The 71,922-nt window shown below is 46.7% G+C and overlaps 2 protein-coding genes across 2 annotated transcripts; one reads left to right on the top strand and one right to left on the bottom strand.

Annotated features, from left to right (window-relative positions):
• The first annotated feature begins 53,093 nt into the window (after window positions 1-53,093).
• Window positions 53,094-55,679, top strand: USP29 (ubiquitin specific peptidase 29). Its single transcript, XM_005911347.2, is given in 14 exon segments — window positions 53,094-53,136; window positions 53,139-53,345; window positions 53,348-53,434; window positions 53,835-53,969; window positions 53,972-54,126; window positions 54,128-54,248; window positions 54,251-54,338; window positions 54,340-54,701; window positions 54,704-54,745; window positions 54,748-54,826; window positions 54,828-55,044; window positions 55,166-55,187; window positions 55,190-55,408; window positions 55,411-55,679. Coding segments are annotated over 14 exon segments (2,046 nt in total).
• An 8,150-nt stretch (window positions 55,680-63,829) lies between these two features.
• ZIM3 (zinc finger imprinted 3) lies at window positions 63,830-71,406 on the bottom strand. The gene is given in 6 exon segments (XM_070388035.1): window positions 63,830-64,855; window positions 64,913-65,082; window positions 67,286-67,381; window positions 68,063-68,213; window positions 70,310-70,366; window positions 71,323-71,406. Coding segments are annotated over 6 exon segments (1,584 nt in total).
• Between the last annotated feature and the right edge of the window lie 516 nt (window positions 71,407-71,922).

The following is a 71,922-nucleotide window of genomic DNA, read 5'->3' as shown; positions in this document are numbered from 1 at the left end:
AGCAGACAAAATAGCAACATTTATTCCATTGCACTCATCATTTCAATACTTTTCTCTACAGCAGAAACTAACACGATCTTGTAAAGCAACTATATGCCAATAAAAATTAATGTTAAAATAAAATTATTCCTTTTATTTCTTTTATTTTTTAAAGAAAGATTTTTTTAACTTGTTGGGAATTCTCTGGTTGTCTAGTGGTTAGGACTTGGCGTGTTCACTGCTGCAGCCCAGGCTCAATCCCTGGTCAGGAAACTAAGATTCTGCAAGCCTTACAGCAAGACAAAAAAAAAAAAAGCCCAAAAAAACAAACAAAAAGATTTTTACTCATCAAAGACTAGATACGACACAGACATGCACCCACATGAATAATAATAATTCATAATAGCATTATTTTTTCATTATTTTTGGCTTAATTAATAAAATGGAATACTATACAGCTATTGAGCACAGGCCACATGCTGTGTAATTTATGTAAAGGGGCTACATTCATATGTGAGGATAACTATCATTCTAAGGTTTTTATAAGTGAAGATCTACCCCAAAAATTAGCTTTAATCAAACTAAAGATAAAAATAAAGAATAATAATTGAAGGACATGGGGGGAAAAAAAGGAACACAGAAGTGTTTTAAATTCCAATATGGCAGGATCTCCAAAATATATTTTGGTGGAAAAAAAGAAGATACAGAACAGTGGGTTTAGTACACTACATTTTCAGGAAAAATGGGAAATTTATACATGTATCTACTTGTGTGTCCATAACTCTTATGAATAAACAGAAAGTGTTGCCTGTATCACTGGTTGCTTCATAAGAAGGAAACTGGGTACCACAGGATGGGGAGAGATCCTTTTTATTTCATATTTTTAAAATTTGTATAAATTTTTAAGTTGAAGTATAGGTTAATTTACAATGTTGTGTTAGTTTCAAATGTACAGCAAAGTGATTCAGTTATCCACACATATATATTTTTCCAGATTCTTTTCCATTATAAGTCATTACAAGATATCAGTATCGTTTCCTGTGCTATTCAGTAGGACCTTGTTGTTCATCTATTTTATTAATATATATAGTAGTGTCTAGCTGTTAATCCCAAACTCACAATCTATCCTCCCCTCCCCACCATCCCTTTTGGTAATCATAAGTTTGTTTTCTATGTCTGTGGGTCTGTTTCTGTTTGCGAAAAGTTCATTTGCATATTTTTTAGACCACATATAAGCAATGTCATATGATGTTTGTCTTTGTCTGACTTCATTTAGTATGACAGTCTCTGGGTCCGTCCATGTTGCTGCAAATGGCATTGTTTCATTCTTTTTTGTGGCTGAGTAATATTCCACTGTATATATGCCGCACATTTCCTTCATCCATTCATCTGTCAGCGGGCACTCACGTTGCTTCCACGTCTTGGCTATGAACATAGCGGTGCACGGATCTTTTCGAATTATGGATTTTGTCTTTTTCACATCGTTGCCAAGAAGTGGGGTTGCTGGACCATGTGGTAACTCTATACTTAGGGTTTCAAGGAGCCTCAGGCCTGTTTCCACAGTGATTACCCCAACCCAGTTACATCCCCACCCACAGGGTAGGAGGGTTCCTTTTTCTCCACGCCTTCCAGAGGGGAGTCTTTCCACTGCTTGTCTCTTTGAATCTTTGAATGTGTTGCCTGTTCCAAAAAATGAGTAAAAGTAGATTTTAAGTGAAAATAAATAACCTTGAAGATGAACTAAAACAGGAGACCCCAGCCCTGTTCCCCTAGCAGCCCCTACCTTCTCCACCGTGCTGATGGAGCTCGCCACAGGAGCCCAGTGGCACTTACCGAACTTCCGCTTAGCCCAGCTTCCACTTAGCCCCACTCTGACCCGGTCTGAGGAGCCAGAATCGCCCTCCCTTAATGATTGTTCCCTCTTCCCCTCCCAGGTGTGTCGTCAGCTCCAAGGAAGAGGTCGTCAGCCTGAGACCAAGAGGGTCCGGGGGCGAGTTCCCCCCGATAGGAGCGAAGGTAAGAGCGCAAGAACCATCACGGGCATCACCTCCCCGTCCTCCCAGGCCCCGCAGGTTGTGGGGAGGCCGGTGGGGGCCGGTGAGGGGGGCACGTGCAGTCACAGAGCGAGAGCGGGTGGGGAACCGGCAGGAAGGCTTAGGGGGCGGGCCTTCCTCGGTGGTCCAGTGGCTAAGACTCGGCGCTGCCAAAGCAGGGGACCCAGGTTCGACCCCTGGTCAGGGAGCTAGATCCCACACGGCGCAACTAAGACCCGGCGCAGCCAAATAAATACATATAAATCAATATTTTAAAAGAAGAAGGTTCCAGAGGGGACTTGGGGTCAGACTTGCATCGAACGTCAGCACTGTGCATAACCTATTCCTCCTCCCCGGAGGGCAGGATTCTAAACAGGAGCGGCTCCTTCTCAGATCTGCCTTTTAGGAAGATTATCTGTGCTGCTAGAATGATAGTCACCAAATTCCAGTCCTCTCAAAACTGCTTCTATATCCCCCCCCCCATTAATGTTATTGTCTATGCGATTCCCTCCATAACAGTTTTAAAAAGAGTTTCATTGGACTCCCTGCTTAACTGAAATAGTCTCATTAAAGGTAATTTTAAATTTATTTTTTATTGATATGTTAAAAGAAAACTTTAATTCATAACTTACAGAGTAAACCAGCATTAGCTCAAAATTTTAATTAGCCGTCCAAGGAATCTAAAATGTAAAATTACTAGAAGGAAGCTTAGCAGAAAGTCCTTCTGATTGTGAGTTAATACAAATATCTCTTTGATATTACTCCAAAGCCACAATTCAAAAATTAATAAAGAATGATAATTTGGACTTCATAAAAATTAAGAATTTCTGCTTTTTTTTTTTTTTTAATTTTTCTTCTGGGCCACACCTCGAAGCTTGTGGGGATCTTGGTTCCTCAGTGAGGGATTGAACCTGGGCCCGCCTGCAGTGAAAGCCCTGAGTGCTAACCACCGACCACCAAGGAAGTCCCAAGAATTTCTGCCCTTTGAAAGACTCTAAAAATATGGCATGTTTCATGAATTTCCTTGCGTCTGGGCCATGTTACTCTTATCTGGACCGTTCCACTTTTGGTATATGTGCAGCTGACGTGAGCACGGTAATTTTAAAATTGAAGTTTAGTTGGTTTACAATATTGTGTGAGCTTCTGGTATATAGCAAAGTGATTCAGCTACACATATATTTGTATATATCTGTATTCTTTTTTATTTTTTCCCTTATGGTTTATGGCAAGATATTGAATGTAGTTCCCTGTGCTGTACAGTAAATCTTTGTTGTTTATTTCATACACACGGTGCGTGTATATATTAATCCCAAACTCCTCATTTATCTCTCCCCCTATAATTTTTATACAATGACATATGCCCATTATTTCTCAGGACACCTGGAAAAATAATTTAAAACAGTAATAAAAAATAAAGATAGGTTTACTATTCAGCCATTTAAGAAATGAAATAATGCCATTTGCTCCAACATGGACGGACCTAGAGATGATCATACTAAGTGAAGTAAGTCAGAAAGAGAAAAACAAATACCCTGGGATATCAGTGATATGTGGAATCTAAAATATGACAGAAATGAACTTATCTATGAAACATAAACAGACTCAGACACAGAGAACAGACTCATGATGGCCAAGGGGTGGGGGTGGGAAGGACTGGGAGTTTTGGGGTCAGCAGATGTCAGCTATTATATATAGGATGGATAAACACCAAGGCCCTACTGTGGAGCACAGGAAACTCGGTTCAATATCCTGTGATAAACCATCATGGAAAAGAATCTGAAAAAGAATGTGCGTGCGTGTGTGTGTGCGTGTGTGTGTAACTGAATCACCGCTGTACACCTGAAACTAACTTACCACGAAATCAACCACACTCCAATAAAATAGTCTTACAAATGTAATTTTCCCTTCAACCTTGGAAGTGACCGGAGAGAGACTGTTCTAACCGGATCCGCTGTGCCCTGTAGATTGTGAGGGCTTCGCAGGCGGTGCTGGTGGTAAAGAGCTCACCTGCCAATGCAGGAGACATAAGAGATGCAGGTTCGATCCCTGGGTCTGCGAGACCCCCTGGAGGAGGGCACGGCAACCCACTCCAGTTGATTGCCTGGAGAATCTCATGGACAGAGGAGCCTGGCGGGCTGCAGTCCTTGGGGTCGCACAGAGTCGGACAGGACTGAGTGACTCGGCACGCACGCACTCGACTGAGCAAAGGCCCTGGGGTAGGGCCGCGTGCGGCGGTTCTGGGAGCAGCAGGAAGGCCGTCGGTGAGAGCGCGGTGGGCGGTGGTGGGGGCGACAGCGGCCTGTGCGCTAAGCGCCGGCGGGTCTCCATGTCTACACAGGAGCCCTTAGCCCCCGCGGTGCAGAGGACGCTGTGGGCAGAAGCCGGAGGCCTCGCGGGCTTGGCCCTCCTGCGCCGCCCGCGTTCCTCTCACGCGCGACCCCCCGCGGTCGGGGAGGAAGAGGCAGGTGTGACCCGAAGCCTCAGATGAAAGGCGTCCCAGGAAGCCACGCCGCGGCCCTCCACCGGGCGACTGCGCCCCCAGGAAACGTTGGGCAATACCTGAGACACTGCGGGTTGTCCCGAGGGGGCCGGAGGCGGGGAGGGGGGGGGGGGGGTGGAGACCAGAGACAGCGCACAGCAGAGAACCATCGCCTGCAGAACAGCAGGAGCCCCCGGGCTGCGGGGCTCTGACCCACGCGTCATGGCCTTCCCCAGCCCCACGTTCCACCTGCTTTCCCTTTGTCTGAGGCCCGTGCATGCGCAGGCGTGCCTCCGTGTGTATGCAACGACGCTGCCCGCATACACATGACCTGACAAGCATGTGTGGATCTCAGCTCATCCCAGCCCCAACCAGCTGTGTGCCCTCGGGCCAGTTCCTTAACCTCTCTGAGCCCCAGTCGTCTTGAAATCGGGGATCATCAAAGTACGCCCTCACACGGTTGTTGGGGAACGTGGTTCATTTGGAAAGGGCCTGTGGATAGGGCCTGTCCAAAGAGAGGGTGTTCCACACGTGGTAGTCATCATCACCACTGCTTTTCTCAGTATTGGTCTGGTCAGAATATCGGTGCTACCAGGATATCGGGTTCTGAGGATGGCTGGGATGGCTCAGTTGGTAAAGAATCTGCCTGCAATGCCAGAGACCCAAGTTTGATCCCTGGGTAGGGAAGATCTCCTGGAGAAGGAAATGGCCACCCACTCCAGTGTCCTTGCCTGGAGAATCCCATGGACAGAGGAGCATGGCGGGCTACAGTCGGACATGATGGAGCGATTAACACGAGCTGGGTTCATAATGGCAGGGATCTTGCTGTGTCCTACCTGGTAGGCCATGCTGTGTCCTACCTGGTAGGCCACGGGGTGGCCATGCACCCTACTAGGGGAGGACCTGTGGTCACCCTCCACGAGGTGGAGGGGGTCCTGACCCCACTGGGAAGACGGATGCTCTGACATGTTGTCTGGGGAGGACACAGCACGGAATGGGATGAGACCCCGCCCGTCAGCCCCCAGCCCTGCTGTCTCCTCCATGGAGAAGGGGCCCTCTGTGGCCACAAGCCTATTCCTTTCTCAGACTCTGCCTGCTGCATGCATTTCTTTCCAGCTGGATAGGTTTTAGAGTAACTCTGTGATGTTTTTCTTCTCTTTTTTTTTTAATCTAAGAAAAAAATCATATTTGTTGTAGAAACTTGAGAAAATACAGATTAAAATAAAGAAAGAAAAACTGGTTACAGTCCCCGCCGGGCACCAAATCTGTTTTCAGGCCTTTTTTTTTTTTCTCTTTTTTTTGTCTGGTTTTGGCTTCCTAGGTGACTCAGTGGTATTAAAAAAGAAAAGAAAATCTTCCTGCCAACGCAGGAGACCTGGGTTCCATCCCTGAGTCAGGAAGAACCCCAGAAAAAGGGAATAGCAGCCCACTCAGTATTCCTGCCTGGAGAACTCCAGGGACAGAGGAACCTAGTGGACCACAGTCCATGGGGTCACAGAGTTGGACGTGACTAACACTTTCGGGCTTCCCCAGGTGGATCAGACGGTAAAGAACATGCCCTCCCTGTCACCACCACCTCTTCTCTGAATTCAGAGATAGTGGATTACAGCATTATATGGGTTTCAGGTGTAGAGCGTACGGACTCACGATTTTTAAAGGCCATACACCATTTGTAGTCCCTGTAAACTATTGACTACTTTCCCCATGCTTTATAGTTACAGTATATCCACATAGTTTATCTATTTTATGCATAGAAGTTTGTATCTTTTAATCCTCAGTGGTAAAGAACCAGCCTGCCAGTGCAGGAGACTTGGGTTCAATCCCTGAGTCAGGAAGACCCCCTGGAGAAGGAAACGGCAACCCACTCCAGGATTCTTGCCTGGAGGATCTGATGGACAGAGGAGCCTGGCGGGCTACAGGTCACAAAGGGTCGGACACGACTGAGCACTCAGCATCTCCCCTGCACTGCCTCTCCCCACCTCCCTCTCCGCACTGGTAACCACGGGTCTGTTCTCCACTTCTGTGAGCCTGTTTCTCTTTTTTCGTTGTTGTTATGTTCACGCGTTTGTTTTCTATTTCAGATCCCACATTCGAGTGATATCATGCCGTACTTTCCCTTCGTATTTCAGTAAATCCATGCTGTTCTCTGTCGCCCTCTGCTGGCAATTCTGTTCATTGTGACCAGCGTTTCTCCCGAGCCACGCGCCCCACCAGAAAGGCCGCAGGCTCGCCAGTCCCGAGCCCTTGAAATGGGGCTGGTGTGAACCGACGTGTGCTGTAAAGTGTGACACACACCGGGTTTCAGAGGCTGTGGGAGGAAAAGGAGACGAGGCAGCTCGTTGGCAGTGTTGGTTTTGTTTTGTTTGTTCTTAAGCACCTCACCTGGCTTTGGGGCTTTTACTTCCCAACCAGGGATGGAAGCCGGGGCCCTTGGCATGAGAGGGCAGGACCCTAACCACAGGAGCCCAGGGAGTTCCCAGCCGTGATACTGAGGACGTGTGAGGCAATCTTGAACACGTAGTTGACCCTTGAGCAGCACAGGCTGGGCGGCTGAGCCTCTGAAGATTTGAGTGTAACTTACAGTCAGCCCTCGTGCCCAGGCTTCCTCCCTGTCCGGGGCTCTGTATACTCAGGGCATGTCTACTCTCCCATTTCCTCGTGAAAAATAATCGGCGTACAAGTTGGCTGCATTGGGTTAAATGAGAGCTGGTCTTAAAATCAATTTCACTGGTTCTTTTTCTGTTTTTTTAATGAGGATACTAGGAAATGTTGTTAGCTATGTGGCTTGAGTTATATTTCTTTATGTGCCATTGGTCTGGACTATTATAAATGTATGTGTGTGGACCAGGCTTGGGGGCCAGGTCCCTCGTTCCTGTGGGGGCTGTCCAGTGTGCTGTGGGATACTGACGGGGGTCTTTGGATATCAGCAGCATCAGCCCTCGGTTGTAACAACAAAAATGCCTCCAGATGTTGACAAATTGTCCCCTGAGATCACCCTCAATTAAGAACCACTGATTTATATGTATGTGCGTTCAGTCTACATATTTTAATTTATAAAATATATTATGTATTTTATATATAAATCTATTTATTGATTTTATGTACATATATACAGATGTGAGAGTTGGACTATAAAGAAAGCTGAGCGCCAAAGAATTGATGCTTTTGAACTGTGGTGTTGGAGAAGACTCTTGAGAGTCCCTTGGACTGCAAGGAGATCCAACCAGTCCATTCTGAAGGAGATCAGCCCTGGGATTTCTTTGGAAGGAATGATGCTAAAGCTGAAACTCCAGTACTTTGGCCACCTCATGTGAAGAACTGACTCACTGGAAGAGACCCTGATGCTGGGAAAGATTGAGGGCAGGAGGAGAAGGGGACAACAGAGGATGAGATGGTTGGATGGCATCACTGACTCAATGGACATGGGTTTGGGTGGACTCCGGGAGTTGCTGGACAGGGAGGCCTGGCGTGCTTCGGTCCGTGGGGTTGCAGAGTCGGACACGACTGAGCGACTGAACACGCAATGGGTAAAATACAGCTGGCCCTTGAACAATACAGGTTTGAACTTCACAGATCCATTTATCTGCAAATTTTTCTCACTAGTACTTCCCTCCGTGCTACACGATGAGACCTACGGACACTAAGAAACCAAGCATACAGGGGACTGACACCAAATTATATGCAGATTTTTGACTGCACGGAGTCAGCACCTCTAACACCCCCATGCTGTTTAGGGGTCCACGCTGTTTAGGGGCCGACTGTGTATTGATTATTAATTATTTACTATATGTACTTCAAGGTATACATATATTTACGAAGTAAAAAAATATATACAAAAGACAACTACACATAACCCTTCCTGAGCCCCTGTCATGTGCAAGCTCCGTGTTCAGTGCTTAGGGGATTTTCCCTCCCAGTGCTCGCAGTGCCCCGCGGATGGGCGTCATTATCGTCCTTTCATGCAGAGGAAGAACGGGAGGCACAGGGAGGTTAAGCCACTGGCCCCGGGTGCACAGCTCGCTGACCTGGATTCAAATCCAGAGGTACCACTGAGGAGCGCCTGCCCCACAGCCACGGGCGGACCTGTAAGCCCCGGGATCTCCGTGTGTCGTAGAGCAATGTGACGATAGTTATGGCAGTGTAGTGTAAACACGACGAATCGTTGAGTATTCAGCACATACCTGAAGAGGAAGGAGAGGAGGAAGAGGAGGTGGAGGGAGGGGAGAAAGGAAGGAAGGAAGGAGAAAGGAAAGAAGGAAAAACTGGCGACTTGGAGATGATGGATATATTAACGTGATTGTGATGGTTACTTCACAGTGTATACTTGTATCAAATCGCCATTCTGTCCAACTTAAATGTATACAATTTTAACGTGTCGGTTATACGTCAATAAAGCTGAGACAATAAAGCCCAGGCCCTCCATCCGTGGGGGGGTCCGTGTGCCGCGCGCCCTTCTTGGAACAGGCGCCCTCCCAGGGGACGGGGTGTGGAGGAGGGGGGTCAGGGTCACAACATCTACCTCCCGTGGAGGCCGGAAGAATCCAGATACTCCATCCCTTCCAGTCTGCTCCTGACAGACTGCAGTAGAAGGGAAAACACTCATTTGCTCACCCATTCGTTCACCCGAGTCAGACTGTCTGTCCTCTGGACCTACTATGTGCCGGGCACGGCCCAACGCTCTCAGGGCCCCCAGGTAACTAGGGCAGCACAACTCTCAGAGACCCCTGACCCCAGCAGAAGACAGGACCCCGCTGCAGACACACGCAGCTCATTTGGAGGAAGTCAAACGGGCGGGAACCTGCCTGATGGCTCAGACGGTAAAGAATCTGCCTGCCAATGCGGGAGACCCGGGTTCCCCCCGGGTGGGGACGGTCCCAAGGAGGAGGGCATGGCCACGCACTCCAGTATTCTCGCCTGAAGAATCCCATGGACAGAGGAGCCTGGCGGGCCACATACAATCCATGGGGTACCAAAGAGTCGGACACTACTCAGCACACACTACAGGAAAATGATGGGGATGGGGTTCTGGAAGATTCTAGAATCTTTACTTTTATCTAAAAATCTCTACCTTTCTCCAGAGCAGAGAACCCCATGAAGTCTCTTCTATATTGTGGAAGGGAGGTTCAGAATGGGGGTGGGCGAGAGGCCAGAGCCCCCCTTCTCAGCATCGCCCCCCAAGAACTCTCCCCCTCCCCAGAGTCCAGGCAAGGGTTCGAACACGCACGCACACAGTCTAAGTCCTGCGCCTGGAAAATTCCAGGCTCCGGGGTCCTCCCCGACTCCCCCGCCCCTCGCCCGCTCCTGCCGCAGCCCCCACCACCTCCCCGGCCGGCTGCGGTTTCCATAGCAACGGATGTCGCCCGCCGACAGCTCTCCAGGCTGATAAACGACCGCGCGGCCTGATGAGGGGGAGAGGGGGGAGGCCGGAGCAAGGGCTCCCCATTAGTAGGCCACTCACGACTTTGATCCAATTAAAGTGCATCTTTAGACTGGGGTCTGTGCGGGGGCGGGCGGGGCGAAATCCAGGCGGGTTCTCTGCAGACATCCCAAGTGGCACGAAAGAGCCGCAGATACCATCTACCCCACCTATTCGCCAGCGTGTTCCTTCATTCCTTAAACCACTTATTTATTCCAAACATATTGACTGGATTAAATAGATGATGAACACAGATAATTCAATTGCTACATTAATTCTGTGCCTATTTTAAGCTCCAGGCTTCTGTCTGGAGAGACCCAGGAGGACGAAGAAAAAGCCGCAGAGCCTCCTTCGAGGAGGGTCTGGGACTGCGGCTCAGCTGCCAGGGCGCGGATGCAGAGACTGTTTTGTTACGGTGGCAGGCGCGCAGTTCTAGGAAGACAGACCAAGCAGTGTCATTTTCAATTCGTGGTTTTCCTTTTTAACAGTAGTACATTTTATTATTTTTTTGTATACCTATGGCTGATTCACATTGAGGTTTGGCAGAAAAAAAACAAAAATCTGTAAACCAATTATCCTTCAACAAAAAAATTAATTTAAAAAATCTACATTGAAGCATGGCTGGTTTACGATGTTGTGTTAGTTTCTGGGGTCCAGTGCAGTGATTCAGACATAGATATAAAGATACATATATATATATGTATATATATAGAATAAATAATTTATTCTTTCTATTTATTCTATATATAAAGAATTTTCAGATTCTTTTACATTCCAGGTTATTACAAGATATTGAATATCATTCCCTGTGCTATACACTAGATCTGTATTGGTTATTATTTTATATATAAAAGTATATATCTGATAATTCCAGACTCCTAATTTATTCCTCCTCCCCGCACCCCCACATACGCCCTTGGTCACCATAAATTTATTTTCTATGTCTGTGTATCTGTTTCTGTTTTATAAGTAAGTTTGTTTTATCATGTTTTTAGATTCCACATATAAAGCAATATCATGAGCTTTCCTGGTGGCTCAGTGGTAAAGAATCCGCCTGCCAATGCAGGAGACACAGGGGACACAGGTTTGATTCCTGGGTTGGGAATATCCCCTGGTGAAAGGAACGGCAACTCACTCCAGTATTCTTGCCTGGAAAATCTGATGGACAGAGGAGCCTGGTGGGCTACAGTCCATCAAGTCAAAAAAGAGCTGGACACCACTGAGCGACTAAACAACAGCATTAATGGTATCCTATGATGTTTGTCTTTCTCTGACTTACTTAACACAGTATGATAATTTCTAGGTCCATCCATGTGGCTGCAAACAGCATTATCTTATTCTTTTTTATGGCTGAGTAATATTCCACTGTGTATCTATACCACATCTTCTTTATCCATTCACCTGTCGATGGAAACTTAGGTTGCTTTAGTGATAGGACATTTTAAATGGTGGTTTTGTCTCAACTGTGGACATAATAATCTTATGGGAAATATTGTCTAGTGAAAATTCAACGTTCCTGCCAGTCCCAAGTCAGCCTGTACCCTCTGAGGAATGTGGAACATCATCCTTGATGAGTCATTATAAGCACATCACTTTGGCAGCTCCCTCCTTTTAAAAACAGAATAGTCATTTTCGCATCCACTTTTCTGCAGCTTGCTGTTCCCTAATGTGAAGACAGCACAGTTTGGTGGTTAAAAGCCTGCATTAAACGCACTGTCGAAATTTGACTCCCAGCTTGTCCACCTGTTACCCTGGGACTCTGGGCTTCCTCTCTTGGTGCCTCCATTCCCCCAGCTCTAAAATATCACCGACTCAGTGAACATGAGTCTGAGCAAACTCCAGGAGATAGTGAAGGACGGGGGAGCCTGGCGTGCTGCAGTCCATGGGGTCGCAAAGAGTCAGACACTACTGAGCAACTGAACACCAGCAAATCGGGGGTTGGGCTGAGAGTTGAAAGAAAGGCAGCGGGGAGGCGGGTGCCTGTGGGGTCTGTATACACAGTAAGTGAAATAAATAAATCCTGGCGATCAGTCTATACCGGGACTTCGGCGGATGACCCTTTCCTCATGCAGATTCAGAACATCCCACTGTATGGTTGTCACGCGATATCTCACCTTGTGCGCTGAGGTTTTGCCACGCCTCTGGTAACCAACAAGGCTTCAGTCAACTCCAGCACGCCCCTGCGTGTGTGTATCAATACAAGTGCATCTGTGCAGTTTATTCTTGGAAGGGGAACTGCCGGGTCAAAGGGAAAAAAGCCTTCTAATTTTGCATCTTTAATGCGAATCGCCCACCATAAAAATCATGCCTGGGGGATTCCCTGGTGGCCCAGTGGTTAAGACTCTTCACTTCCAGTGCTTCCAATGCAAGGGGCACAGGTTCAAAGCCTAGTCAGGAAACCAGGATCCCACGTGCCGTTCAGTGCAGCCAAAGAAAAAAAATTTTTTAATTGATAACTATTTAAGTGTTCAAAGAAAAAGCCCACCAGTGCATAACTGTGTCTCCCAAACCATCCCTTCCCTCCCACCCTCACCGCCCCCCAAACAACCATGTTTGTTCCCCAAGTCTGTGGGTGTTTCTGTTTTGTAAATATGTCCATTTGTATCATTTGTTTAGAGTCCACATATAAGCAGTATCACAGGATATTTGCTTCTCTCTGACTGTACTTCACTTAGTATGATCATCTCCAGGGCCGTCCAGTTGCTGCAAATGGCATCATTTCAGATACTCATTTTAAAATAAAGGAGAGGGAGAGGATATATTAGTGTCCTTATGGAAATGAAAAATACTCTGAACTGTACACTGGGCACAAGCCCCAGCCCACCTTCTTCCTTTCCTGTGTCACCCTTGTGAGACTCTGAGCTGGGACCTTTGGGTTTCAGGGGTGTCTGGGACCTTGGGAGCAGGCTCCTCTCCCTGGGAAGAGATGCCCCTGAGGCTTCTCTCCCCCTTCACCTCTCCTGCTCTCAGTCCCAGGGTCAGACAGCGAGGTCTGCTCCTGTCTGAATATCAAGGCCCCCCAAGCCCGCCTCCCTTAACGGTTTATCCCCCCACAAACGCGTCCTCCATGTCTTGCTCTTCATTTCCTAAGTTGTTCTGCCTTTCAGACGCGTCTCCTCCCACCAAACAATGCATTGATGCCTCCACACATCTACGTGCCTGATAGCTGAGGCACCTACTGTGTGCAGGCACTGGGGTGGGCCAGGGTGCAGGAGGAGACCGAGACAGGCGGTCTCCACCTCACGGAAGGGAACTCACTCTAGTGGGCAGTGGGGGGAGATAATAAAACAGGAAAAGGGTTAGGGCAAAAAAAAAAAAAAAGACCCTGATGCTGGGAAAGATTGAGGAGGTGGGGGGAGATAATAAAATAGGACAAGGGTTCAGTTCAGTTCAGTCACTCAGTCATGTCCAACTCTTGCAATCCCATGGACTGCAGCATGCCAGGAAAAGGGTTAATTAGGGCAAATTAAAAAAAAGGATTAGGGAAGGAAAAAAAAGGCTCTGATGCTGGGAAAGATTGAAGGTGGGAGAAGGGGGTGACAGAGGATGAGATGGTTGGATGGCATCATGACTCAATGGACATGAGTTTGAGCAAGCTCTGGGAGTTGGTGATGGACAGGGAGGCCTGGCGTGCTGCAGTCCATGGGGTCGCAAAGAGTCGGACACGACTGAGTGAACTGACTAGGGGAAATACGGAGATGGGGGTCAAAGGGTTGGAAGTTTCAATTATGCAGGAGAGTAAGTTCTACAGATTTAATGTACAACCTGGTGACTGTGGTTAATACGACTATGCATGTGTTAGTCACTCAGCCATGTCCAACTCTTCGTGACCCCATGGACTGTGGCCTGCCAGGCTCCTCTGTCCATGGGGTTCTCCCAAGAAGAATACTGCCATGGATAACCATTCCCTTCTGCAGACAGTCCCTTCTCCATCTGCAATCTTCCCAACCCAGGAACTGAACCCAGGTCTCCTGCATCGCAGGCAGATTCTTTACCATCTGAGTCATTATAACAGTATACAAATTGTGTACCTGACCTGTGCTAAGAGAGTTGATCCTAAATGCACTCACCGTAGACACACACAAAGTTGTAACTGTGGAGTAAGGGGTGTGTCCATAACTCGATTGTGGTCATTTCCCAACATATACATATATCAAAACATCTCATAATTTTACCTCAATAAAACTAGGGAAAGAAAAGAAATGAAGAAGGTAATCTCAGGTGAAGGTAACCTCAGATGATATGTATAAAATAAAGTAGGATTCTGAGTAGGGGAGGGTAGGGAGCAGGGGGCTGAGTTCTTCTTTCGCTAAGGGTCTAAGGGCAGCCCAGGACTCTGGGTGTTTAGTTATTTCTCTCTCCCTCGCTTCCCCATTCTGACGCAGGTGAAAACTGGAACATAGTTTTTTTGTGTTTTTCCTTAAAATCCTGGCTACACTACGACAGGCATGGCGCCGAGTGATTTACAAACAGCATTTATTATAATCTGCACCACACTCCAAGGATCCAGAAAATATACATATCTCCCCACTTCTAGATGAGAACAGTACCTCAGAACGGTGACGTCACTTTCCCATGATCCCCTATTTTTGTTCAAACTCTCCCCCCTCCCCCCTCCCCCGGCCAACTATTTATTGGGAATCGGTTCGTATGGCAGGCTGGAACTGTAACCCCCACACAGTCTGGAAAGTTCCACCCGCTAAGTGGCTCTCAGCCTCGTCCCCATCCCTCGGCTGCAGTTTCCATGGCAACAGAGCCTGCCTGCCTCCCTGAGACCCCGCCAGTGCTCTTAAGGACCAGGGCCGAGTAATGGATACCAGAGCTGTCGAGCAGAAGGGCGAGGTCTGGGGGAAGGGCACACGGGCTTCCTGAATCCCTGCCTGGGATTGGGGATTCTGTCTTTTGATAAGGTCACAATTTTAAATGGGCACCTCTTAAATGGTGTCTTTGCAAGACCCGAGTGGAAGTCACAGGTGTCTGTTGCAGCCTCTGGCACCAATGACGCAAACAACCTTTGTTCTCGCCCATAATCAGTTATTTGACTGATTCATTCGTTCAACAAAGGTTTATAGAGTCACTGCTGTTTGCCAGACTCTGTTCTAGGTGGTGGTCGCCTAAAACAGTTTTCGTTTTCAGGCGAGTTGGCTTCCTATTTGAAGATGCAGTAAATACAAATATATATATATGTAAATACAAGCATACTTTTATTTATATATAAATAATATATGTAATATACAAATAATACATAACAGCAATATGTGTGTTTTATGATTACTACATATATTATCATAAATAATATTTGTTTATTTGGTACACATAATATTTATATATAAATAATATATGCACATATAAACAATATCGGGATTGCCACGTGGTGCAGTGGTAAAGAATCCGCCTGCCATTGCAAGAGACACAAGAGATGTGGGTTCAATCCCTGAGTTGGGAAATCTCCTGGAATAGGAAATGGAAACCCACTCCAGTATTATTGCCTGGAAGATTCCATGTTACAGGAGTTACAGCCCACTCGTGGGTTACAGCCCACGCGGTCGCAGAGTCGGATACAACTGAGCAGGAGCATACATGCATATGCTAATATATGTAAAACGTGTATATAAGTAATATGTAAGTATGTACACATCTATGACACACATATGTTCATATATATTGTCAACTAAAAAAGTATAGTCAGAACCTGAAAGCAGAGAGTCATTTTATTGGGTGGGAGCGTTTAGGACTCCAAGCCCGGGAGACAGAACCTCAGTAGCTCTGAGAAAACTGCTGCAAGGAATCAGGAGGGGAAGTCAGGATATATGCAAGTTTGCAACAAAGGGAGCAGGCAGCTGAACATCAAAGATCAGGTATCAAGTTAAGGAATCGAGCATTCGATGGACGGGAAGATGCAAGGCTCTGGGCTCGCTGTGTTAGCGCCTTTCTCACACACCTCAGCTGTCCGGGGCCAGCCCTGTGTCCTGTTCACCTGGCTTCTGGCATTTCCCCAGCTCCTCAGCGATCACCGTGGGGGTGGCAGGATCCTCTGGGTCACAGTTTGGGGAGTGCTCATTCACATGTGGAGGTCAGAAGTCACTGATGACTGTAACAGTTCTTGTTTATTAATATGGCAGAGGCACTTTTATTTCACAATATGTTAAAATATATGATAGCATTACCTTCTCTGGAGAATAAAATATTGGGGTAAGGCACAGAGCAACAGGTCAGGGGTGACTTTGGTGGGGGGAGTGATTGGGGAATTTACAAGGGAGGCTAGGCCAGTTATCTCTGTCGATGAGTGGACATGCACTTTCCTCTAAACCCCAAGTCCGGACTATTCTCCTGGGACAATTTTGGACACCCGCCCCCCACAGCCCTCCTAATATTAAAAATTCCTAGTTTCTCCAGGACCCGAAGTTAACACATCAGATGAGGTCCAGCTTTAGCCGAAAAGATTAATGACAGAATTTTCCTCTGTGGCTTTCTGACATTCAAGGATCTTCCCTCTTTTGAAATTTCTCCTTGAGATTTCAAGTCATTAAAAATATACCTCCTAAGGGCCAGATGTGTGTATTTAATACAGGATCAACAAGACAGACAAGATCTTTCACTGAATGTGCACCGTCAAGCGAGGATGCAGAAAGCAAATGAGTAAGAAATAAATCACGTTATTTCAGACAATAAAACTGCACAGTGGAAACACAAAAGAAGCCACAAGTGTCCAATTTTTCAATAGTCACCATGTAAAAAAAAGATAAAGAGACATAGGCGGAAGTAATCTTAACAGTAGGTTTTATTAAACCCAATACAAAATATTGCCATTTGAACCAATAACACCGATGTAAAAAATAAAAAAGATTGATGAAATGTTTTAATTTTTGTGTTTCTAGGATTTTTTAAATCCGATGTGTAGTTCACAATTACGGCCTGTCTCGGGGGGACTAGACACATTCCAGGCACTGAATTAGCCACAGTGGCTTGCAGCTGCCATTGTACAGACTGTTGGAAAACAATCTGTAAAAACTGTTGGGAAGGAAATTATCAGGGTGAGAGGAAATGAAAGACAGGCGCGAAGGTGGGTAAGTGCTTGGACAAGGTGTTTTGCTTCAGAAAGTCTAGAGAGTAGCCCTGGGTTTGCCTTTCACCTGCACAGGTGATCCTCAAGGTACACCTGACTAGTAAGGCCTAGGAAAAGCAGACTGATTGAATCCTCCAGCAGCCTGGACTGATGATTATTCCCTTTTGAGCGAAGTAACCTGAGGTTTCAGAGAGGCCAAGCCAAGCACGAAAGACCCTGTGTTTTCCCAAATAACAGATACCAATATTTTTCTGTATCTCATGTCTCTTCTCTCTTTGTGATTCAGTCGTGTCCAACTCTTTTCGACCCCATGGGCTGTAGCCCTCCAGGCTCCTGTGTCCATGGGATTTTTCAGGCAAGAAGAATACTGGAGTGGGTTGCCATTTCCTCCTCCAGGGGATCTTTCCCACCCAGGGATCCAACCCCTGTCTCCTGTGGCTCATGCATTGGCAGGCGGATTCTTTACCACTAGCAGCACCGATGTTTATCTGTGTCTCACACAAATTCTCAAATAATCGATACGGATATTTATTGACTCATTCGCAGATAATCAATAGAGATATTTATTGACAGGCCGCCCTCTGTCTAGACTCGGCTCGGCATCCACACGTCAAGTGATGTGAAGGACTGGAAAATTCCAGTCTGCCGGCCTCCCGCCGCTTCTTCTCACCCCAGCGCATCTCCCACTCCAGCGGTGGTCCCCATGGCAACCGTCTCCGCCGCTCCTGTCAGTCGAGTACCCTTGAGGGGCCGGAGGAGTAGTCTAGTCGGCCTCCGAACAGCCTGGACTCGGGGATGGTGTGATGGGGGTGTGGGGAGGGCTCGGTCCCGGGATCCCTCCCCTGCCCACCTTACTTTTAGCGCTCGTTAGCAGTGTCTCCTTGAGTGGGGTTTGTGCAGAAGGGCAGGGATGAAATGGGCCGTGCAAGCTGCTGCTGACTTAAAGAAATAACAGCTTCCTCCATTAAGCAGCTGCTGGAGGTGCCGGCGACAGACGTCTTATCTCTGCCGACCATTCAGCCGTGTCCCATTCTTCCTCGGACACACGGTGATTGAGTGCCCGGGACATTGTGCACACTTGAATGTAATAATTGTGAGACAAGGCCTGACTATGCCGAACGCAGACTAGGTTTCAAAAGCTTCAAGTGTCTCTCTCCCCCTGACAAACCTCAGCACGAGGATTCCACTCGGCCTTCTTTCAGGAGATGCTCTGCACCTGCTTTCTGGTACCCATTAGCACCCAAGTACCCCCACGAAGCTGCAAGGGTTTGAAAGACGCCAAAGACTCCACCGCGACTCATGAGCCAAACGACGGGGCTTCTAGGGTCCGCGGGGGAGGGCGGGGTGGCGGGGGAGGTGGGCTTTGTCCGCGCATTCAGAAATGGACTTTTGTGGATTTTGAGAAATGGACTTTTGTGGATTTTGAGAGGCGGCCGTGGTTCATCAGAGTTCAGGATCTGGGGACAGGTGCCTCCCCGTGGGACTCTGGAGGGCTGGGGAAACTCAGAAACTCAGTGCTTCAGGAGGGGAAGCAGATGGTGTGAGGGACAAAGGGCTGAACATCTGCTCGAGCAAATGTTTGCTTGGTTTTTTTTTTTTTTTCCTGTGAAACTGTATAAAGTGTCAGTGTTTTCCTCTAATGATTATGGACCTTTTCACAGAATGGGTTTTTAAAAAAAAAGCACGGTCATGGTGGCTCTAAAGTTTGATCCTAAGAAGATGATGGCAGTTTCGAGAGAAGAGTTTGTGTAGAGGTTTTGTTGTTGTTCAGTCGCTCAGTCGTGTCCGACTCTTTGCGACCCCATGGACTTCAGCCCACCAGGCTTCCCTGTCCCTCACCAACTCCTGGAGCTTCCTCAAACTCACGTCTACTGAGTCAGTGATGCCATCCAACCATCTCATCCTCTGTCACCCCCTTCTCCTGCCCTCAGTCTTTCCCAGCATCAGGGTCTTTTCCAGTGAGTCAGTTCTTCAAATTAGGTGGTCACGGTATTGGAGCTTCAGCTTCAGCATCAGTCCTTCCAGTGAATACTCAGAGTTGATGTCCTTTAGGATTGACTGGCTTGATCTCCTTGCAGTCCAGGGGACTCTCAAGAGTCTCCAGCAACACAGTTCAACAGCATCAATTATGCTGCGCTCAGCCTTCCTTATGGTCCAATTCTCACACCTGTACATGACTACTCAGAAAACCACAGCTTTGACTCTATGGACCTTTGTCGGCAAAGTGACGTCTCTGCTTCTCAACATGCTGTCTAGGTTTTCATGCACAGGCTTTTTCCAAGGAGCAAGCGTCTTTTAATTTCATGGCTCTAGTCACCGTCCACAATGATTTTGGAGCCGAGTAGAGGTTTTGGTGGGGAATACACTTGAGATGTTTATTCTCAGTCAGAATATATGTCAGAATCCTAAACAGAACAGACAACAAAGAATTCAGAGATGACGACAAACACCCACGCAGGTAACCTGAAGTACCCAGAGTGTGGGCGAGTCTAATCAGCCAGGGAAATCGAACTGTATGAATTATTCCTGCTTCACCCCTCGGCTATGTTTTTACAAACTCTAGCTCTTATCGTACCATAACCCGAAGCAAGCTCAATATTCTTCAAGAGAGGGGCTGGCTACATAAATTCTGAGGACTGCATTCAATGGAATTCAATGATGCTGGGCAAAACCATAAAGACGTCCTTTAGGAATTGAAAAAGCAAAATACACAGTGAAATGAAAGCTGGGTGTATAATGGGATGGAGGGCTGCTACAATTTGTGTAAAAAGGGGAGAAAGGAGCATATATATAAATATATATAGTTTAATACAATATATTGACTTGGCTAAAAAGTTCCTTCAGATTTTTCCATACAATCTTAGGGAAAAACTCAAACATTGTGGCCAACTCAATATTACATTAGATAGTAATTATAAAACAGACAATATATAAAGAATATAAATAACATCTACGCACATGGGCTCCCTCTCTCCATCACTGGGTGACTGGTGGATGAGCTGATATCTTAGGTCGATGCTGCAGATTGAACATTGGTGTCTCCCCAGAATTCATATATTAAGCCCTAATCCCCCTGGAGAAGGAAATGGCAACCCACCCCAGTCTTCCTGCCTGGGAAACCACGTGGACAGAGGAGCCTGGTGGACTACAGTCTGTGGGGTCACAAGAGTCGGACACGACTTGGTGACCAAACAACCACAAGTGAAAAATGGCAGAAAGAAGTGGAACAAAGCAGTGAGACGTTGTTCAGTAAGGTTCTTGGCGAAAATGAAAAAAAGAAAGAGAGAGACCTAATCCTCAGTGGGCCAGTATTAGGAGTTGGGCCTCTTGGAAATGCATAGGTCTTGGGAGTAGAGACTTCATGATGGGTTTAGGGTCCTCATAAAAGAGGCCCCAGGAGCTCGCCCACCCCTCCCACCACAGGGTTTATAGCAGGAGGCCGGACATCAGGGAACCAGGAAGTGGCCTCACCGCCCACCAGCTCTGTGCGTTCCTTTTTCCATGTTTATTGACTCAGTCTTGATTTATGAATTCTGTCTTTAGTTTGTGGGGTATCATTTGTTACCATCAGAGTTTATTGTTTTCCTGGAACTGTTCCAGCTTTGATAGTGAAACTCCTTTCAAGTTTGCATCTGTGTCCTTTTGACTTTTTTTTTTTTTTCCAGTCCTCCTGTAACTTTTAGGCACAAGATATTCTGGGCTTATCTTCTGTTTTTCTTGCCCAGCTCCAGAGTCAGCCATTTCTCCAGGTGGCGCTGGGTCCCTTGAGTGGAGAATGGCATTTGGAAACCAGAATCTGAGTGATTGGTTTACTCTTTTATAAGTCATGTTTAGGTAAAGAGGGTTTTTTTAAATTTTATTTTATTGAAGTATAGTTCATTTTCAATGTTGTATTAATTTCTGCTGTATAGCAACGTGTATGTATATGTGTGTGAAGTCGCTCAGCCGTGTCCAACTCTTTGCGACCCCGTGGACTGTAGCCTGCCAGGCTCCTCTGTCCATGGGATTCTCCAGGCAAGAATACTGGAATGGGTTGCCATTTCCTTCTCCAGGGGATCTTCCCAACCCAGGGATCAAAGCAGACGCTTTATCCTCTGAGCCGCCAGGGAAGCCGTATATATATATGGGAGGCATATATACATACAGGGACTTTCCTAGTGGCTCAGAGGTAAAGAATCTGTCTGCAATGCAGGAGACCCAGGTTTGATTCCTGGGTCAGGAAAATTCCATGGCTACCCACTCCAGTATTTTTGCCTGGGAAATGCCATGGACAGAGGAGCCCATGGACAGACTGAGTGACTAATGTGTGTGTGTGTGTTTTATATTCATTTGTTTTATGCTCAGTCATGTCCAGCTCTTTGCAACCCCATGGACTGCAGCCCACCAGGCTCTTCTGTCCATGGGATTCTCCAGGCAGGAATACCAGAGTGGGTAGCCATTCCTATATATGCATTCTTTCCATGCTCTTTACCATTGTGGTTTGTCCAGGATACTGACGAGCGTTCCCTATGCTCCAGGCCCTTCTTGCTTATCCATCCTGTATGTACTAGTTTATACCTGCTAATCTCAGCCCCTGGGCCACCCTCCCCCCGTCTCCCCCCTCACCTTGGCAACCACAGTCTGCTCGCTATGTCTGTGACTCTGTTTCTGCCTCGTAGGTAAATTCATTTGTATCATTTTTTTAGGTTTCTCATATCAGATCAGATCAGATCAGTCGCTCAGTCGTGTCCAACTCTGCGACCCCATGAATCGCAGCACGCCAGGCCTCCCTGTCCATCACCAACTCCGGGAGTTCACTCGGACTCATGTCCATCGAGTCAGTGATGCCATCCAGCCATCTCATCCTCTGTCGTCCCCTTCTCCTCCTGCCCCCAACCCCTCCCAGCATCAGAGTCTTTTCCAATGAGTCAACTCTTCACATGAGGTGGCCAAAGTACTGGAGCTTCAGCTTTAGCATCATTCCTTCCAAAGAAATCCCAGGGCTGATCTCCTTTAGAATGGACTGGTTGGATCTCTTTGCAGTCCAAGGGACTCTCAAGAGTCTTCTCCAACACCACAGTTCAAAAGCATCAATCCTTTGGCGCTTCACAGTCCAACTCTCACATCCATACATGACCACAGGAAAAACCATAGCCTTGACGAGACGAACTTTTATTGGCAAAGTAATGTCTCTGCTTTTGAATATACTATCTAGATTGGTCATAACTTTCCTTCCAAGGAGTAAGCATCTTTTAATTTCATGGCTGCAGTCACCATCTGCAGTGATTTTGGAGCCCAGAAAAATAAAGTCTGACACTGTTTCCCCATCTATTTCCCATGAAGTGATGGGACCGGATGCCATGATCTTCATTTTCTGAATGTTGAGCTTTAAGCCAACTTTTTCACTCTCCACTTTCACCTTCATCAAGAGGCTTTTGAGTTCCTCTTCACTTTCTGCTATAAGGGTGGTGTCATCTGCATATCTGAGGTTATTGATATTTCTCCCGGCAATCTTGATTCCAGCTTGTGCTTCTTCCAGCCCAGCGTTTCTCATGATGTACTCTGCATATAAGTTAAATAAACAGGGTGACAATATACAGCCTTGACATACTCCTTTTCCTATTTGGAACCAGTCTGTTGTTCCATGTCCAGTTCTAACTGTTGCTTCCTGCTTCCTGCATACACATTTCTCAAGAGGCAGATCAGGTGGTCTGGTATTCCCATCTCTTTCAGAATTTCCACAGTTTATTGTGATCCACACAGTCAAAGGCTTTGGCATAGTCAATAAAGCAGAAATAGATGTTTTTCTGGAACTCTCTTGCTTTTTCCATGATCCAGCGGATGTTGGCAATTTGATCTCTGGTTCCTCTGCCTTTTCTAAAACCAGCTTGAACATCAGGAAGTTCACAGTTCACATATTGCTGAAGCCTGGCTTGGAGAATTTTGAGCATTACTTTACTAGCGTGTGAGATGAGTGCAATTATGCGGTAGTTTGAGCATTCTTTGGCATTGCCTTTCTTTGGGACGGGAATGAAAACTGACCTTTTCCAGTCCTATGGCCACTGTTGAGTTTTCCAAATTTGCTGGCATATGAGTGCAGCACTTTCACAACATCATCTTTCAGGATTTGGAATAGCTCAACTGGAATTCTATCACCTCCACTAGCTTTGTTCATAGTGATGCTTTGTAAGGCCCACTTGACTTCACATTCCAGGATGTCTGGCTCTAGGTCAGTGATTACACCATCGTGATTATCTGGGTCGTGAAGATCGTTTTTGTACAGTTCTTCTGTGTATTCTTGACATCTCTTCTTAATATCTTCTGCTTCTGTTAGGTCCATACCATTTCTGTTCTTTATCGAGCCCATCTTTTCATGAAATGTTCCTTTGGTATCTCTGACCACTTCAGTATTCTTGCCTTGAGAACCCCATGAACAGTATAAAAAGGCAAAATGATAGGATACTGAAAGAGAAACTCCCCAGGTCAGTAGGTGCCCAATATGCTACTGGAGATCAGTGGAGAAATAACTCCAGAAAGAATGAAGGGATGGAGCCAAAGCAAAAACAATACCCAGCTGTGGATGTGACTGGTGATAGAAGCAAGGTCCGATGCTGTAAAGAGCAATATTGCATAGGAACCTGGAATGTCAGGTCCATGAATCAAGGCAAATTGGAAGTGGTCAAACAAGAGATGGCAAGAGTGAATGTCAACATTCTAAGAATCAGCGAACTCAAATGGACTGGAATGGGTGAATTTAACTCAGATGACCATTATATCTACTACTGCGGGCAGGAATCCCTCAGAAGAAATGGAGTAGCCATCATGGTCAACAAAAGAGTCCGAAATGCAGTACTTGGATGCAATCTCAAAAACGACAGAATGATCTCTGTTCGTTTCCAAGGCAAACCATTCAATATCACAGTAATCCAAGTCTATGCCCCAACAGTAACGCTGAAGAAGCTGAAGTTGAACAGTTCTATGAAGACCTACAAGACCTTTTAGAACTAACACCCAAAAAAGATGTCCTTTTCATTATAGGGGACTGGAATCCAAAAGTAGGAAGTCAAGAAACACCTGGAGTAACAGGAAAATTTGGCCTTGGAATACGGAATGAAGCAGGGCAAAGACTGATAGAGTTTTGCCAAGAAAATGCACTGGTCATAGCAAACAGCCTCTTCCAACAACACAAGAGAAGACTCTATACATGGACATCACCAGATGGTCAACAGCGAAATCAGATTGATTATATTCTTTGCAGCCAAAGATGGAGAAGCTCTATACAGTCAGCAAAAACAAGACCAGGAGCTGACTGTGGCTCAGACCATGAACTCCTTATTGCCAAATTCACTTAAATTGAAGAAAGTAGGGAAAACCACTAGACCATTCAGGTATGACCTAAATCAAATCCCTTATGATTATACAGTGGAAGTGAGAAATAGATTTAAGGGCCTAGATCTGGTAGATAGAGTGCCTGATGAACTATGGAATGAGGTTCGTGACATTGTACAGGAGACAGGGATCAAGACCATCCCCATGGAAAAGAAATGCAAAAAAGCAAAATAGCTGTCTGGGGAGGCCTTACAAATAGCTGTGAAAAGAAGAGAAGCAAAAAGCAAAGGAGAAAAGGAAAGATATAAACATCTGAACGCAGAGTCCCAAAGAATAGCAAGAAGAGATAAGAAAGCCTTCTTCAGCGATCAGTGCAAAGAAATAGAGGAAAACAACAGAATGGGAAAGACTAGAGGTCTCATATAAGTGATATCAAATGATACTTGTCTTTCTCTATCCGACGTATTTCACTTACTATGAAATGTCTCGGTCCATCTACGTTGCACGTGGCGTTATTTCACTCTTTTTCATGGTTGAGTAATATTCCATCGTGTGTGTGCACCCGTCTTCTTTACCCATTCGTCTGCTGGTGGACATCTAGGTTGCTTCCATGTCTTGGCTATTGTAACAGTGCTGCTGTGAACACACGGGTGCGTGTATATTTTTGAATTAGAGTTTTATCTGGATATATACCCAGGAGTGGGCGTATAGGATTCTATGGCAACTCTCTTTTCAGGTTTTTGATGAACTGCCATACTGTTTCCATAGTAGCTGCATCAATTTACATTCCCACAAGTGTAGGAGGGTTCCCTGGGGAAATTAGGTTTTATCCTGAGAAGTGATGTGGCTAGATTTGCATTCTAGAAACACCTCTTCAGATATGAGTGTGGAAAATAGACTGGTGAGCACAGAGCTTCCAAAAACACGGCCCTTTAGGACTTCCCTACTGGTCTGGTGGTTAAGAACCCACCTGCTAGGGCAGGGGCCAATTCCTGGTCTGGGAAGATTCCACATGCCGTGAAGCAGCTACGTCCCCGAGCCCCGAGCCACAGCTACTGAGCACATCGCCTGCAACTCCTGAGGCCTGTGCACCTGGAGACTGTGCTCTACAGGGGAGGCCACTGCAGAGAGAAACACGCACGCAGCGACGGAGCCCCAGAGCAGCCAGAGCCAGTTAATAGTAAGATATTTTACAAATCAAAAATACTGCCCTTCATGTACCACAGTGACGAATTTTGCCACATCGGAGTCTTTGTGTACTACTGGACATGATACCTTTTTTTCCCTTTCAAATTGCTCTCTGTTATACCTGAACTATAAACTCCCTTTAAAGGGAATTTTAAATCATGACCCTGAATGGAAGCACCATTTTCTCTCATCGTGGAAGATGAAAATAAACATACAAGGAAAACACATACAAATAATGTTGCTTGACATTAGTTAGATGCAATTGCCAGCCAAGGTTTTGAGCCAAAGAAGTCTTGTTTTTGTTTTTGCTCAAAGGAGATGTTGGTGAGTAATATTCGCTAAAGACATTCAGTGTTGATACTTTCAAATTCTGGTGGTGTGTGAGGACTCTTGAGAGTCCCTGGGACTGCAAGGAGATCAAACCAGTCCATCCTAAAAGAAATCAACCCTGAGTATTCATTGGAAGGACTGATGCTGAAGCTGAAGCTCCAATACTTTAGCCACCTGATGCGAAGTGTGGACTCATTGAAAAAGATCCTGATGCTGGGCAAGATTGAGGGCAGGAGGAGAAGGGGACAACAGAGGATGAGATGGTTGGATGGCATCACTGACTTAATGGACATGAGTTTGAGCAAGCTCCGGGAGATAGTGAAGGACAGGGAGGCCTGGCGTGATGCAGTCCATGGGGTCGCAAAGAGTCGGACACAACTGAGCAACTGAACAGCAAAGACATTCGAACCAAACTAAGACATTATCCTTTATGCACTGCAATGGGCCTAAAGATACTGAAAAGGAAATTTGTTTCTTCTTTTGATTCAAACATTATTTAATGTTACATGTCTAGCTTTTTGTTTTGTTTTGTTTTTGCCACATGGCTTATGGGATCTTAGTTCCCCAGGCAGGGATTGAACCGAAGCCATGGCAGTGAAAGCTCAGAGCTGCCTGGCGAGCTACAGTCCAAGGGGGGACAGAGTCGGACACGACTGCAGCGACGTAGCACAGCACAGCACAGTGTAAACCTATCCTCCCTAATGGTCCCGTTTCTCCAGAGAACCCAGACTAACACACAGGCAGGCCTTGCTGACGGCGATCTGGCCCAGAGGAGAGAAACGTGTACAGCGTTTTCTCCTGGTTAATTTTCTTTTTCCGGGCCCAGTATTTTTGAGATGCCCATAGACAATGGGGGAAGCTGAAGTTGACTTCGTGGGACCTGCAGAAGGACTGGGCACAGGGCTTCGAGAACAGGGGGTAAAGAAGGCACGACTTCTGGGATGTCAGCTCGGGCAACGTGGCACCTCCCCGAAGCGTTCACTGACACAGGGCCAGCCCGGGACACGGAGTGAGCACGCGAGGTGGCTGTGATAATTACCCAGGAAATATATGTAGGCGGTGCGGGCAGGCTGGGGCAGGGGAAAGGGAGCAGGGATGGGAGGGACATTACTGGGGACACCGTGAAAAGAATAACAGCACAGAGACCGTGTGCTCTGGCAGGGAAAGCAGCAAGGGTGTTTACCGTCCTTGCACAGCCAGGAGAGACAGCTTGCAGATTGTCAGCGGAATTTTCCACTGAGCTAAAGGCCAGGCCGGGCTCCATGAATGATATACATCCCCGTGTAATTAACAGTGGGGAAGGTTTCTCTAAGACGCCAAACACTGTGGACAGTCTCCTGGAGACATCTGTTTACCATCATTCATTTTGTCTCAATACCCACCTGTTTCAGCAAATTTTCCCCGCTTTCAACTGTCCACCCAGTTTCCATCCAAATCTTGGGAACTGACAGCACTGAATTTTATCATCTGCAGGGCTTTATTTATTTGGACGTGTTAATCACAGTGTCCTGGCACACAAGAAAATGCACAGCGGACGCTTCTGGGATCAATTTCCCTAATGTAGTCAAAAGCAGTGAAGCATTCCGTGTTACCTAATTTGCACCCTCTTCTTGAAAATATCAACATCCCTTTCGTATTAACCTAAGGCTTCCTTGGCCTCAGGGCACCGAGTGCGGAAGTTCCTGCCCAGGAATCGAACCTGTGCCCCCTGCAGTGGAAGCGTGGGCTCTTAACCACCAGACTGCCGGGGGAGTCCCCACGCTTTTCCTTTCTGACATCTCCACGTGGGCTTCTCATAGGCATCTCAGCATAACAAATGCAAACGGAAGCCGCTGGTGTCTACTGCCACCCGCTCAACTGGCATGGTTCCCACAGTGGGGTCTCACAGACGTCACAGGACCTAGAACCACTGGTCCATTTTCAGTTCTTTCTCTCACATCCCACAGCCAGTCCATCAGAAGAATCAGGCCCCGGGGCTTCCCTGGTGGGACAGCGGATGAGAATCTGCTTGCCGATGCAGGAGACGCGGGTTCGATCCCTGGCGGGGGAGGAGCCCCCATGCCTCGCAGCAACCGAGCGCCACGACCACTGAGCCTGTGCTCTGGAGCCCGGGAGCTGCAACCACTGAAGCCGTGTGACAGAGCCCACGCTCTGCAACCAGAGAAGCCGCCCGCAAGCAGAGAAAGTTGCCCATAAGGGCAACGGAGACCCGGAGACACCAAAACTAAAATACATAAACGTGTACAAATGTTTTCAAAAAGAAAACCAGCTCCAATACTCGTCCAAAAATACACCCGAAACTTCAACAACTCCTCGCCCTGCCCATCGTCACTGCCCTGGTCCCTGACGGCGACAGCTCTTGGCTGAATGATTTCAGGAACACACCACTGCCAACTTGTTTTCCCAACTTCCAGTCTGGCCCCCTGAGTCTCCTCTCAGCACAGCCTGATTGTAATTATCCTAAAATTCTCTTTACTTTTTAAAAATTTTATATATTCATTTAGGCCATCACAGGCTGTGGGACCTTAGTTCCCCGACCAGGGATTGAACCCAGGCCGTCAGCAGTGAAAGTGTGGGGTCCTAAGCCTGAGTCACCAGGCATTTTCCCCAGATGCCTGTCTCTTTTGCATGCTGGGTCTTGTCGCAGCGTGGGCTTTTCTCTAGTTGTGACCAACGGGGGACACTAGCTGCGATGTGCAGGCTTATCACTGCCGGGGCTTCCCTTGGTGCAGAGCAGAGGCTCTGGGGCGTGCGGTCTTCTGTAGCTGCAGCTCCCGGGCTCGAGAGCACAGACTCAGTAGTTGGGACTCTTAGCTGTCCCTGCAGCACACGGGAATCTTCCCGGCCAGGGATCAAACCCATGTCTCCTGCACTGGCAGGTGGATTCTTTACCACTGAACCACCAGGGAATTGCGTTAGACTCCTTTTGGAAATCCTCCCCCGGCTGCCGTCTTGCTGGGCTAGAGGCCGCAAGCGGAGCCCTGCGTGTCTGTTCTCCAGCCTTCCTGCCTCTCCTCCGACCCCCACCCCGCTGCGGCCGCGCTGACCCCGCAGGCCGCCCTCCGCCGCCCGGCCTCCACCCAGGAGGCAGCGCAGCCGGCTCCCCCCGGCCTGCACGGCGGCGCTCGCCCTCTCAAGGACACCGCGCCCGGGGCGCCCCCCGGACCTGCCACCCCGGCCCCCTCCCCGCCTCGTGCTCCTTTCTCTCCGGGAGGAGGAGAGCGGCCCCTGTCTGGGGGCTCGGGTTCCGTTAAACATCAACCCTCAGCAGTGTTCGCACATACAAATGGGCTTCTTTCCAAAACAGAGACAGACATAGAAAACAAACTTATGGTTACCCTGGGGGAGAGTGGAGGCATAAATTAGGGGTAGAGCATTAACCGGTACAGTCTACCATATGTAAAGTAAACAGCGGTGATTCACTGTAGGCACGAGGTGTGTGCGTGCTCAGCCGCTCAGTCCTGTCGGACTCCCCGTGACCCCGTGGACTGCGTCCCGCCGGCTGCTCTGTCCGCGGGCTTCTCCAGGCAAGGAGGCTGGAGAGAGTAGCCATTTCCTTCTCCAGGGGGTCTTCTCGACCCAGAGACTGAAACTGCGTCTCCTGTATTGACTGCGTACCCCTGAGCCATCTGGAAAGCCCCTACAGCACAGGGGACTCTATTCAGTATCTTACGTGTGTGCATGCGTGTGCCTTTTATATCTGTACATAACCGAATCACCTTGCTGTACACCTGAAATTCAACTCCTCTTAAATTTAAAACAAAACAAAACAGTGTGTTCTCACAGCACATCAGCCTCAGAAAAGGCCACTCAGCAACCCTAATGGATTGAAACAAAACCCAGTCCTCCGTAATTGTGTCTGAACACAGACAAGACATGAACATCGTCCGCATCACAGAAATGAACAAACAGTCCTCACTCCTGGGTAATTGTTGTTGGTGTTTTGTTACTAAATTGTTTAGTCACTAAGTCCTGGCCAGCTCTTTGCAACCTGATGGACTGTAGCCCGCCAGGCTCCTCTGTCCATGGGGTTCTCCAGGCAAGAACTCTGGAGTGGGTTGCCATTTCCTCCTCTGGGGGATCTTCCCCACCCAGGGATCCAACCTGCATCTCTTGTGTCTCCTGCATTCGCAGGCAGATTCTTTACCACTGAGCCACCTGGGAAGCTCAGATTCATCTTCAATTCCTTCTCTCACATCCCATGGCCAGTCCATCAGAAAATCAGGTCCAATACTCATCCAAAAATATATCTAAAAATTCATCAACAGCTCACTTTGCCTATGGTCACTGCCCTGGTCCATGACACCCACAGCTCTTGGCTGAATGATTTCGAGAACACACCACCCCCAATCTGTTTCCCCAAAATCCATACTCTCCCCCTGGGTCTACTCTCAACCCAGCATAACTGTCATTATCCTAAAATCCTCTTTATTTTTTAATTTTTTTGGTTTTTTACTTTATTTTTGGCTGCTGCATAGCTTGTAGGGGGCTTGCAGGAGATCTGGGTTCCATCCCTGGGTTGGGAAGATCCCCTGGAGGAGGAAATGGCAACCCACTCCAGTATTCTTGTCTGGAAAATGCCATGGATGGAGCAGCCTGGTGGGCTACAGTCCATGGGGTCGCAAGGAGTCGGACATCACCGAGTACACGTGTGTGCATAAGACAGCTTGTGGAATCACAGTCCGCCCACTGGGATCGAACCCAGGCCCTCAGCAGTGAAAGGGTGGGGTCCTAACCACTGAGCCACCAGGGAATTGCGTTAGACTCCTTTTGGAAATCCTCCCCCGGCTGCCGTCTTGCTGGGCTAGAGGCCGCAAGCGGAGCCCTGCGTGTCTGTTCTCCAGCCTTCCTGCCTCTCCTCCGACCCCCACCCCGCTGCGGCCGCGCTGACCCCGCAGGCCGCCCTCTGCCGCCCGGCCTCCACCCAGGAGGCAGCGCAGCCGGCTCCCCCCGGCCTGCACGGCGGCGCTCGCCCTCTCAAGGACACCGCGCCCGGGGCGCCCCCCGGACCTGCCACCCCGGCCCCCTCCCCGCCTCGTGCTCCTTTCTCTCCGGGAGGAGGAGAGCGGCCCCTGTCTGGGGGCTCGGGTTCCGTTAAACATCAACCCTCAGCAGTGTTCGCACATACAAATGGGCTTCTTTCCAAAACAGAGACAGACATAGAAAACAAACTTATGGTTACCCTGGGGGAGAGTGGAGGCATAAATTAGGGGTAGAGCATTAACCGGTACAGTCTACCATATGTAAAGTAAACAGCGGTGATTCACTGTAGGCACGAGGTGTGTGCGTGCTCAGCCGCTCAGTCCTGTCGGACTCCCCGTGACCCCGTGGACTGCGTCCCGCCGGCTGCTCTGTCCGCGGGCTTCTCCAGGCAAGGAGGCTGGAGAGAGTAGCCATTTCCTTCTCCAGGGGGTCTTCTCGACCCAGAGACTGAAACTGTGTCTCCTGTATTGACTGCGTACCCCTGAGCCATCTGGAAAGCCCCTATAGTGCAGGGGAGTATATTCAATATCTTACGTGTGTGCATGCGTATAACATATAGACAGAACTGCACATACATCTGAAACCAGCATGATACTTTAATTCAACTACACTGAAATTTAAAACGAAACAACAAAAAGTGTGTTCTTACAGAACATCAGCCTCAGAAAAGGCCACTCAGCAACCGTGATGGATGGAAGCAAAACAGCCACTCGCTAACGGTGTCTGAACACAGACAAGACGGGGACACTGGCCATCTCATGAAACAGTCACCAAACCGTCCTCACTCCTGGCTAACGCTGCTTCCTAACCAGTTACAACTGTAGCCTTGCTCTCTGGTCGAGACCCTCCTTCTGCATAAGATTTACTAAGAAAGTCACAGAATGAAGCTCACTTCCTGATACAGCTCATCTAGAACATAACTGTCCTCAAAATCCCTGACTCAAATCCAAACCCTATAATAGGGTTTTCAACATATTGCCTCGAACACCTGTTCAATATAATAGGTATTTTCAACATCATCTCACAGTTTCCTGTTGCACTTTCTCCCTCATTTGAGCCATAACCAAGGTATCCACCATAGATGTCTTCCAGGAGGTCTTTGCCTTGGGGCATCAATACCCTGTAACACCCAACAGTAACAGCCTATGGATTTCACTTTATCATATTCACTGTCTGTCTCTTCATTAGAACAGAAGTTCTTTGAAGACAATGACTGGCAGAGTTAGGGCTCCATGAATTTTTTTAAAATAGCTTTACTTTATTTATTTAAAAAATAAAGGAGGCCGAAGGAGGTCTTAGTTGCAGCATGGGAACCCTTAGTAGGGGTATGTGGGATCTACTTCCCTGACCAGGGGTTGAACCCGGATCCCCTGCATTGGCAGGCCGACTCTTAACCAATGGACTGCCAGGGAAGTCCTTCAGGAATTTTTGTAAAGAAATTATCCAGGAGGAAGTTGAAACCCAGTGGAGGGAGTTTTGGGGGGGCAGTGCCCTCTTTTTTGACAACTGACCTCAGTCCGTGGAGAAGGTCTGGCACCAAGCAAGTGGACCTGGGTGGGAGCAGGGGGTTTGGTTCCTGCCTTCCTGCCCAGGGTCCTGGTCCTGCCTCTCAGCTTGGAAGCAGCGGGGAACACCTTCGTGATTCCACCAGGGGAGCCCCTCCGCCCGCCCCCTGCCCACCTCCCCTTCTGGGTCCAGGTTTGGCTGGAGGTCTTCTCTTACCTGATGCCCTCCCAGCCGCTCGGCAGTCTGTCTGCCTCTCCACCTTGGGCAGGGACTCTTCCCTGTGACTTTAGGTTCCTGTCAACTTCGCTGCCTTTCGGAATAAGTCTCCGGCATTTCCCTCCTTTCATCAAGATTACATCGAAAATTCGTACAGCTGTATTCATAATACCGTTAGTCACAAACGCTGAACTGTGGAAGTGGTCCAAGGGTCCACTGAAGAATAGATGGGCAAACAAAATGTGATGGGTCCGTATAATAGGATACCACCCAGTCCCCAAAAGGAAGATTTTTGGCATCTGTTGAATGTGCCTGAGCCTTGAGGTCGTTACGTTACGTGGAATAAACCAGTCACAAAAGGACAAGTACTGTATGACTTCACTTACATGCGGTTTCCAGGGAACTCAAACTCACACTCAGGACATTTAACACTGGTTTGATCGATTCAGCCGTATTCAAATTTTCCCAAATGCCTCGGGATTCTTCAGTATCACCTCCACTGAGGCCTCCCAGGTTACCCCCTGGAAAGCATGTCTGCTTCCCTTAGTCTCTATTTTGGGTGTGTTTAGTTGCTCAGTCGTGTCTGACTCTGTGACCCCATGGACTGTAGCCCGCCAGGCTCCCCTGTCCACGGGATTCTCCAGGCCAGAATACTGGAGTGGGTTGCCATTTCCTTCTCCAGGGGATCTTCCCCACCCAGGGATCGAACCCAGGTCTCCTGCACTGCAGGCAGATGCTTTACTGTCTGAGCTACGAGTCGGCAAACACTTTCTGTAAAATGCCAGGTTGTTGGTTTTGTTTTGTTTCGGGGCCTCGTGGCACAGCTCATGGGATCTTAGTTTCTGCACCTGAGCCCTTGGCAGAGAAAGAGCCAAGGCCTAACCTTTGGACGGCCAGGGAGTGCCCCAGCTTGTAAATCTTTTAGGCTTTGTAGCACAGAGTTCTCTGCCTGTTGTAATAGGAAAGCAGCCACAGGCAATATGGAAATTAATTAGTGTGGCCTTGTTCCAGTAGAACTTTATTTATGGACACTGGAAAAAGATAAGAATACATTCAAGGTTAGTTAAGCTGTAAGACCCACTCTAGGTGGGAGGCTTGTGGGGCGGGGCGCCCTCGGGAACGAGACAGGCTGCGTGCCGCTGCACGGAGTTCACACCGGAAGACAGACCCTTGGCAGGTGAACCGCTTTTCAAAACCCATTTTGGATCTGGACCTGTGCTGAGAAGAAAAGGAAGCAGGGTGATAGTGTATATATTTGGTCACTTATTTTTAAGTTGTGTTTATTTATCACGGCTACGCTGGGCCTTCCTCGCTGTGCACGGGCTTTCTCTACTTGCAGCGAGGGGAGGGCTACTCTCTCGTTGCGAAGCTCGGGCTCAGTAGTTGCGATGCACAGACTTGGTTGCCCAGTGGCATGGGGGATCTTCCCAGACCGGGGATCAAACCCCTGTCCCCTGCTTTGGCAGGAGGATTCTTAACCACTGGAGCACCAAGGAAATCCCCCATTTATTTATTTTCCCAGGGGCCGCAAAGGGAGCTCAATTTTTAATGCCAGAGAGAAAGACAGTACTGGAGAAAATCTGACTAGACGTGGAGAGACGTGGGTTTCAGTGCCGTTTTTTGCCAGTTCCTAGCCACGTGACCACAAGACACGGCCTACCTTCCCAGCTTCGACCGGCCCTCCCATCGGGTCAACGTGAACAGTCTCTAGTGTGTGCACGTCTCAGCAATTCTGTTGCCTCCTCCCAAGTTTTCCATCCACTGAACTTCTACTTTTTCCTCACAGCCCCCCTCATCTATTTGTTTCACTTTCTGCCGCACCACACAGCAAGGAGGATCTTAGTTCCCGACCAGGGATCGAACCCGAGCCCCCCTGCATTGGAAGCGCTGAGTCCTAACCACTGGACCGCCAAGGAAGTCCAGCAGGGTGATATTTAAGAGCGAGACTATGACGAGGAGAGCTTTTGCCTCCTTTTTTAGTTTTAGGGACCCCAGGATTCTCCATTTTCAACAGCGGCCCCCCTCTGCCCAAGTGCCCCGAGGCACGTGGTCTCTGGCTCCACTTTGAGAAACTTGGGCTAAAGGTGAAAAGGAAAAGTTAATATTTTCACATAACCTCCTGCTCTTTCCGCCTCTGTAACTCAGCTTGCTTCTTGCAAAATGTAGGTCATAGTCTCAGAGAGTGGGGACTCACGATACTGGGAACCGGAGTATATCTCACTCACCCTTGTCCTGCTCTTTGCAACCACCCAGCCCCTGCAGACCCGCAAATCATGCCTGTCCGTGTATAAAACTCAGTAACCCCTCTGTTCAGAGCTCAGAGCTTGCAGGGTTAACCCCGCCGGCGTGTTAACCCTGAGTTCTCCAGCTCTGTGAGTGCCGTGTGTGGTGTCTCGAGTACTGGTTTCTGCAATAAATGGCATCAGATCTGCTTTTGAGAACTTTGTCAGATGCATTTGCTTTATGCTCAGGGCAACCTCGTGATCATGGAATACTTGTAGTTTGTGTTCTGGAAGAGGAAACTGGGGTTTCGAGAGGCAAAGCGGCTTGCTGAGTTTCCTCCTTTCTTTTGGGCTCTGCTGGGTCTCCATTGCTTCTAATTGCGCGGAGTCGGGGGTTGCTCTCTGTTGCGGAGCAGCGGCCCCAGGGCACGTGGGTTCACGAGTTGTGGCTCCCGGGCTTAGTTGCTCCGCAGCACATGGGATCTTCCCAGATCAGGGATCGAACCCGTGTCCCCTTCACTGTCGGGCAGATTCTCAACCACTGGATCAGCGAGGAAGCCCCACTTCCTGAGGGGCCTGCACTGCGCCTTCATACCTTGGGTGCGTCCCCTGTGTGCATAGGCGGGACTTGAGTCCCACGTGGTCTGCAAAGCCCGTGAAGTCTCAGTCTCTGAGGCTCCTGCTGTCCTTTCCCCAGCCTCTCCTTCTGGGCCCCCATTCCACCTTGGTTTCCATGGCGATAGCCAACCGCCTCTATCTTCACACCAGGTGGGAGGGAATTTCTATGACCTGAAGAGGGTAGAGGGGCTGTCTTCGTCCCTTGGGGCTGTTATAACAGAATCCCCACAGATCCGGTGGGTTATGAACGACAGACGTTTCTCTCTTACATGTCTGGGCTGGAAGTCCAAGACGCAGGCTCCAGCAGATGAGGCGCCTGCTGAGGACCCCACTTGTGAAAAGTGCAAGTGTCAGTAGCTCAGTCGTGTCGGCCTCTTTGCGGTCCCGTGGACTGTAGCCCGCCAGGCTTCTCTGTCCGTGGGATTCTCCAGGCAAGAATACTGGAGCGGGCAGCCTTTCCCTTCTCCAGGGGGATCTTCGCAACCAGGGAACGAACCCAGGTCTCTGGCAGGCGGATTTTATTAATATTATTATTTTTTTTACCATCTGACCACCAGGGAAGCCCTTACTGGTTCGCAAATGGCTACCTTTGCTGCTGCTGCTTTTTTTTTTTTCCCCTTGGTCACTACGAGGCACGTGGACTCTTATCTACCTCCGCCAGCACGGAACCTGTAACCCCTGCACTGGAAAGCGGAATCTTAACCATCGGGCCACCCGGGAAGCTCTATGAAGGGCCACTTCTAGCTATGTCCACCAGAGGGAGCTCTTGGGGACTCTTTTATGGGGATATTAATCCCCAGCCTCGAGACCTAATCAAACACCGAAGGGCCCACCTTCAGATACCAACACACCGGTGGTGAGGATCCGACACGAATTTGTGCGACGCAAACATTCCGTCCATAGCCGAGGGGACGCCAGGCCCGCGTGGCTGGAAAAGGAAGAGCTGAGAAAGGCTCAGACCTCCTACTGCCCAGGACATGTGTCATGTCTGCTTTTGTCCCTATTAAAATGAAAACTTACATGCTTTACAAAAGTATGAAAAATAAAATGAAAATTTCCCGGTGGTCCAACGGTTAGGGTTCTGTGCTTTCACTGCCCAGGGCCCGGGTCCAATCCATGTTCAGGGAATTAGGATCCTGCAAGCCATACAGCCATACAGTTAAAAATTAAATCAAATGGTTTTGTAGTCTTTTGCGGACGCTAAAGAAATCCCAGATTCTAGGCAGCAGTGGCTACAAGTGCCAGTAGCTCAAAGCATAGTTATTTAAATAATTAAAAATAAAGCTGGGATTTGTGACAAGATGGATTAAATCTCAGGGCATTATGCTAAGTGAAATTAGCCAGGCAGAAAAGACAAATACAGTGATCTCGCTTATACATACGTGGAAACTTAAAAAAAAAAAAATCAGATTTATAGAGTAGAACAGTGGCTTCCAGGGGCTGGGGTGAGGGTGGGGGAATGGGAGATGCTGGTCGAAGTGTACAAGCTTTCAGTTTTAAGACAAATTCTGAGCTCCAATGTACAGCGTGGCAACTGTAGATAATCAGACTGCGTCATATGCTTGACATTTGCTAAGAGAGCTGATCTTAAGCCTTTATTCTCAGCAGAGACACATAAAATTACTCAGATAAAAGCAACTGGACATCGATTTTTAAGATAAATATTTATGAAATAAACTGGTAAGTACATGCAAACGAGCAAAGGCACTGCGTTCCTGAGGGGTGGGCTGGCCTGTGGAAAGGCCCTTTTGTTTTTCCAGTGGAATTGCTGGTGGTGGTCCCACATATGCACAAGTAAAATCCATACACTGTGGTATACACTTGTTCATCTTTTACGGGAGACAGAACTGGGGTGAGATGCCTCAATGCATGTGCAGGTGTGAGCGTGTGTGTGACAGTGTGTGTGTGTGACAGTGTGTATGAGTGTGTGAGAGAGTGTGAGTGTGTGTGTGTGTGTGTGAGACAGTGTGTGTATGCATGTATGTGTGTGAGAGTGTGTGACAGAGTGTGAGTGTGTATGTGTGTGTGAGTGTGTCTATGACAGTGTGTGAGTGTATGCATGTGTGTGTGACAGAGTGTGTGAGAGTGTATGTGTGTGTGAGTGTGTGTGTGTGTGACAGTATGAGTGTATTGTATGAGAGAGTGTGTATGTGTGTGACTGTGTGTGTGACAGTGTGAGAGTGTGTATGCGTGTGTGAGTGTATGTGTGTGAGACAGTGTGTTTGTGACAGTGTGTGTGACAGTGTATGTGTGTGAGATTGTGTGTGTTTGTGTGAGACAGTGTGTGTGAGTGCATGTGTGTATGCGTGTGTGAGTGTGTATGCATGTGTGAGTGTGTGTGACAGTGTGTGTGTGTGAGATTGTGTGTGTTTGTGTGAGACAGTGTGTGTGAGTGTGTGTGTGTATGCGTGTGTGTGTGTGTGACAGTGTGTGTGTGTGACAGTGTGTATGCGTGTGTGAGAGAGTGTGAGTGTGTGAGTGTGTGTGTGTGTTTGTGTATTGTGTGAGAGAGTGTGTGTATGTGTGTGACTGTGTGTGTGACAGTGTGAGAGTGTGTATCGTGTGTGTGTGTGTGTGTGAGATAGTGTGTTTGTGACAGTGTGTGTGACAGTGTATGTGTGTGAGATTGTGTGTGTTTGTGTGAGACAGTGTGTGAGTGTGCGTGTGTGTGTGTGTGAGTGTGTGTGTGTGTGTGTGACAGTGTGTATGCGTGTGTGAGAGAGTGTGAGTGTGTGAGTGTGTGTGTGATAGTGTGTGTGTGTGTGACCGTGTGTATGCGTGTGTGAGTGTGAGTGTGTGAGTGTGTGTGTGACAGTGTGTGTGTGTGACAGTGTGTATGCGTGTGTGAGAGTGTGTGTGTGTGTGTGTGTGTGTGGTGGGGCGGGCGCTCAGAATATTTCACAGCACTTCATTGTCACCTGCCCTGCTCTGCCCTTTCCTTTCCTTCAGATTATCCCCCTCCCCTCTAATTTATCCGCTTCTCCCCACACTCCCCTAGTTTTAAGGGGAAAACAGGACCAAAACCAAAAAAAAGAGCAGGGCTGCTTTCTCTTCGCCTTTAGGTTGTCTCTCCCCGCCTGGCTCTGTCTCCCCTCTCCCTCTCCGCCTTGCCAGACCTGAGGCAGCAGAGGTCAGAGGAAAGCGTGGTCCTTTCCGGGAACCTCAGACCCCGGGCTGGAGGCACAGTGGCAGCTGCGGCTTCGGGAACCCTCCCAAGCTACAGGAACACCCGAAGGTGAAAGGAGCCATCTCAGGAGTAAGGATCACTCTCAAAACGTCTCAGCAGACACAGTCTCCCGTCCCGTCGGCCAGATCTGGGTTGCGGTAAACCCCCTAATCCAACCATTAGCGAGGAGATCAGGGCCTCCCAGAAAGAGCTAGACCCATCACAATTTACTCCCTTAAGGACGGCTGGGGTCGCTCTTTCATGACGCAGATTCTTATCGCAGGTTCTCACAAACCTGATTCCCCCTTTTTCTTCTTTTTCTTTTTTTTATTGGCCATGCCACCTGGCATGTGAGATCTTAGTTTCAAGACCAGGGATCAAACCCGTGCCGCCTGCTGTGGAAGCTCTAGTCTTAACCACTGAACTGCCAGGGGATTCACCTTGCTCCCTTTCATCATTCAAGCTGCCGCACAAATGACACCTCCTCCAAGAAGCCCTCCTTGAACACCCCATGCAGAGTAACCTTGCTAGGCGTGCACTCTCCCTCACCAAACTGTCTGTCCCAGGAGTCTCCAACCTCCGGGCCTCAGAGCGGTACCTCCTGTCAGATCAGTGGCAGCATTTGGATTGGAAATAAAGCGCACAATAGATGCAGTGGGCTTAAATAATCCCGAAGCCATCTCCCCGCCTCCCCATCCATGGAAAAATCGTCTTCCACAAAACCGGTCCCTGGTGCCAAAAGCTTGGGGACCACGAGTCTATCCTTCAGGATATTTATCACAGTTGTAAATTATCTTGCCCACTTTTGATTTCTAGCAGGTAGATACCACCATTATTGGCATTCGACAGGTAAGAGAAACAGAAGCATCTTCTCCAGTCTCTGCTGGGGGAGGGGGAGTACCCTAACTCCCTTTCATCACTCAAGCCACAGCTCAAATGTCACCTCCTCCAAGATGCCCTCCGTGAACACCCAATGCAGAGTCAATGTAACGGTCGATGCTGAGTGTGCACGGGTGTAGATGTTACCATTGTCAGTGGAAAACATCAATAAACAATCTATATAAAAACAAACAAAACACTTTCCTGCTGGTCCAGTGGTTAAGACTCTAAGCTTCCACTGTAGAGGCACACGGGTTCAATCCCTGATCAGGGAACTAAGATCCCACATGCCCGCATGCTGTGGACCAAAGGGAAAAAAAAAAAATATATATATATATATATATATATGGTAGGAATAGAAAGGAGTTTTATTCCCACTGGATTACAAAATGCAAGAGCGTCATAAAGGCAAAAACCACAGGTAACAAATTGTTTGTCAAGAATTATCACTGAATCTGGCCAGAACGTGTGCTTGTAGGGCGAGGATTGGTTGGGGTCTGAAATGGTTGCTTAGTTAGGAGGCGAGACCTTGAGCCCGTGAGGTTGCAGCTGGCAGCGGTTCGTAGCTAACGTTTTGAGAACCGGCTGGTGGTAAATGGAATCTCGGATAAGCCAGAATGGCTCCCCCACCCCTCAATATGTGGACATTTCTCCTGTCTTCGTCTTGGCTTCCTCCCCGTCATTTACCCGTGTTCCCTCAACTGCGGTTGCGGTGTGACCCCCGGTTCTCTTAAATTATAAATCTGAGACATGCCTACCATTAAGCGAAGGTTGGAAAGGAAAATGCCCGCAGGCAGGACTCCTGAGCGGCTGCAAAGCACAGGGCAGCTGGGGCTCGAGCAGCTAGCCAGGGCCCACGAGGGCGGGTTAATGCTCGACCAGGCGCCAGGCGTTTGGAATGGCTTCCTTGCCCATCAGGGTCAGCACGAGGGCTCTCGGGCGGATGTGTGATGTTGGCAGAGAGGAGGCTGAGGCGGCGCGGGGGGCGTGGAGGAAACTCTGCACCTGGGGTGCTTCTTCTCACCCTGGCGCTGCTGGCCTTTGGAGTCTAATGCTAATCTGGTACTGATTCTTAGTCCCGGGAGAACTGTGGCCTGGCCTCCCCGCCACACACCCCCCACCCCCATCTCCTGCCCCTTGTGAACCCCGAAATGTCTCCAGACATCCCCCAAGTGTCCGCCAGGAGGCAGAACCGCCCCTGCTCGAGGACCAGTGTTCCCAGCAGAGCCCGCTCTAAACACAGGGCTGAGCCCCCGAATCAGACCTTGCTTTGGAGGTCTAGGAGAGTGACCTTGAGAAGTTCCTGCTCTAAACCATCTAAATTTCTTCTTCTTCTTTAAGGGAAAAAAAAAAAAAATCCCTTTCATTGACTGTCTAGCGCTTGTGCTTAGTCACTCAGTCCTGTCCGACTCTTTCTGACCCCACGCCTCCTCTGTCCGTGAAAATTTCCGGACAAGAATACTGGGATGGATTGCCATGCTTTCTTCCAAAGGATCTTCCCAAACCCAGGGATCGAACCCAGGTCTCCCACATTGCAGGCGGATTTTTTTTTTTTTAACCATCCGAGCCACCAGGGAAGCCGAAGAATACTGGGGTGGGTAGCCTAGCCCTTCTCCAGGGGAACTTCCTGACCCAGGAATCGAACCAGGGGTCTCTTGCATCGCAGGCGGATTATTTACCAGCCGAGCCACCAGGGAAGCTTCATTATCCACGCAAGTATTTAAATCATGAAAACATGAAGCTAGTCAAGAGTGGAAAGATTGGGGGAAAAAACGAATGGGACGTTTGCATATGGCCAAGCCTTGAATGTACATGCAGTTTGGGAGAGACCAATGACTGTATTTCTGAGCACACAAATGCCTCCTTGGATTATTTGTTTTATTTTAATTTGTTATTTAATTTTGTCTTTATACGTGTGATTATGTCCGCGAATTTCTGTGGCAGTTGCTATATATTACCACTAGATGGTGCTCGAAGACAAGAAAGAAAGCCTTTTGCGGCGTCTCCAGCAAGACCGCTACTCTCAATTTTACCACGAGGTGGTGCTAGAAAATAAGAAATAAAGCCTTTAGGTCTGTCTTCAATAAGTTCGTTCTTCTCTCCTTACAGGTGTCTGTTGTTAGCCGGTTAAATTGAGAAGCCCCGCAAGTGAGATACTTCAGCGTCACTATCACAGTTTTCCGTATTATCCGACTCTAACAGTTTTTTTTTAAACAGGCACACTTTATTCATTTTCTTGTTTTATTTTAATTATAGTTGATTTATTACCACGTTGTGTTAGTTTCTTGAGATATACAGATATATACATTCTTTTTAAAATATTCTTTTCCATTATGGTTTATCACAGGATTTTGAACAAAATCTGTGCTTTACAGCAGGATCTTGTTAATCCATTCTAGATGTAAAAGCTTACACCTGCTGACCCCAAATTCCCTCTCGTTTCTCCCCCAGCCCCCTCCCGCTTGGCAACCACAAGTCCGTTCTCTGTGTCCGTGACCCCGCTTGGTAGATAGGCTCGTTTGTGTCATATTTTAGATTCCATCTTACGTGGTGTTTGTCCCCTTTCTGACTTACTTGGTATGACCATCTCTAGTTGCCTTAAAAACACATTTTAAAAAGTACATCAATTTCAACAGAAAACTGCAGCAGCTGCGATAAATACAAGATGATAGCAAGAGAGAGAAAAACAGAGAGGAAAAAGTGGAGGGGAGGAGTCTCTAATTAGAACACTAATCCTATCAGAGCCCCACCCTTGTCATCTCCTTTATGCTTAATTCCCTGCATCAAGGCCTCAGTTCCAAATACAGTCACGCTGGCAACTGGAGTTTCAACGTTTAGGAGGAGTGGGAAATGACACAGTCGAGTCCACAGCATTTATTTTTAACTGGAGGATTTTGCTTTACAGTGTTGTATTAGTCTCTGCGGCACCACGAGGTGAAGCGGTTACATGTGTACGGACGTCCCCTCGCTCTTATCCCGCCCTCTAGGTCATCAGGGAGCACCAGGCTGAGCTCCCCGTGCTGCGTAACGACTTCCCAGTAGTGTCTGTCCACACATGATAACGTGTATGCTTCATGCTAACCCTAACCCTAACCCTGGTGCCTCAGACGGTAGAGAATCTGCCTGCAATGCGGGAGACCAGGGTTTGATCCCTGGGTCAGGATAGATCCCTGAAGAAGGGAAGGACAACCCACTCCAGTATTCTTGCCTGGAGAATCCCACGCACAGAGGACTGGCGGGCAACAGTCTCTGGGGTCACAAAGAATCAAAGACAACCGAGTAACTATCTTTCCCTCAATTCATGTGACTATTGATTTTTGTCAGTACTTCTTACAGACTTCTCTCTCTTCTTTTTTTCCAGAAAAGAACCCTAAACACTCCAATGGGAGACTTGACAATGAATATAGAGAGTTCTCCAAAGAGCTACGAAAGGGAGAGGCGGGGATTCTCCAGCGCTTCAGTGGTCAAGACTCTGCTGTCCCAGCACAAGGACGAGTGCAGTCCCTGGTCAGGGAACTAAGATCCCACAAACTGCAAAGCGTGACCCAAAAAAGGAAACGAGAAAAAAAAAAAGCTGTGGAGAGAGCGAGAGTGATGGGATAAAGATGTGGGTGAAGAGAAGATGAGGGAAGAAGACATCAACTTTGGAAGTTCTGTTCGACATTCATGTAGGTAAACTTGACCGGTGAAAACCTTATTGATAGTTAACCGAGCCTGAACATTAGTTTTACATATAAACACGAGGCACTGTTCCTTGTTGCCTGTTTTAATTTATGCTGAAACTCCTAAGCAACATGATGACCAGAATGTAAGGGAATATTGTTTTACTTGAGATTTTGCCAAGTGAGGAACATCATTTCAAAAATCACAGTGCCCCCAAGCAATGCCATTCAGGCCATCTGAGTTGTCAGTAAATACCGAGTCGGTTGTTGTGTTAAGGGGAATCCACAGGTGTGCAGATAATTTGGCTACATGTGTTTTATTGTTGTTCTGTCGCTAAGTCCTGTCCGACCCTTTGCGACCCCATGGGCTGCAGCACAACAGGTTTCTGTTCTCCACTATCTCCCTAGTTTGTTCAGATTCACGTCCATCGAGTCGGTGATGCCGTCCAACCATCTCATCCTCTGTCGTCCCCTTCTCCTCCTGCCCTCAATCTTTCCCAGCATCAGGGTCTTTTCCAGTGAATTGGCTCTTTGTATCAGGCGGCCAGAGTACTGGAGCTTGTGTTTGACTTCAAGCAAAATCATGCCACAACACGTACACAGTGAAATACATGTTATTATTTTTTATTATAAGGGACTTTCCTTTTGTTTTTCCACCATATTATTGTTAAAACATTATGTTGATGTTTTAATATTATGCATCTAGAAAGGCAGGGTTGGGAGGGGTTGGTGTTGGGGGCTTTTTTGGCCATGACGCTAGTTTCCTGACTGGGGATAGAGCTTGGGCCCCGGTAGTGAAAATGCCAAGTCCTAACCTCCAGACCTGAGGGGAATTCCCTAGAAAGGCAGCATTAGCTAGGAGTCTCATCTCCGTATGGTTCATGGAGACACAGAACATAAAATACCTGTTATAAAAAGTGAGCCCTGGGTTTGATAAAGTCAAGAAGAACTTAGCCAGGAGAAAGAAAACCGTGACTTTCAAATGGACTTTCTGGTAGATGCAGGGAGCTATGAGACTGAAGTCAGTGGTTAAGGAGGGAAAAGGAACTAATGAATTTTCAAGACATTATGATGAAGGGACCCACTCCAGTGTTCTTGCCTGGAGAATCCCAGGGATGGGGGAGCCTGGTGGGCTGCTGTCTCTGGGGTCGCACAGAGTCGGACACGACTGAAGCGACTTAGCAGCAGCAGCAGCAGCAGCATGATGAAGGGAAGGAGAAGAAAAGGAGGTATCTAAGGAGAACTCTTTTTCTTTTTTAAATTAATTTTATTGGTGTATAGCCGCTTTATGACGTTGTATTAGTTTCTGCTGTTGTTCAGTTGCTAAGTCATGACTCTTTGCAACCCCACGGACTATGACACTCCAGGCTTACCTGTCACTAACTCCCAGAGATTGCTCAAACTCATGTCCATCAAATCAGTGATACCATCCAACCATCTCATCCTCTGTTGTCCCCTTCTCTTCTTGCCTTCAGTCTTTCCCAGCATCAGGGGCTTTTCCAGTGAGTCAGCTCTTCACATCAGGTGGCCAAAGTATTGGAGCTTCAGTGTCAGCATCAGCCCTTCCAATGAATATCCAGAGTTGATTTTCTTTAGGATGGACTGGTTTGATCTCCTTGCTGTCCAAGCTTGTACACACTTCTTCTTACTGAATGTCAAATTGTGTGAAATGCTTAGTTTCCTGATTACTAGGCTATGATGTGCCTCTTCCACAAAATGTGACCTCCCCGGTTCAATTCTTGGGTCGGGAAGATCCTCTGGAGAAAGGATAGTCTACCCACTCCAGTATTCTTGGGCTTCCCTGTGGCTCAGCTGATAAAGAATCCTCCTGAAATGTGGAGACCTGGGTTCAATCTCTGGGTTGGGAAGATCCCCTGGAGAAGGGAAAGGGTACCCACTCCAGTATTCTGGCCTGGAGAATTCCATGGACTGGAGTCCATGGGGTCGCAAAGAGTCAGACACGACTGAGTGACTTGCGCTGAGGGAGAGGCATTCGCTGTCTCCTCGCTGAGGTATCCTGCATCTGCAACAGTGCCTGGTGGGTGGTGAGCACCCAACAGCTGCTTTTCTAGTGGACAAGTGAGTTTCTTGTGAAGATGGGCTGGGTGAAAGCCAGAGTTCATAGAAAACTTACTTGGAGGATGTACAACTATACTTTAAAACTGTAAAGGTGATGGGATTATATGCAATGTGTTTATATACATGTCTATTCATCTAAATTGTATTTTTTTTAATTTTTATAGGGTTAGGGCATTTGGGATCTTTGTCCCTGACCAGGGATTGAACGTGCACCCCCTGCATTGGCAGCACAGAGTCTTAACCACTGGGAAGGGACCACGAGGGAAGTCCCTTAAGTTTAATTTTTATAAATAACGTTTATCATATACAACTTAAAAATTTCTAGTCAGAATAAGCATTAAAAAAATACAGAATAAGCATTTAAACCGGAGTTGCTATCCACTAGCTTCTCTGACAGAATTCACATCTGTAAGACCAAAATTATTTGACTAGTAACACTAAGATATTTTATGCCTTTTCAACACGCATTCTCTCACAACTGTACAATGGCATTTTCTAGCAGCTATGTAGTGAGTGATATCACAACAGATTGAATGCAGGTGCACGACTTCAGCTGTCTTCTATTAACTCAGACAACAAATAGATTGCAAAACTGTAAAACAATGCAACTTTTCTCACTTAAAATAATTTTGGGTTTTAGAAAAAAGTAATTAAAAGATGCTTACTCCTTGGAAGGAAAGTTATGACCAACCTGGATAGCATATTCAGAAGCAGAGACATTACTTTGCCAACAAAGGTCCATCTAGTCAAGGCCATGGTTTTTCCAGTGGTCATGTATGGATGTGAGAGTTGGACTGTGAAGAAGGCTGAGTGCCGAAGAATTGATGCTTTTGAACTGTGGTGTTGGAGAAGACTCTTGAGAGTCCCTTGGACTGCAAGGAGATCCAACCAGTGCATTCTGAAGGAGATCAGTCCTGGGTGTTCTTTGGAAGGAATGATGCTAAAGCTGAAACTCCAGTACTTTGGCCACCTCATGCAAAGAGTTGGCTCATTGGAAAAGACTCTGATGCTGGGAGGGATTGGGGGCAGGAGGAGAAGGGGACGACAGAGGATGAGATGGCTGGATGGCATCACCGACTCGATGGACGCAAGTCTGAGTGAACTCCAGGAGTTGGTGATGGACAGGGAGGCCTGGCGTGCTGCAACTCATGGGGTCGCAAAGAGTCGGACAGGACTGAGCGACTGGACTGAACTGAACTGAATTATTTTTTAAAAAATCGTGTTACTTATGATAGCATATAATGGGTTGGTGATTGTGGGGAATTGATATATAAAAACATTAAATTAAATTGGTCAAAAATAGTACACCCTGGAACATAGGAACTGTAAAACGGTTTTTTTGGGCCTATTCACATTTATTATACAAGTTACACTGAAAAACTAGGAGCCCTATCTATGTATGCATGTGTATGTATATACACAAACTGTATTAAAAACTGGAGTGTGTATCTGTGTGTGTGTGTGTAAGCATGACCACGTTCAGCCGTTCATCAAATCCTTATTGACTGTCTACTGTCGTGAGCAAGACAGCCTCTTTAAAAGAGCACACATCCTGGCAGAAGGAAACAGACAGGAAACACAGAAAGCACTTCAGAAAGTGTGTGTATCGTGTGTCTGTGTGTGTGATAGAGATGCTAGGAAAGAATGTGTAAATCCACTTTTTCACAGAATGACAAATATGATTATTTTAAAATAAAAACTCAAAAACTGAACCTGCCACAATCTAGAAGTGAAAATCATTGCAAAGCAGAGTTTCTACAAAGAATGCACAAGTAGTAAATACGAGTTAGAGAGCAAAGTGGAAACTATATTAAAGCCAGAAGGAAAATGTTAACCACACCACGTGGTGATTGTTGGCATTATCATTAGATTGACATCTATTCTTACATCTTGCTGCTGCTGCTAAGTCGCTCCAGTCGTGTCCGACTCTGTGCGACCCCAGAGACGGCAGCCCACCAGGCTCCCCCGTCCCTGGGATTCTCCAGGCAAGAACACTGGAGTGGGTTGCCATTTCCTTCTCCAATGCATGAAAGTGAAAAGTGAAAGTGAAGTCGCTCAGTCGTGTCCGACTGTTCACGACCCCATGGACTGCAGCCTACCAGGCTCCCCCATCCATGGGATTTTCCAGGCAAGAGTTCTGGAGTGGCGTGCCATTGCCTTCTCCGATTCTTACATCTTACTTTCTAAAAAAAATATATGTACGTGTGAAATTTATGCAAAGTAGACTTTGCATGTATTATTTTGTTTTTCACTCAAAAATATATCTTGTATATCAGTACCTTTCTTATAAACTGACAGAAGCAAGTTTAAAAATATCTTGTAAAACTACATCACAGTATCAATGAAAACTCAATCAACTATCTATAAATTATAATGTAAGTTTAAATTAAAAATGTCAAATGGTGAAAACTGCATTGTGTCCATAAGAATAACTGATAGCCTTCATTTGTAAAGAATTTTTATAAATTAATGGGGGAAAAGTTAATTCACCTTTAACTTAAGAGATAATCAAAAGCATTAGTAAGCAGCCAAAGAGAAAACGTAATAATCAAAAAATAGAGAAAGATGTAGAAACACGTGTACTACAATAAGATACATTTCTGCTAACCTACTGATAAAAACTAAATGATTGTAATACATCAGTGATGGAAAAGGTGAAAGTTGCTCAGTCGTGTCCGACTCTTTGCAACCCCGTGGACTGTAGTCCATGGAATTCTCCAGGCCAGAATACTGGAGTAAGTAGCCTTTCCCTTCTCCGAATCCAGAATCTTCCCAACCCAGGGATCGAACCCAAGTCTCCCACATTGTAGGCAGATTCTTTACCAGCTGAGCCACAAGGGAAGCCCAAGAATACTGGAATGGGTAAGCCTATCACTTCTCCAGGGGATATTCCCAACCCAAGAATCGAACAGGGGTCTCCTGCATCGAAGGCGGATTCTTTTCCAACTGAGCTATGAGGGAGGCCTAGATACATATTCAAATACTGTCAGTCGTGAAGTCGCTCAGTCGTGTCCAACTCTTCGTGACTCCATGGACTGTAGCCCACCAGGCTCCTCCATCCATGGAATTTTCTAGGCAAGAGTACTGGAGTGGGTTGCCATTTCCTTCTCCAGGGGATCTTCCCAACCCAGGGATCGAATCCGGGTCTCCTGCATTGCAGGCAGACGCTTTACCATCTGAGCCACCGGGGAGTCGCTACCAAATACTGTCAAGGTGATGTAAAGAGGTCAAGAGGCAGGTAGCTGTCATCATTCCAGCTTTGGATGAGCATTCCCTTCTGAAAATGCCGATATCCAAGGTCACAGAGAATGGAAAAATCCCTCCCAAATCAACGCGTTGAATCAGGCTTTCTTCATCTCCTACTTGGCTTCCCTCCTGGCTCTGTGGTGGAGTCTGTCCGCCAGCGCAGGAGACGCAGGAGATGTGGGTTCAGTCCCTGGGTCGGGAAGATTCTCTTGGAGAAGGAAATGGCAACCCACCCCAGTATTCTTGCCTGGAGAATTCTGTGAACAGAGGACCCTGTTTCACTTTGAAAGTGAAGTTGCTCAGTCATGTCCAACTCTTTGCGACCCCATGGACTGTAGCCTGCCAGGGTCCTGTCTTCCTCTGTCTCCCAGAGTTTGCTCAAACTCATATCCATTGAATCGGTGATGCTAATCTAACCTTCTCATTATAGCAAACAAACAAAAACCCAGACACTTAAAGTTCTAGGCTGTGAGACATCAGAACAACCCCTTAAGTTAGACTAGAGGCATGAAGCAGAGTTTCTCAAACAAGGTAAGTTGTTAGGCTTGGTTGTGGCAAAGAGTTCCAAGTCAACTAGTCAGTGTTAGGCTTGTGGGTGATTGGGGAGGGGTGTGCTTGGAATGCTTTTGAGAGTGGATTAACTTACAGGATTGTGGAGGGAGATGAGTTTAAAACATGTTATCTTTTTCTTATAACAATCCTAAGCAATCATTGGAATTAGGAATTAGGAATTATGGAATTAGGCCTGGCTAAGTGGACTCCTACAGTCCATGGGGTCCTAAGAGTCAGACATGACTGAGCAACTTCACTTTCACTTTTCACTTTCATGCACTAGAGAAGGAAATGGCAACCCACTCCAGCGTTCTTGCCTGGAGAATCCCAGGGACGGGGGAGCCTGGTGGGCTGCTGTCTATGAGGTCGCACAGAGTCGGACACGACTGAAGTGACTTAGCAGCAAGCAATCATTGCCCAGATGTGACTGAGGACAGCTCTCCAGACTGACTCATGTCTTTTGGGGATGAACCTGGCTGGGCAAAGGGCAATTTTTATGTTGGTTTCATTGGGGTTCTGATGCTTCTTTTCTAAAATTGAAATATCAGAGGGGAGTCACCATTCCTGACCGCCTGAAAAGAGATGAGCAAATGAGTGGGGAAAAGAAGGGAAATTAAGAGAGATTTTTTTTTTTTTTTTTAAGTTTCTGAAAACTCTCTGTTTCTGTTTTGAGATGTGTGTCTCTTCATGTCTCTTTCTTTTTTTTCTCTCTCTCTCTGAATTTTGATAATTATCTGCTACAAAAGTTGACCATCTTACTCCATTCCTTTCCTCTGTATATACATTTTAATTTATTTATTTGGCCTGTGCTGGGTCTTAGTCGCTGCCTGGGCTTTCTCTCGTTGCAGTGAGCAGGGCTACTCTCCACTGCAGTGCAGGGGCTTCTCACCGAGGTGCTTCTCTTGGTGCGGAGCCCAGCTCTGGGCACGTGGGCTCAGAAGTTGCAACACGCAGGCCTAGAGCTCAGGCTCGGTAGTTGTGACACACGGACATCGCTGCACCGCAGTACATGGAATCTTCCCCAACCAGGGATCGAACTGGAGTCCCCTGTATTGCCAGGTGGATTCTTTAGCACTGAACCACCAGGGAAGCCTTCTGTGTTTCTGTTTTGAGATGTATGGCTCTCTCCCTTTTGTCCCTTTGTCTCTCTCTCTGAATTTTGCTAATTATCTGGTACACCAGCTCATCACCTTCCCCATTCCCCTCCTCTGTGTATATTTGACATGGGTGGTTGCATACCCAGCATTTATTCTTCTCCCAACCAATTCTTCCTAATGTGGCATTTATCACTCAGTCACATCGACTCTTTGTGACCCCAAGGACTATACAGTCCATGGAATTCTCCAGGCCAGAATACTGGAGTGGGTAGCCTTTCCCTTCTCTAGGGCATCTTCCCAACCCAGGGATTGAACCTAAGTCTCCCACATTGCAGGCAGATTCTGTACCAGCTGAGCCACAAGAGAACCCCAAGAACACTGGAGTGGGTAGCCTATCCCTTCTCCAGGGGATCTTCCCCACCCAGGAATTGAACCGGGGTCTCCTGCATTGTAGGCGGATTCTTTACCAACTGAGCTATCAGGGAAGCCATTCTTCCTAATAAAATTGTCCCAATTTTCCTTGTAACAACCCTTCTGCAATCCAGCCCTCCTATTACAATGAAAGCTTTATCCCCAGTTGCAGGGTAATGATAATTGTTTTAGGATTGACCAGCCCTTGACACAGTGAAATATCAGGTAGTACTTCATGGGAAATAGATGGGGAAACAGTGGAAACAGTGTCAGACTGTATTTTTGGGGGCTCCAAAATCACTGCAGATGGTGATTGCAGCCATAAAATTAAAAGACACTCCTTGGAAGGAAAGTTATGACCAACCTAGATAGCATATTCAAAAGCAGAGACATTACTTTGCCAACAAAAGTCCATCTAGTCAAGGCTATGGTTTTCCTGTGGTCATGTATGGATGTGAGAGTTGAACTGTGAAGAAGGCTGAGTGCCGAAGAATTGATGCTTTTGAACTGTGGTGTTGGAGAAGACTCTTGAGAGTCCCTTGGACTGCAAGGAGATCCAACCAGTCCATTCTAAAGGAGATCAGTCCTGGGTGTTCATTGGAAGGACTGATGCTAAAGCTGAAACTCCAATACTGTGGCCACCTCATGCGAAGAGTTGACTCATTGGAAAAGACTAATGCTGGGAGGGATTGGGGGCAGGAGGAGAAGGGGATGACAGAGGATGAGATGGCTGGATGGCATCACCGACTCAATGGACATGAGTTTGAGTGAACTCTGGGAGTTGGTGATGGACAGGGAGGCCTGGTGTGCTGCAGTTCATGGAGTCACAAAGAGTCGGACATGACTGAGCGACTGAACTGAACTGAACTGAACTGGTTAAATATTATATCACTGTATCTGTAACTGAAAGTGGGTTCTGGCTGCTCAAAACTCAAAGGCCACTAAAGAGGCCAGGTTGATGGAAAGGAAAGTTTGCTTTATTTTAAATGCTGGCAACTGGTGGGGGGGTTGAACTCCCTCCCCCCTCCCCCCCCCCCCACTGACAATCAGGGGCCAAGAGCAGTTATAGACAGAGGGAGAAACAGCAGAAACAGTTGGACTATGCAGAAACAGCACAGTCAGCTCGGACAGTCACCTTGAAGTTGGTCATCAGTGGTCTGACCAGCATTGTCTTCATTGCTTTAGGTACAATTCATCTTCAGTTCCAGGGTTTGTTCCCATCTCTTTGAGACCAGTTCTCAGAATTGTGGCAGCTTATGTCATGGCTACAGTTTAGTCATCATCTGGTGGGGGTTTCAGTATCTACAAGAGAGCTCATAAGATATAGCTCAGAATATTATCTATAGTCCTTGAGAAGGAACTAAAGGTCCTTTACTCTGCTTATTGACTAAACTATTACTATTTGATCTCCTTTGACTGTTTTCCTTTGCTTCTGCATTTTCTCACTTCTCTGATTAAACTTATTCTTTGGCTAAAATTTTTCCACAGCCTAAAGGCAGGCTGAGGACATGGGAGGCAAGAACCATAGGGTCCTCCTCCACTTCACATGAAGAATAGGAGAAAACCCAGACGGGAGAATGCTGGTAAACCGATTTGCCCAATAATCAGTGGTGCTTAGGACAAAGACAGCATTAAGGTAAGAAGAAAACGTTGGCATGTAAAAGAGAAAAGCCAGGGACAGGACTGTGAAGTCACTGAATGAAGAGGCTAGCTTTTTGTTCCAGTAAAAGTATAGAACTGCCTCTTACAAATTGTAAGTTGTATAGATCTGCAAATAACTGCTCTAAGGACATGTTTAGAGGCCCGATCCTAAGCCTCCTCTTCTCCCTGGCTATAAAACTCAGGTTTAATTGGTTAGTTGACTTCATTCTGCGTGATCAAATGCCACAGGAAAGAAAACTCAGAACCAGATATAGAAATCCCCCTTGGCTTACCTAAATTCAGCAGCATGACTGGGTAACATTAGTTACCCACCTTTTAAGCCATCCTTCATCACCCGCCCCTCCTAACAGCCCCCCGAAAGAGCTTATATTTTTTTAACGTTCTTTTTTCTTTTAAAAGTTTTTATTTGTTTATTTTTGCCTGCGCTGGTTCTTCATTGCAGTGTACGGGCTTCTCATTGTGGTGGCTTCTAGAGCATGGACTCAGTTGCTCCACAGCACGTGAGATCTTCCAAGATGGGGGATTGAACCTGTGTCCGATAAGTGGATTCTTATCCACTGCACCACCAGGAAAATCCAAAATTGAATTCTGAATCTATGTCTTTTGGAGAACTGCCAGGCTTCCATGCTAACTCGCTCGGTCACGTCCAACTTGTTATGGCTCCTCTGTCCTTGGGATTTCCCAGGCAAGAATACTGGAGTGGGTTGCCATGCCCTCCAGGGGATATTCCCGACCCAGGGCTCGAACCCACGTCTCCTTCAGGTCCTGCACTGCAGGCAGGTTCTTTACCACTGAGCCATCAGGGAAGCCCAAGAACTGCCATAGCTTTAGCATGTAAGTAGTCCCCCCAAAGTGTCTTTTAGCTAAGCCTAAGGAGAACACAGAATGAATTTTATTACATAGGGTTTTCCACTACTGAGAATACATTCTAGATTAAAGTGTGTGTGTGTCCTTTTTTTCTTCAGGTTACATAAGTTTTCCTTGCAAAGAAGAGGATGAATCCTCTAAAGATACACGGCTTTGTTCGCATTTGGAGCAAGAGAGAGAAGCTCTCGTGGAAACAGTGGAAGGAGAGAAGGAAATTAGCCTGGCAGTCATCTTCAACTCTGAAGGATTTATCCGGGTTTTTCAGCTCAGCAACAATATTACAAGTGTGGTCCTTACACACTGTGGAAAGAGACAAAGCTGTCTGCCTTTAACTCTGCAAAACAACAGCTGCTTGCTCATTAACAAATTATCCTACAGGGACCTGAACAGTTGAAGGCCTTTCTGGACTCAGTCTGTCAAAACAAATCCCAGCCACCCATGAAACACAATCGTGATTGGGGTGTTTTTGGTGGGAGGAACACACAGAAGGAAACTCCATCTCACCAAGTCCGTGACACGCCCTGCGATGCACCCTTTAATACAGAAAAAGCAAATGAAACTCTTGTTCAAGTCACCAGCTCTTGCCAGAACAGGACTCTTAGAAAATCAAGGAACAAAGAGGGAAGAAATGCTATCACCTGGTCGAGAGATGAATGAAGGGTCTCTGAAAGAAAGTGACGCTGAACTAAACGGAAATTGAAGACCGATTCCTTTGAGTATGCAGAAAGTAACAAGGATGAACTGTTGCATTCAGAAGGTCAAGAAAAACAGAAATTCAACCTGTGGATCTACATGCAAGACCATCTCTACTGAAAATGCCAATCTAGCTCAGACTGTTGTCTCAATCCAGGCTCTCTCTTGCAAAACAGGTTTGGAGTTTCCATCAGAACAAATTTATAGCCATGATGACCTAAGATGGGATGACCTTGACACTCACCCAGAATTCTGGCAAGGGTTCCCCAACCTGGGGAACACTTGTTACATGAATGCACTTTTGCAGTCACTGTGATTCCCTCATTTGCTGATGACTTACTCATGAAGGGCATATCGTAGGAGGAAATTCCCTTTGTTGCTTTTATCACGTGCCTGACCCAGCTACTTGCTTTAAAAGATATTTGTGACCTGGAGGGCAAGAAAAAGCTACTTGTCAATATCAAAAAATGCTATTTCAGCCGTCGCAGAGACTTTCTCCAGCAAGGTGCAGTACGACACTTATGAGTTTTTAGGATACTGTTTAGAGCAGCTGAAAGAAGACATGGAAAAATTAACCACCACTTTGAAGACTGAGAGGAAACCGGGGATGGAAATTCATCTTCGCAGATGTATGTGGATAATGCTGCCTGCCAGACATTTGTTTGTCCTGTTGTGGCTAACTTTTGAATGGCAGCGCTCCATTATCTGTAAAGCCTGTGGACAGGTCGTTCTCAAGACAGAGCCAAGTCATTATCTTTCTATCGACCTTCCCCAAGAAACAAAACGACAACCGTCCTCTATTCAGAATTCTTTTGATCTTTTCTTTAGGGCAGAAGACCTTGAGTATAGCTGTAATGAATGCACCCACGAGACATCTGTTGCAATGCACAAATTCAGTAAGCTTCCCAGAGTGCTCATCGTCCATCTGAAATGCTATAGCTTTAATGATGCTTGGTTGCTAGTGAAGGATAACCAACCAGTTGCTGTTCCTAAAGTTTTAAACTCATCTTCTCATTGCAGTGAGAGCACCAAGTCACCTTTTCCTACACCAGTAACACACCTCCCGGGGACTCCAAAATGCTAGAAGTCGTCCAGAGATGGTTTCTGAGATCCTTGCCCCATCGTCACCTTCAAAGAAGTTGGTCTCAGAATCCAGCGATTCCTTGGCACCCTAAGAATGCTGAACCACTAATGTTCCAGAAGATCGTTGAAGGGTCAAGCCAAGAACAGCAGCAGAAAGACCTGGAAAATGGTCCTAAACGGAATATAACAGCTTCAGAAATGGCAGCAAAGGAGCTGCCAGCAGCTGACTCAGGGATGGATCAAGAACACACGTATCTTATGATCTGTGAAGATGAAAGTGAACTTACTAGCAGCCCACACCAAGTCTCAGAGAGGCTCAGCTCCACGAGGCGCCTGAAAATCCGGACTTAAGAGATCTGAGAGAGCCACGCATTCGTAGAGCAGACGTGGGCAGTGTCACGGAGTCCACTGAAGACTTGTATAGGCTCATGAAAACAGGATTCCAGAAGATCTCAAGGCGTGGCTGAAAAACTGCAGAAGTGCAATAGGAAAAGAATCGTCAAGGAATTCCCCTGAAGGGAATCACCTCCAGGTGTCAGGGGGCTGGGTGCCCAGGAATACACAGAAAAGGACTTCCAGGATCATCAGAAAGATCACAGGGACTCCCTCGGTGCTTTGGGTTCTGATACAAACCCTGGAATTTTAGACAGGGAGGACACAGAAACTGAAGCCGAAGGGTAAAAGGAAATGCCTACCAGCTCATCCATGTCATCAGCCATCTCGGGAGCCCCCCAGATTCAGGCCATCACATCAGCGATGTTTATGACTTTCAGAAGCAGGCCTGGTTCACGTACCATGACCTACTCGTATCAGAAATGCAAGAGTCCGTGATGCAGGAGGCTAGGCTTCACACTGGGTATATCTTCTTTTATATGCACGATGAGATCTTTCAGGCGCTGTTGAGAAAGGCAAGGAATTATCACTTAGAGTGCAGATAAGGGAGATCCCTCAAGAGGCATAAGATGACTCTGGACTTCACTGGTGGCTCAGTGGATAAGAATCTGCCTGCCAGTGCAGGGGACACAAGTGTGATTCCTAGTCCAGAAGATCCCTCATGCTGCAAAGCAGCTACGCCCGTGCTCCACAACTACTGAGCCTATGTTCTAGAGCCTGGGAGCTGCAACTGCCGATGCTCGGGCGTCTAGTGGCCATGCTCCACGGCTAGAGAAGCCACCGCAATGAGAAGCCTGCTCCCTGCAGCTGGAGAGGAGCCCCTGCTCACCGCAACGAGAGAAAGCCTGCTCACCACAACGAAGACCCAGAGCAACCGAAAAGTAAAAATAAACAAAAATTTTAAAAATAAATAAGTTTAACTTAAAAAAAAAAAAGGAAAGAAAGAGATGACTCTCGCACAAATCTGCTTGCCTGCTTCACCCAGTCCCTCCTCCTCCGTGGAAGGAAGATTCTGAACTCTACCCAGAGATGAGAAGACAAGGAGCTTGAGGGTGAAGTTCAAACAGAAACTTCTCATGGGAAATAAGCATGCTAACTCTGCAGCAGACCCCGAAGCTCAAACTGAGATGGGTCGTCCTAGCCTGTAAGATTGGAAAGTCGCTTTTTGTGTTAATGGGGTGGTTTTCAAAATGTTGGTCCTGCAGCAACAGCAGGAGCAGGAGGCTGGTTAGAAATGAACCATCCTGGATCCCGTTTCAGACCAACTGATTCAGAAACTGGGGGCTCGACTCAGTAATTGACAGAGATCTGGTGTTCCGGAAAATATAAGAGCTGCTGATTTCCTGTGAAGAGTATCTCCATATGTTTCACTAGTGTCTATATGAGTTCTTTGTTTTATGTAAAGGATTTTTTGTTTTGTTTTATGTAAAGGATTTTAATTGTGTGTTTTCAAGTTCCTCACACGCATGCATACCTTTCCGTTGTAAATGTGTTAAAATAAAAGCCCAACCAATACATGTATCATTGACTGGGCTTCACAAAGTTTTGTGACTGATTACGGGTAAAATTTGCTATTTTACAATACAATCAACTGTATTTTTACATTCTTCCAGGAATTGCAGGGAAATAATGGGAAATTGAGTATATTAAAAAATTATATGAGGTTGATTTTGAAAATTCAAAAGCATCTTAAAATGTTGGTCAAGTTATTAATATGAATAAGACTATAAATATTCATACATGCATAACATAACCTAGTAGCCAAGGCTTAAACAGTCTTACAGTACTGAGTGTCAGTAGGTCATAGGAGTAAGGATGTGAAAGTTGAGAGGATTTTGTGAGTACAAAGAGATAATGTCCTGGTGAGGAAAAAAAGAACTAATCCTGGTGGGAAATTCCCTGGGGTTCCAGTGGTTAGGACCCAGGGCTTTAACTGCAGGGGCCCAGGTTCAATCCCTAGTTGGGGAACTAAAACCAAAAAAAAAAAAAGGAAAAAAGAATTCTGGTGATGTATAAAATATAGGACAAGTTTACACAGTTAGATGCAGGAAAGAGGAGGTGGGAGGAAGCAAACAGAACTATGCACAAGGTTTTTAAAAGTATTATTTTTAGCATTTAAGGGGGAAAGACAGAAAGTACTGTATAAAAAAGAAACACATTTTTTTAATTTAAAAAAAGAATTAAAAATAAAGGAATTTTAAAAAAAGAAACAGAAACGTGTCAATAATTCCACTATTAGTATTTTTGCGTTCTCTTCCAATCCTACATACGTAACTATGAAATATAAATTTGTTTACACATAAAGTCCAAAATAATGTGCTTGTCAATGTGTTACCTCACCTACTTTGCTCTCTCTACTTCTCACATGTGTGTTTGACCTTCTTGGGCATCACTAAAGGGCAGGGAAAGCAATATAAGCAATAACTCTATAAGCCTACTCAGGCTTAAAACTGAGAGGGTAACAGGCAGGAAGGCCAGGGGTCTCCAAACAGAGGAAATAGGCTGCAAGCATCAGACATTTTTCTCTCTTAAGCAGCAGGAGGAAACAAACTAGCGATATTTTTTCTTCTCTATATAAATTTAAAAGGAGGTTTCTCTTAAAATACTGGGTTGCCATAATGACACCTGGTTTCACCTGAAGTTAACTATTCTCAAACCTTGAGTTAACCAATGCATTTTTCTTATGGAAATATTTGTCTTAAGCTATGTTAATGTACCATGCATTTACCCCAGACTCTGTCTTCAAGTCGGTTAGCCTAATGGCTCAGAACCCACTTGACAAACCAGTATGTTATCCTCAGATACTGTTCCCCTAATCTATGTAAACGAAACTATTTGTATGGTAATCTGCCCTTCTACAAGATTCAAGACAACCATTTTATGGCCCAGGATGAATCATCTGGTGCCAAGATTATCCCAAAATGCATCTTATGGATGGGGGGCCTGGTGCCATTCTGAGTTTTAAGACATTCCTCACTGCTAGTGACTATATAACATCCAGCTGAAGACTAGCAGGGGGGTACTCTTTCTGCCCCCTTCTGATGCCTATGTCAGAAGCTTTCTCTATCTCCTTTATACTTTAATAAAACTTTATTACACAAAAGTTCTGAATGATCAAGCCTCATCTCTGGCCCCAGATTGAATTCTTTTCCTCTGGAGGCCAAGAATCCTGGCGTCTTTTCGTTCAGCAACATTTCAGCATGTTGTAAAGCCCTTTAAAAAGTAACAGCCAAGTTTTGTGAATGGAAATGTAGGGCTCAAGTCATATTCTGCTTTCAAAGTCATAACAAGTACAGATGAATTAAAATGAAAAAATAAAACAAGTAACTCTAAAACCCATTGCATTTACAGATGCCATGAGAAGGAAGGCCATCAATTCCAAGGTCAAAGTCTCCTTCACACCACGATAGCCCCACTGACTCGTGAAGCCAAAGGTGGAGTCACACATGCTGATTTACATAAACCAACCTTGAAGGCAGTGAGTTTAAAGAAAACTACTGGGCTTCGTGGATACCAGAGATCTGCAACATCCGACAATTCCCCGGACGCTTGCTTTTCATTTAACCCCTTTATACATAATGTAATTTCCTCTCTCATGTCCTCACCCATGACTTCACAAGGTCTCCTAGCTTCCCTCCCAGATCTTCCCTCCACATCCACATCCTCCGTTCCTTTGCCTCCAGTTATCTTTGCCTTCTTGCGCATTTCTTTTCTTCTCCCTCAGGGCACTGTCAAGCGTAAAGAAAGCTCAATATCCGAAAAAGAAAGTCGTGGTAAGCAATCATCTTTTATTTATTTGTTGACGTACAATGTTGGGTTCATTTCTGCTCGAGTGAAGTGATTCAGTCATACACACATGCAGTCTTTTTCATATTCTTCTCCATTATGGTTTATCCCAGGGTATTAAGCATAGTTCCCTGTGCTCCGCAGTAGGAGCTTGTGGTTTATCCATCCTATATAGAACCGTTTGCATCTGCTAATCTGAAACTCCCAGTCTACCCCTCTCCCACCCCTCATCCCCCAGGGCAACCACAAGTCTGTTCTCTGTGTCTGTGAGTCTGGTTTTGTTTCACAGATATGTTTGTTTGTGTCATATTGTAGATTACACAAGTAAGTGATACATGATATTTTCTTTCTCTGACTCATTTCACTTTGTATGATAATCTCTAGGTCTATCTGGATCTCTGCAAATGGCATTATTTCACTTTTTTTTTATGGCTGAGGAAACTCCGGGAGTTGGCGATGGACAGGGAAGCCTGGCGTGCTGCAGTCCACTCTTTGCTGGGGTCACAAAGAGTCGGACACGACGGAGCGACTGAACTGAATATTCCATAGTATATACGTACCACATCTTGATCCATGTATCTGGTGATGGACATCTAGTTTGCTTCCATGTCTTGGCTGTTATCAGTAGTGCTGTTGTGAACATAGGGGTGCATGTATCTTTTCAAATTATAGTTTTGTCCGACTATATGCCCAGGAGTGGGATTGCTGGATCATATGGCAGCTCTATGTTTAATTTCCTGAGGAATCTCCATACTCTTTTCTATAGTGGCTGTACCAATTTACACTCCCACAAACGGTGTAGGAGGGTTTCCTTTTCTCCACACTCTTTTCAGCGTTTGTTATTTGTAGGGGTTTTTTTTTTTTTTTTTTTTTTGAGGGGACACCTCATGGCAGGTGGGATATTAGTTCCCCAACCAGGGATCGAACTTGTACCCCCTGCTGCGGAAGCTGGACCACCAGGGAAGTCCCCAAGGCAAGAACCGTAAATGCAGGTACAAAGTTTATTATTAGAGACGTAGCACAGCAACAGGTGGGAGAGTACACAGAGAAACATTTTGTGTAGCTAAGGCAGAACCAAGGCAGAGATGCACACCCAGACAGAAAGGATGTGGTGTTCTAGAGAGGAGGAGTGCGGTACGAGGCAGTTAGGTCGTTTATATGACAGGTCTTCTGGGTCTTTGTTTCCCTTTACCCAATGATCTGACTCTTTTTCCACACTTGACCTACCCCAGGACCCTACCCTGGGGTGCACATGCACCCTTCAGCTGAGATGGATCTCAAAGTGAAGGCTTCTTGGAGAAGCAAGACCCATTATTCAATATTGTGTGTGTTCAATCACTAAGTCCTGAGTCTTTGCAACCTCATGGGCTGCAGCATGCCAGGCCTCCCTCTCCATCACCATCTCCCAGAGTTTGCTCAAACCCATGTCCATTGAGTCGGTGATGCCATCCAACCACTTCATCCTCTGTTGTCCCCTTCTCCTCCTGCCCTCAATCTTTCCCAGCATCAGGGTCTTTTCCAGAGTTGGTTCTTTGTCCCAGGTGGCCAAAGGCTCATTATGGTCTGGCAATATCCTCTGATTTTTTGACCCCATGAAGGCTTTTGCACATGTGTGGTGCTGGAGAAGACTCTTGAGAGACCCTTGGACAACAAGGAGATCAAAGCACTCAGTCCTAAAGAAAATCATTGGAAGGGCTGATGCTGAAGCTGAAGCTCCAATACTTTGGCCACTTGATGAGCCAACTCATTCAAAAAAACCCTCATGCTGGGAAAGATTGAAGGCACAAGGAGAAGGGGTGGCAGAGGATGAGATGGTTAGATAGCATCACCAACTCAATGGACATGAATTTGAGCAAACTCAGGAAGGACAGGGGAGCCTGGTGTGCTGCAGCCCATGGGGTTGCAAAGAGTCAGATACAACTCAGCAACTGAACAACATTGTCTCCCTTGCCCCAAGGATGGGAGGTGAGTGATCTCTCAGTCTTTTTACAGTGTTTAGTCCAAGTCTGTCCCTGACATAAAAATGCCCAATGTCTGGTGATTTACCCTATTCCCATTGCTGGTTTTTATACCAAGGTGTAGACCTCGAAACAGAGACAGGAGTCCGGTCATGAATACATAGTCCCGGAGCCCGCTGGTCTCTTGCTTCAGGAAATGTAAACAGGGGGCTGCTGATGAATGCAAGGCCCCAGGAGGTGTGAGCAGGAGGCCAGTTGTAAATGCCTAGCCTGGGGCCAGCTCCTGCTCCAAGAGCACTCCAGTCACCATCCATAATATAATATTTTCTCACTCAATTTATTGTCTAATCCAAAAATGAAAGTGAAAAGATTTCACCTTATTCTTATCTCTTCCCCCTACTGTGACATCTATTGTGTTCTGTCAGTGTTTAAATGCTAATTTCCAGGTTACAAGAGCTTCCCTGGTGGCTCAGAGGGTAAAGCGCCTGCCTGCAGTGCAGGAGACCTGGGTTCGATCCCTGGGTCAGGAAGATCCCCTGGAGGAGGAAATGGCAACCCACTCCAGTACTCTTGCCTGGACAATCCCATGCGTGGAGGAGCCTGGTGCAGGCTACAGTCCATGGGGTCGCAAAGAGTCGGACACGACTGAGCGACTTCACTTTTATTTTCTTTCACTTTCAGGTTACAAGCTATAAAGACAAGGTAACGGTTGAACCTGGAATCATTTAGGGAGGAAAGGAATGACTCAGAAGACTTACTTCCCCAAGGGAGAGAGGGTGAGTATGTTCCCATTTAAATGAGGGATGGTTGTATTATGTGAAGCAGGAAGATGTTTCCGCTATCGTGTGGAATTCAACTTTCTGAAGACCTCCATCTCCATGGATGGACTGTCCATGGCAGAGAGTGAATCTAACTAACACCCGTTTTAATCCTCTTCTAGCTTACCTTCCTGCGTTGCAAAGTCTGGTTAGCTAAAAATGTTATTTTCCAGGCTCCCTTGCTTTTGCTAAGCAGACATGTGTGAGACTTGGAGTAAGATACTGCATGGCAGTGAGCAGCAAAAATGCACGCGGACTTCCCTGATGGTTTGGAGGCAAAGACTCCACACTCCCAATGAAGGGGGCCCGGGTCTGACCCCTGGACAGGGAACTAGATCCCGGATGCTGCGACTAAGCCCCAAATAAATGCTGAAAAAAAATACATGAAACTCATGGACAGACTGGTTCCAGGTATCAACTAAAAAAGATGTACAAGGTAAGAGCTATGAGTTAAGTTTTATTGGAGACAAAATGAGAACTATGGCCTGGGAGACAGCACCTCAGATAGCTCTGAGAGACTGCTCCAAAGAGGCAGTGGGGGAAGGTCAATATGTGAGATTTTGGTGAAGAGGGAGTTCAACGCAATCAAGCACTTACTTTACAAAATTTTCTGCTACTCATGAGGAGCTGATGTCACCATGAAGGGATTTAGTGATTTTCTAGATACAGGAGATGCAAGGACTGGGATCATGAAATCAGCTTCTGAAAATATCCAACTATCTAAAGACCAGTGCCATCAATTTCTCTGGCACACAAAGTGCCAGTCTGTCCACCCTGAACTCTGTTCGAGCACAGAATTCAGTCTCTGCAGAGACAGATGGCAAATGCCCTCAGCGAGAACCAATCTGCAGTCGGCACAGGAAGCTAGGTGATCACGGTGGGTGGAGTCAGTCCTGCTCACAAGAGAGATGAATTATCTCCCTGTTCTCCTGGAAAACAAAGTGAAGTGGGGAGGAGGGCAGAGATTTTTATGGTGTGAAACATCTATTTGTCCCTCTTTCTTTCCCAACTTTGAAGACTTACCAGGTACTTTCAGTATATTTCTCCTGGGTTGCTAAATGTATTGACTTAACAGATCATGTTCCCAAATAAAAAGCCCCAAATAAAAACTAGTATATACTGATACAAATAAATACTACTACTAATATAGTCCATCCAGGGCATTTTAGTGCTGCAACTATGTCGTTCCATTTTATGTTTATTGTCCCCAATTAGCGATAGTATTTATATTTTAAAAAATACATGGACATCCCTGGAAGGCTAGTGATTAAGACTTCACACTCCCAATATAGGGGGCATGAGTTCAATCCCTGGTGGGGAAACTAAGATCCCACGTGCCCCATAGGGCAGCTGAAATAAATAAAATTAAAAATTAAATTAAATTTTAAAAAGACTTCACCTTCCAATGCACGGTGTGTGGGTTCGACCCCCAGCTGGGGAGCTAAGATTCCCCCATGCCTATTGGCCAAAAAAACAAAACATATAATAGAAACAATATTACAACAAATTCAATAAAGATTTTAAAAAATGGTCCACATTGAAAAATCTTTAGGGCTTCCCTGGTGGTCCAGTGGTTAAGAATCCACCTTGCGATCCAAGGGACACTGGCTTGATCCCAGGTCTGGGAAGATCCTACACGCCTTAGAGCAACTAAGCCTGTGCACCACAATACTGAGCCTGCACACCTGGAGCCTGTGCTCTGAAACCAGAGAAGTTACTGCAATCAGCAGCCCCTGCTCGCTGCAGCTGGAGAAAGCCCAAGTGCAGCAGCGAAGACCACCACAGCCAAAAATAAGTAAATACATCTTTTAAAAAATCTTAAAAAAAAAGAATAAATAGATGTATTAATAATAATAAATAAGTAAAATTTAAAAATGGATACCACAGATTGTATTCACTAGGAAAAAACTCCATGAGCATTTTTGTCAATTTAGTTTATTGCTACATTGTCAATGTTTAAAAGTATCCCTGGTATACAAAGGGTACTTAATATTTGCTGAACAATAAACAAAATCAATCTTCAAAGGATACACAGCACCCCCAGGCTGCCCTCCGACAAGAGTGTTCTTACCGATCATTCAGTGGGAACTCCTGGAGGACTATTCTAGGCCAGCCTCTAAGGGAAGCATTCCCCTATTTTAACCTGTAGGAAGTGTTGTATCTGTTGTGAATTCTTCTCTGGTGTTTGATAAGATACAACGTGTCAAGGAAGACTTTTCCACATTCAGAACACTCATGAGGTTTCTATCCAGTATGGATTTTCTGATGCAGGCGGAGGCCTAACTTCCAGCTAAAGAATTTTCCGCATTCCTGACATTGGTAGGTCTTCTCTTCGCTATGAATTCTCTGATGGCTGTGAAGATTGGACTTCTGGAAGAAAGCTTTCCCACATCTGTCACATTCATAGCATTTTTCTCCAGTATGGATTTTTCTGTGTTGAATGAGATTTTTCTGCTGGATGAAGGTATTGCCACATAGCTCACAGGCGTAGGCTCTCTCCTTAGAGTGGATTTTCTCATGGTCAATGGCATTGGATTTCTGGGCAAAAGCCTTTCCACATACCTTGCATTTATAAGGCTTCTCTCCTGTGTGTGTTCTCTGATGTTTGACAAGATCTGACTTGTAGATGAATGCTTTTGCACAGTCGTTACAGCTGTAGGGTTTTTGTCCACTGTGAATTTTTTTATGTTGAAGGAGGGTTGAGCCCTGTTTAAATGACTTCCCACATTTATCACATTCATAGGCTCTCTCTTCATTGTGAATTTTCTTATGATTAATGCAGGAGGATTTCCAGGAAAAGCCTTTCCCACATGTTTGACACTCAAAGGGTTTCTCTTCAATGTGAGTTTTCTGGTGTTGGACAAGGCTGGGCTTTTGCTTGTAGACTTTTCCACATTCATCACATTCATAGGATTTTTCTCCTGTATCAGTGTTCTGATGTTCATCAGTCCTACTCTTCTTGCTGAATGCCTGTCTATGTGTATTATGTCCAAAGGATTCCTCAATGGCTTGTGTCCTTAGGGGACTCTGAAGGTATGATTTTGAACTGAGTGACTTTTGATGGGCATTCCACAAAAATTGGTTTTCTTTCAGTTTAGATGGATCATTGCCAATTCTTCTTTTGTATATATTATACGTATTATTTTTTGCATAGCTTTTCTTATCTAAACTATGTTTCAAATGTTTCCCACATGAGTCACCTTCAAGGAGTCTGACCCTCGAAGGAACACTGTCTGTGCTCGGTAGGAGCTTTTCTGTAGGGTTGTCACGTTCAGGATCTTTGTGCTCAGTCAGTGTTTCCTGGTTGACGGATACAGCTTCTGTCTTGAGGTTCTGCTCTATGTCCTGGAATCTCCAACTCTGCTCTTCAATGGCCCAGTCTTTTCCTGAAACAGAATACAAAGAAACGGACTTCCTGGTGGAACAGTGGATAAGAATCCTCCTGCCAATGCAGGGAACTCGTGTTTGATTCCTGGTCCAGGAAGATACCACTTGCAACAGGGCAACTAAACCCGTGGTGTGCACAGCTACTGAAACCCACCTGCTCTAGAGCCCAAGCCCCGCAACAAGAAAAGCCACCGCAACGAGAAGCCCAAGCTCCGAGACTAGGGAGCAGCCCCTGCTGGCTGCAACTACAGAAAAGCCCGTGCAACTACGAAGACCCAGCACAGCCAAAAATAAATAAATGAATAAAATTTTTTTTTAAAGAATACAGAGAAATGCTCTGTGTGAATCTCCCCACTCACATGAGTGAAACGAGGCACTGTAGATTCTCTATTGAAGAGATCATTCTGGCTTCAGGTGTAAAGTCTGTGGGAAACTAACTTAATTGAAACCTCATGGAGGAACACTGAAGGAGTAGGTATACCTCAGGTGATGCTGATCAAGAGTGATCAAAAACGGGACTTGCTATGACAGCTGACCACAGCTGAACACCTGCCGACCGCTCACCGAAGGTAACTGTTGTGTAGCCACCGATCTTTAGTTTCAGATAAATAGAGCTTAAGATCCAGGACAGATTTATACTCAGTTACCTGCTATGTGTGCATTCCGGTTAGTTTTTTCCTAAATAAACGTGTGTGTGCTTAGCTGCTCAGCCATGTCTCACTCTTTGCGACCCCATGGACTGTAGCCCACCAGGCTCCTCTGTCCATGGGGATTCTCCAGGCAAGAATACTGGAGTGGGTTCCCATGCCCTTCTCCAGGGCATCTTCCCCACCAGGGATCAAACCAGGGTCTCCTGCATTGCTGGCAGATTCTTTGCCAGCTGAGCTACCAGGGAGCTTTAAAATAAACTTAGATAATCTAATATTTATGAATTGCTGTGTGCATGTAATTGTATCATGTTCTCTCTCGTATTTTGAGCTGCACTTGGTCTTTGCTGCAGGGCATGGGCTTTTCCAGTGGTGGCACGTGGGCTTCAATGCCCCGCAACATGTGGGATCTTAGTTCCCTGACCAGGTATAAAACTGCGTGCCCTATATTGGAAGTCGAAGTCTTAACCACTGGACCACCAGGGAAGCCCTGTGTCTTGTTCTTTTTGCGGTTTGCTTTTATTGATTAATTTTTTAAATTGAAGTACAGTTGATTTTCAGTACTGTGTTAGTTTCAGGTGTACACCAAAGTGGTTCTTTTTCAGATTCTGAATATGTCTGAAATATATTCTGAACATATTCAAAATATATCTGAATATATATACAAAAGTAGATACACACATATGTGTGTATTTATATACAATCTGTACATATGAAAGTTAAAGTGTTAATTGTTCAGTTGTGTCCAACTCTTTGCAACCCCATGGACTATAGCCCGCCAGGCTCCTCTTCTCCAGGCAAGAACACTGGAGTGGGTAGCCATTTCCGTGTCAAGCAGGTCTTCCCAACCCAGGGATCAAACCTGGGTCTTCTGCATTGCAGGCAGATTCTTTACCATCTGAGCCACCAGGGAGGTCCATCTGTATATATATACAGATTTCTTATCTAGATTCTTTTCCCATGTAAGTTAAGCAGCTGAATTTTGGATCCAACTTTTTCAATTCTTTTGCTATGAAGCACATTATTGGGAAAATTCGTGAAATTTGAATGATGTTTATAGACAAATACTGGCATTACTTTCAGTGCTGAGTACCCAATGTCAACCCCTGTACTGTGATCATGCCCTTATAAGAGAAGGCCCTTGTGTTAAAGAAAACACTTGAGTGCAGGGGGCTTCACAGTTGAGTGCACAGGGAGCAGAGGAGAGCCCACAGAGGGGAGAAACAGAGTTTACTCGAAAAGGAAAATTCAGGTGAAAATTAAGGAACATGGCTGTGTGGAGAAAAACACCTGGAGATTCTCTCATTACAAAAAAAAGTCAGTAGCTTCCATGTGATTTTGGTCCACTCAGGCTAAAGGACTTAGTGATTTTTCTAAGAGGTCGGGTGGGGTGGGGGGAATTCCCTGGCCATCCTGTGGTTAGGAATCGGTGCAGAGAGAACGGGTTCAATCCCTGATCGGGGAACTAAGATCCTACAAGGGGCGCACTGCGGCCGAAATAAAAAGGATGACTTCCATCCACGTGACTTGAGCCCTCCCTCTCCTGGTCATGTACCTGCTGGACTGCAGCTCCTCAGCTCTTGCGTTCCCACCATCCATGGCTCCTCACCGTTTTCCAACCTCAAGATCACTTCCGGTTTGGTGGAGTCCTCTCCTCCTGTTCACGGAAAATACAGTTTGAAGTTGAGTGAGTTTTTGTGGGGACACGTGTTTGTGTGTTTCCACGAGTGTGTTTGTGTGAGTACCGTGTGTCTGAGGGTGTTCCTATGTGTTGGAGTGTTTGTGTGTTTGTATGTGTGTTTGTGTGAGTACCGTGTGTGAGGGTGTTCATCTGTGTTGGAGTGTTTGTGTGCTTGTGTGTGTGTTTCTGTGAGTGTGTGTTAGTGCTGTGTGTCTGAGGGTGTTCAAACGTGTTGGAATGTGTGTGTGTGTGTTGGTGTGAGTGTGGGTGTTGTGTGTTCCCCTTTGGTGGAGGGAACAGATGGAGAAGATACAGCTAGGAATGCCTGGGGGCTGTCAATCCAAATACAGTTTTCAAATGCTTTTTTTTCAGAGGATGATGTTTTCCCAAAAATCAGGGCCAGAACTGGGGTGGAGCGAGAGGCCCCCGCCCACAAAACTGAAAGAGGCCCTCACCCTCACGGTACTTACACAACCCAAGACGGAGGCTCCTTAACTTTAGCCCACGTGCACCTCACATGCCCTTATCTCTGTCCTGCCATGAACATATCCAAAGCAAATAGCATCTAACAGCCAAAACTGGTAAGCCACTCGGGGGGAGTGCCACAAGGTTCAGGCTTCAGGTTTTGAGTGACGCTCCCCAAGGAGCCACGCTCACCCATGGAGACCAGGTTCCTGTAGTTCTCCAAGGTCACATCCCTGTACAGGTCCCTCTGCTCAGGACTCAGCCGCTGCCACTCCTCCTGTGTGAAGTCCACGGCAACATCCTCAAAGGTCACGCCTCCCTGTAACAAGTTCCTGACCTGCAGAAAAATACCCCCAGATCCAGAGGCCTGGTGAACAGGAATGAGTTTCCACTGAGCCAAGATGGAATTGTGTATGCTATTCACTGAGGGTTATGTGTGCTCAGTGACTAAGTTGTGTCTGACTCTTCTCGACCCCGTGGACTGTAGCCTGCCAGGCTCCTTTGTCCATAGGGTTTGCGAGGCGAGAATGCTGGAGTGTTGTGAAGCAATTATCCCTCAATAAAAAAATAGACTAAAAAAGAAAATGCTAGAGTGGTTTGCCATTTCTTTCTCCATAGGATCTTCCGAACCCAGGAATTGAACCCATGGCTCCTATATTAATAGATGAGCTCTTTACCACAGAGCCACCTGGGAAGCCTCTCTATGACTGCTGAGTCTGGGAGAAAATTAATTGTACCTGAAATATCTTGCCGATGAGCTGTAGCCTCAGGGTGATGTTTCTACAAACCCTATCCAGTGCCATCGATTTTACTTTCTAGACCTCTCTCAGATCTATTTGGTGGTCTCCATTTTCCCCACTGTTCACTGATCCACAATATCTTTTTTTTTTTTAAGATAATTATGATTTATTACATGCTAAGCTCTTTGCAGTTTTCTTGGCTGTGCCACAAGGCATAGAGGATGTTAGTTCACCAATAAGAGGTCGAACGTGTGCCCTCTGCCGTGGAAGCTCAGAGTCTTAACCACTGGGCTACCAGAGAAGTACCTATGATCTTTTTTTTTTAACCATTTTAAATTTTTTTAAATTGGAGGACAGTTGCTTTACAATCTTGTCAGTTTCTGCCAAATGTCAACATATACCAGCGATGGGTATACAGCCACAGGTGGCCCCTCCCTCTAGAACCCCCCCTTCCCACCTCTCTAGGTTGTCACAGAGCACAGAGCAAATTCCCACTAGCTCTCTGTTTTACGTATGGTAAAATCGGTGTATACTTCAATGCTACTCTCAGTCCATCCCACCCTCTCCTCTCCCTGCTGTGTCCACACGTCTCTCCTCTATGCTCGCGTCTCTATTTCTGCTCTGCAAATAGGTTCATCAGTACTTCTTTCTGGATTCCATGTATGTGCGTTTATATACGAAATTTGTTCTTCTCTTTCTGACTCACTTCACTCTGTATAACAGGTTCTAGGCTCACCCACCTCACTGGAACTGACTCAAATAAACCCGTTCCTTTATTTAGAACAAGGCACTAGCATCCTAACTCTAGGAGGAAAAGGGGACGACGGAGGATGAGATGGTTGCATGACATAACTGAGTCAATGAATATGAGTTTGAGCAAATTCCGGGAGACAGTGAAGAACAGGGAAGGCTGGCGCGCTGTAGTCCATGGGGTCCCAAGGATTGGACATGACTTGATGACTAAACAACAACATCCGTACTCTTTCGCTGCTTCTAAACTGATGCCTTCCAATCTGTTTTTCACAAGGCGTGGAAATTGGATTGTGACAAGCTTTCCTTGGTTTGGGGAAATGGTGAAAAGTGAAAGTGAAAGTTGCTCAGTCGTGTCTGATTCTTTGTGACCCCATGGACTGTATAGTCCATGGAATTCTCCAGGCTAGAATACTGGAGTGGGTAGCCTTTCCCTTCTGCAGGGCATCTTCCCAACCCAAGGATCGAACCCAGGTCTCCCGCATTGCAGGAGGATTCTTTACCAGCTGAGCCGCCAGGGAAGCCCGAGAATACTGGAGTGGGCAGTCTATCCCTTCTCCAGGGGATCTTCCTGACCCAGGAATCGAACTGAGGTCTCCAGCATTGCAGGCGGATTCTTTACCAACTGAGCTACTGGGGGAAAGGGCACCCCTCCTTTTGACATGTGAGAAATAAGATATTGTCTCCCAGATCAGTAAGCAAAGGATGTCACAGTCAACAGCGATTAAGGGAAGTTGGTGAGACCTGAGGGAATTCAGGGTGTGACAACACAGGATGCTGCCCCAGATAACTGTGGAGCCTATCGAAGAAGGCGGAGGGAGAGGGGATGGAGGAGGGAAGGAGAAACTGCCAGAGAGGTTAGTGGAGGTTAATTCTGAGGAATGGGAATACAGATGACATGTTCGCTTGTTTGAGATGATGTTTTGGATTAAAAAAAACTCACCTGGATATTTTTCATTTCCTGTTCCTTTTGAGCCATGGCGGTCTCGGGAAGGAAGAGCTGAGGGGAAACAAAAAAGTCATGAAAAACAGGACGTGCGGAGCTGCCCAGTCCTCCTGTACAGGGAGCACTGCCTGGACCCTTCAGAAAGCCTTCGCTTGTCCCAGGAGGGACCCTGTCGGGACAGGGGCCGACCCGCTGGGTGGCATAAACCCACAGAATTCCCTTGACCTCTCACAATTTACATCTCCTTGATCCTGAGGTTCTACTAGTAATCCTTTGCCTTCCAGTAAATAACTCTGGGGGCTTTCCAGGTCACTCAGCGGTAAAGAATCTGCCTACAATGCAGGTCTCGCAGGAGATGCATTTTTGACCCCTGGGTCAGAAGATCCCCTGGAGGAGGGCGAGGCAACCCACTCCAATATTCTTGCCTGAATAACCCCCTGAACAAAGGAGCCTCACGTGCACGGAGAGTCAGATACAACAGAGGAGACTTAGTATGGCACAAATAACTACGAGAGTGCAAAAAAAGGATCAAGGACAAGACATCTCACTATCGGCTTATTTTTCTCATCAAACGAGTGGAAGCAACTTACAGGTACAGTAATCAAAGTTTTCTTTCCTTTTTTTAATAATTAAAAAATAATAATTTTATTTATTTATCTATTTGTGGCTGTGCTGGGTCTTCCTCGCTGCACGGGCTTTTTCTCTACTTGCAGGGAGCGGGGGCTGCTCTCTAGCTGTGAGCAAGCTTCTCATTGTGAAGGCTTCTCGTCTCGTGGAGTCCGGGATCTAGGGCTCGAGGACTTCAGTAGTTGCGGCTCCCGGGCGCTCGAGCACAGGCTCAGTAGTTGTGGTGCTTAGCTGGAGGGAGGGAGGTGTGGAGCTTAGTTGCTCCTCCTCATGGGAGATCTTCCCGCACCAGGGATCGAACCCATGTCTTCCGCATTGGCGGACGGATTCTTGACCACTAAGCTATCAGGCAAGCCCAGGTGCTGCAATCAAAGGTTTCTTACGGATCTGACGGTGCAGGCTCTATTGTGTACAAGCAGAGCCGTCAGGTCAGCCACCTGCAGACCCCTCCAGGAATCCGCCTTCATGCCTCTCACCCGTGAGAGTTTTCAAAGGCACGGTTGTCTCTGAGTCAGTTCAGGCTGATTTGCAGTGGTCCATAAACTTGCCAGATGGCTCAGGGGTAAAGGACCCGCCCGCCAATGCAGGAGACTTGGGTTCGATCCCTGGGTCAGGAAGATCCCCCAGAGGAGGAAATGGCCACCCACTCCAGTCTTCTTGCCTGGGAAATCCCATGGACAGAGGAGTCTGGCGGGCTACAGTCCCCGGGGTCCAAAGACTAGGACTCAACTAAGCCGGTGTGCACACGCAGAAACTTGCCAAATGGGTGCAGGAAGGACAGCCGCCTTTCTCAGAACCCAGCCTGAGACCCAGAACAGAACAAGAAAAGGTCCTGAGAGGGCGTCTTTCTGGATTTTCTGCCTCATCAGAGAAGGCAGGGTCTCTCTGTTTCCTCGAACTGCTCTGACGTCTGCCAAACCACAGTCTTCCCTCTCACGGGGAAGCAAGGCAGGAAACAGGCCGTGTCACCCGCAAGAAGGTCG

This window comes from Bos mutus, chromosome 18 (assembly GCF_027580195.1).
Source record: "Bos mutus isolate GX-2022 chromosome 18, NWIPB_WYAK_1.1, whole genome shotgun sequence".
Lineage (NCBI taxonomy): Eukaryota > Metazoa > Chordata > Mammalia > Artiodactyla > Bovidae > Bos > Bos mutus.
This window is presented reverse-complemented; position numbering and strand designations above follow the sequence as displayed.